Source organism: Amphiprion ocellaris, chromosome 1 (assembly GCF_022539595.1).
Source record: "Amphiprion ocellaris isolate individual 3 ecotype Okinawa chromosome 1, ASM2253959v1, whole genome shotgun sequence".
Lineage (NCBI taxonomy): Eukaryota > Metazoa > Chordata > Actinopteri > Pomacentridae > Amphiprion > Amphiprion ocellaris.
Window position 1 is genome coordinate 41333176 of NC_072766.1, and position 71534 is coordinate 41404709.

A 71534-nucleotide genomic window follows, 5' to 3' on the forward strand; every position below is an offset into this window, starting at 1 on the left:
TGGGTTTTTAAGGCTGATAATGATTATTAGTGAGACATTTGGAGTAGATATTCATTTGCAGTAAATGAAAATATTTAAAATCTTGGAGTTAAACTTAGAAGAACACAAACTCTAACAGAAAACTTTGTTGATACGTTTTTGTTTTGTTTACAGATGTTAAGTTAAAGGAGTTTTATTCGTGACGTATAACCAATCAAGTCACTCCAGAAGACAGAGCAACCAGGTAGATAAAGGTTCAGAGCCAAAGTAGCACAATTTTTAAATTTATTTATTACCGTAAATCAGTAAAAAATAAAATACCGATCATCAGTAAATCAGTCAGCCCACAATTACTACAATTCTACAATGTATGTCTCTTTCCTTTGACTTGTTATTTGTACAATCTATGATGTATATGATGGTGTTTTTTCATACCAAAGGCTATACTATGATGTTTTCTAAGAGACATACGATGCTACTCTGGTTGTTCTGGCTCTGGGCTGCTGCACTCCTCCTCTGTTGTTTTCTGCATTGTACTCAGCTGCATGTCTTCGTCCACCAGGCCTCCGTTGACTCGTCCCACCTGCCGTCTCTGGAGCTGAAGCTGGATTGGAACAGACCAAAGTACAGTCCAATCATGATGCCAGCTGCCTCTCAAAAGGCTCCTTCATCTGGCAGGTGGCAGCACTTCTTCTGAGGGGAAGCTGAGCTGGCCCAGCAGAACTTTGGAGATGTGTTCCAGTGGTTGGTGGATGTGTGGGGAGATAGAGAGGGACCTTTGAATTGTTCACAAAGGAAAACAGGGAATCAATTGGTAGTTTTAGTTTAGGCTGCTACTGTGGTGTGTTGTTGGGTTTTAAGAGGTGAACAGGAAGAGTTTTTTTTCATATTGATTATCTTTTACTTTGTTCCTGGTTGGAATGTCCATCAATGTCAACATGAAGTTCACTTTTAGTTCTGTTTATTTATTTTTATTTTACTAACACCCATTTGCTTTTAACCCCCTCACATGTTGTGTTGTTGTAAACTTACTCTTTCAAATAAATTATCGTCTAACCCTCTGGAAACCAGCGTTTGGACTGTTTTTGTGTTGCTCCTCACCTACTGACAGCTGTGGACTAAAGACTATACTGTGACGTTTTTAGAGCGACATGCTATACTATGATGTCTGTTGGGCGACACGCTATACTATAGGCTTTTTTAATTGACATATTAATTTAATATTTTTTTGTTTTAGTTTTTTTGTTTTTTTTAGCAACATATAAGAATTCGAACAGTTTTAAAAGTTACTATACTTTTACTTGTGCAATGAAATTATTATTCTATGGCATTTTTTAGATGACATATTATACTCTGATGTTTTCTTCAATTACATACTATTTTGACAATATACTGCACTATGACATTTTTTGAACCACATATCACACATGACAATTTTAGGCAACATCCTGTCATTTTGTGCTTTTCAGGGATGAGAATTTTCCGCGGATCCGCGGAATTCCGAGTTTTTTTCCGCCGAAAGTATAGTTTTTGTGAATCGTGTAAATCCGTTGAGAAAATTGTAGGGGGGTAGGCAAGCGGCCGGCCGATGCGTCGCGAGCCGAGGCTTGTGATGGCCATCCCGCCGCCGACATCTTTCGGCAACGCGCTTTGCAAAATCAGATACAGCTGTGAGAACGGAAATCGGCATTGCTATCTGTAAACATCTCTCGCTGTTTATGTTAATGACAACATCCGCCTATTTTCGGGGGGGGGGGGGGCCTTCGGGGCTTCGGCAGACATTTTCAGAGTTTTTTTCCATTTGTCATTCTCATCCCTGGCTTTTTGAACCACATAATAACTATGTTTTGTTTTTTTTTCTTGCCAACATGCTGTACTATGAACTACAGGCCATACTATGTTATTCTTGAGTAAAGCATACTATACTTTGACATTTTCTGAACTACATCCTATACTATGGCGTTATACACAGAGTGCTTTGATTACATGTTGATTTATAATCTAGATTTTTTTCTGTTTTGTTTTTTGATGGGATTACCACAGACCTGACTGTGAACACTGTTGACACCCACCTCAGGGAGACGCTGTCTAAGATCTCAAGGCTGCTTGGTCGTGGTCTTTCTGGCACGTACTCTTCCAAGATGAGCCGGGAAGTTTAACACTGATGGAATGACACCAGGTCTAAGCCGACAAACTTCCAATTCCTCCTCAACCCATAGTCTCTGGGAAACCTACATGGAGTTAGAAAAGTAGACAGAGAAGTAATTAAGTCTGTACACAACATATTAAAAAGAAATCATGCTAATAAATTAAGTACAAAGAACCAAATTCGCCAATATACTGGAGACCAGAGCTATTTAATTTGATAAGTATAACTTTGTTTAGTAACATTTCAATTATTTGAGAGCAGTCCTAAAGAACTGCCTGTAATCCCAATCATAAAATGGGTTTGGAGGAAGAACATAGATGGTAATCTGGATATACATGAGTTAGGCTTTATAACTACTATTGGTAGTATTGGTGGTAGTAATAGCAATGTGACTACTACTAGTAGTAGTGGTAGTACTCACTACTGCTGCTGATACTGGCACTGCTACTACAACTTGTAATACTATTACAAATGCTGATAGTACTTCTATGACTCTAACAGCTGTTTATACTACTACTGCTGCTTGTACTTTTAGTATTACTACTACTGCTTGTACAACTATACTACAGCTACTATTAATCGTCTGGTATTTGGTTGTCAAGCCGCTAGCTCGCCTTAGCGTTTTGCTAGTGGCTAACTAGTTAGCTCTCATAGACTGGAAGCTCTCAACAAGATTTCATAATGAAAAAAGAGCCAAAAACTATTCTTACCTATGAAAAGTCATTCCAAGTTTCCTTGTCTCAATCATACGACGCAGTGTGTAACTGTATGCAGCACAGTGAGCCGGCATACTTCTTATTTCCGTTTTCACGCCGTCTACATCAACAGAATGCACTGAAACTTTGCCCCCACAAGCTTAGCCTCGCTGTAGCACGCAGCTCAAAGGGGCGTGTCCTATCTACTCATTCATATCTATGACAACAACGGTAGTTGCACATAAGGACGCCTGACGTTGATTAGCTGCGTAAATACCGTTATATACAGTCTATGGTAAATACGTATGTGAATCGCATCATTGGCTGCAGCAGCCAGTCACCGGTCACTCACTGACTCACATTGAAAAATAGCACAGAATGAATTGTTACGTGTTTATTTTATTTTCAATTTAGATTGGATTTTTTTTTTTTTGTGCGCAGCGCAGATTTTCTGTGCGCAGAGACCGTGTCAGCAGTGCGCAATTGCGCAGGCACGCAGCTTAGAGGGAACAGTGTTTCCGAGATATTCGGGTGTTCCAAACTCCTCATGGAGCAACTTTTATAAAGTTTTGCTGAAAGCTTGTTTCCTCCGCTAGGATTCAGTCTGAGTTATGTGTCATAAATTCAATATTTCATAAGCTGGGGCATCAAAATTGAGCTTTCAAATAAAGAAATAGAAAAAAAGGTGACTAAATTAGCTGAAGCTAAGGCTAACAGTTAGCACAAACTATCCCAAGCGCAGTTTTAACTTCAATTTTTATCCTTCTTTTCTAGCTGTTGTGATATTTATGACATTTTCCCACCAAATTAACACATTTTATGGCAAAAAAGATGCTAAAAATGTCAAATTCCGATTAATTTTGACCAAATATTTACAGACTGTCTAATAGATAAATGTTAAACTTCATATAATTTAAACTAATGACTGCTTCACACCTCAAAAACCTTAAAGTAAAACTTTAGTTTGTTTTACCTGCATGATTAACCAGAATAAATCTTGTAGCGCACAGAAATGCTGCAGAAACAGTCGCTAATGCTAATATGCTAAGCTAAACTGGCTTAGTTTAGCTTCTCGTAGGACTATTTTATAAATTGCTTGAATAAAACTTGTGCCATATAACAATATGTTAGCAAAGCATAAAAATAAGAGAGCTCTCAACAAGAATGTATAAAAATAAGTGTCAAGAAAACATTATTTTGTTGTTAAATGTACAATTTAAAGTCGAATACATAAATATGAAGCATCAGCATGTTCCAGAAATCATCTTTTGTGGCCTTTAAATGTTAAATTTTATATAAATTAAACCAACGACTGCTATACACCTCAAAAACCTCAAATTATAACTTTGAATTGTTTGTTTTACCTGCATGATTAACCAGATTATTCTGGTTAATCATGCAGGTAAAACAAACAATAGCACACAGAAACAGTCGCTAATGCTATATGCTAAGCTAACTAGCTTATTTTAGCTTCTAGTAGGACTATTTTATTGATAAATTATAGATTGTTTTAAAAATTTAAAGACATTATGTGATACCATATAATGAAAATAAGAGGTCTCATCAAGAATTTATAAAAATCAGCAACAAGAAAACATTTTGTTTTTAAATGTGCAATTTAAAGTCGAATACAGTAAATGTGAAGCACCAACATGTTCCAGAAATCATCTTTTGTGTTCTTTAAGAATATCTTCAAGGAAACCAGTCTTATTATTTGTGAAAACTAGAGTTCTTACAGCAAACTCTTATTTTTTTGTTATTTAAAGTCCTCTAATTCCAGAATTTATCACAAAAACATCAAATTCTGATTAATTTTGACCAAATATCTACAGACTGTCAAATAGATAAATGTTAAACTTTATATAAACAAATGATTGTTTCACCCCTCAAAGACCTAAAAATAAAACTTTAAATTGTTTGTTTGACCTGAATGATTAACCAGAATAAGTCCTGTAGCACACAGAAACGCTGCAGAAACAGTTGCTAATGCTAATATGCTAAGCTAAACTAAGGACTAAGGCTAAAATAAGTGACAAGAAAATGCTATTTTGTTGTTAAATGTACAATTTAAAATCAAATACTGCAAATATACTTCAAGGAATTCAACCTTATTATTTATGAAAATGTAAAAATTTCACACTGCTCAAGTTATCAGATCTGAGTAGAGATGTTTCATTTTTCACGAAATAAACCAAGAAGATGTTCAATTGAGTCTAAAATCCAGAAATCCGACCGATAAACAGAGAGACCGGGAACGTTTCAGCACTACAGCAGAGCTTTAATTTATACTGTACATACAAAACAGAAGGTTCTCCAAGAGTTACAAGTATTAAAATAGGTTTGCATTTCTATATATCAATAATGTTTACAGTGTCGCCGCCCGAAGATGGGAATTAAATGAGATCAGAGATGACAATTAACAGTATTTACAGTACAATTAATACCTACAGCGTCAACAGAACACGTACAGAGGAACCACCGGAGCGACATTTCACTGAAATCCCCTCCGTCAGATGATTCAAACCGGGGTTCCGGGGTTTACTTTTAAATTTACTGGTTAGCAACAAACCAAAAAACCTAAAACAAACCTCACATTTTCATTTCAGAGACTGCAGAGAAAGAAAAAACTGATAAAAAACAAACAAAAAAAAAAAACTCAGTGGTTTTTGTTTCACACTCTTTAAATACATCACCGAAGAGTTATGCGGATGTAAGAAAATCCAAAAAATGTGTTTTTAGAGCGAAAATTGTGAGCAGGAAGGCAGAAGAAGCAGCGACTTTACATTCTGGAGCAAAGTTCAGTTTATTCAGGTGAGATTCAAGCGGCGGCGCGACATAAAGCAGCTAAAAATGGGACAAGACTGAGTGTTTTTATTGTTTAAACGCAGTTTTCTTCAAGTCACAGGAAAAATGATGCAACTGCAGCCTTTTGTCGGGTTGTTTTTCCAAGCAAACGAAGAGGATGAGGAAGAAAAACAGCGACCGTTTCTGCACAATCATTAAATCAGTGAAAAATGTGGAGGAACAACATCCAGATTTAATATGAATCTCATGCTGATGGATCTTTACAATCATTTAATTTGCATTAAAAAAAGACTAAAATCTATTTTATTCATCATAAATTAACTGAATGTCCATTTACAAGTGAGAATTTAATCCACCAAGTTGTGATTTTTACCATTTCTTGGAGTTTTATTAGTGAGAACTGAAGTTTTTTTTGGACATTTTAATGACATTTCTTCTTTGTAAAACCTTAATTTGACCATCTGAACTCTAAATAATAATGCTTGAACTGATTTTTTTTGAGTTAAAACAACTTTAAACTAAACTAAATTCAATGAACAAACAATATTGTGTTGGAGAAATGAGCTTTTTGTCAACAATTTAAGGTATTTTGACGTCAAGATAGAGAAAAAATGAGTTACATCAACTTAAATTTAGTTTTAAAATCAACTAAGGCTGAAATTTAAGTTCAAATTACACAAAACGTTAAGTTTATGCAATGAAAATATGTTAATACAACCCATTAAAATAACGTTTGAAGCGTAAATAGTTGATCTAAACCTGTAAATTTGCTATTTTTATTTCGTTTTATTATTTTTCAGAATGTGTGAAGACCATACTAGATGATAAATTTAAGAAAAAAAAATAGAAAAGACATTTCACCAAGTGTTGAGGTTCTAACATCAGTACAATCTGATGACTGGCAAGACAAGGATCCAGTTTGATGTCAAAATGGCAATATGAGTCCATTTGGACAAGTTTTGTGTTATTTTCAACAAATTTTGAAGCTTTTTGGACAAATTTTGTGTCGTTTTGGACGCTTTTTATATATATTTTTGACCATTTTTACGTTGTCTTGTCCAGTATTTTTAGACACAGACAAACCAGGTTGGGATCTTGTCCCCATAATTTCAAATTTTTGACCAAATTCTTTTGATTTCAGTGAGAAGTTTGCTCCTGAACAATCGATGTCCCATTTTAGCTGCAGCATGTTTCGCCTTTGGATGTGATTTTATTAGTGAAAACCCAGAAAAACACTTAAAAAAAAAAAAAAAAAAAAAAGCCTTAAAAATGAAGCGTAGCCGTGAAAGCGGTGCCTCGTGTCGGAAACCAGAAGCTGAAACTGATGAAACCGATGAAAAAAATGCGTTTTGTGAGTTTAATCCTGGAATGATGACACCTTGAAATGGCTGCGGTCCAGTTTTCAGCCTGACAGAGAAGAAACGATGCGAGTTCACGTCGAGAGTCTTTTATGTTTCGGACCCAGAATACAAACATCTGGATCCACTGTTGTTCTCCGCTCCCCGTTAGCATCGATTTTGGTTTTTATTCTGCCAAAATCAGACAAGTTAAAGCTGTTAAAGCTGAGCGTCTGTGAGAGGAAGACGCTTGAGATTAGAGTAGACCTTTAGTCCTAACTAGATATTTGTGTGTTATCAAAAATAAAAGGAAATTCTCTAGAACCTGCTTTGAACTACTGTGTTTTTCTCAAACATTTAAATGCTATTATAAACTCAACATTATGAACAGGAACCGCTTCACGATGAGCCATTAGTGGAGTCAGTTTCCTCTACGTTTGTCAGGATGAGGTTTAACTCCATGTGGATGTAGCTGAAGGTAGCGGATGGACAGGTGTGTGAATGTCGGCCTCTTGTGCGTTAGTTAGTGTGTGATTGTACAATCTGCTGGATGCTCGTCTACACATTTGTGAAAATAAATACACAATTTACAAGGAAAGTCGACGGGCGTCTAGAAGCGACCAGGAGGAGGTCCGTTGAGGAAGCGAACTGAAGCGACCTAAAGAGAGACGACCTCCGGTTCCCCAGAGGTCCCACTTCACATTACGTTACCTGAGCGACTACGCCGACCTGCTGGAACATTTAGCCACTGATTCTTTAAACTAACGTCAGGGGAGCCGGCAGCAGATCCCACCCAACGAGATTCAACAACAAAAATCAGAGAGAGAGGCCGGATGCTCGGTCGGCATCTAGAAGAAGAAAGATTGAGAGAAGAAGAAGAAGCGTCTCTCTGTGTGTTTAAAGTCTGTTGTAGAGGAAGCCAGTCCGTCTCCAGGAGTCACTCGTTGACGTCCCAGATCTCCGACAGCAGCGGAGGAAGCTTCTTGTCCTGCAGGCGGAGGGCGAAGACCTGCTCCGAGTGGACGCTGCTTAGTGTACGGAGGCTCACCAGCTTCATCAGCATACGAGGGAACATCAGGTGGTCCTGAGGATGCATAAAACACTCTTTAGACCCCAACAAGGGTCAAACAGCTCACAACTAAGGAAATATGGTGGTACAATGGGTTTAATTATTTGTTGTTTGGGACCAAAATTAACTTATGTTGGATATTCTGGCTGAATTTTAATATTTTCACCCTCAAAAAAAACCTATGAAGCAATTTTAAGGGTTCAATATGTCCAGAAATGTAACACTAACAGCCATGAAAATTGGTGAAAACACAGAATTGCTTGTAGTAGAATGAAATCATTGAATGGATCCAGAAGAAGCCAGATTTATAATTATTGGTCCCTGAAAACGGAAAGAAAAGCGCAAACTTTTCCAACAAAGATGGTGTTATCATATCCCAATTACGATCCTGTAAGTGTTTATCTATGGATGGATCCATATTTCTATTAAAATACAGTCTTTGGTCCACATTTCACTAACTTTAGAAGCTCTAACATCAGTAGAATCTGATGATTGGCAAGACAAAGATCCAGTTTGACGTCAAAATGTCATTATGAGTCCATTTGGACAAGTTTTGTGTTATTTTCAACAAATTTTGAAGCTTTCTGGACATTTTTTGTGCCGTTTTGCATGCTTTTTAATTATATTTTTGACCATTTTTAAGTTGAGCTGTATCTCCATAAAGTTCCTGTAAGTGTGTGTATATGTGTATGTGTGTGTGTGTATATATATTGGAAATATTGGAAATATGTGCAATATGCGATATGGGTGTCAAGAACTGCGATATTGATATATACTGCGATATTGGTCTTTCATCCAAAGAAATACACGTTATTAAGCTCTGCTTTTACAGACCCCAAGCATGCCTCGTACATCTGTGGAATGGCGACGTGGGAAAAATAGTTCCGTGATGGCACTTGGTATCTGCCGTCGAATTCTTTCAGCATATCCAAAAAACCTTCTTTGTACACGACATTAAGGGAGAGTGTGCATTTCACAATATAACGTGTAATGGCTGCAGTGAAACCTTGGTGGCGCTTGGAAGTTTTTTCAGATGGCGTAACAGAAGAAAAACGTTCACCAGTTGTTGTCTGTGTGCTTGCCTTTCGTTTGTCTGCCTTCATCGGAGTAGCTCGTGGTGTTTTAGATTGTAAGAAAACGGCGTACAGTTCCTTGTGGTTGTGTTCGAAGTGGCTGTGCAGATTTGTAGTGTTTCCTCGCGACGTAGCCACAATGTTTCGGCATGACTTGCACAGTACTTGTGCCTGTGGCTAGTACTCCCAAATTTTGGAGGTGTGGTGTTTTTTAGGCACATGTTCATTACAGTCGTCTTTCTCATGTCCTGCCATGTTGTGTTGTGGCACTTTCCCTTTCCGCTGGGAGCACGAGGCTCGCTCTAGCCAATAGCAAAAGTGCTATTCGGGGTGGGAGGGGTTTAAGGTCGCACTCAATTGGTCACAAGAAAACGTCTATGCATGCAAAAAGCATGATTTATACATCTAAATAATCATAAAACTATCGCGCAACTTTGCGATATGGATATCGCACTTACCATTTTTTCAATATATATGCAGCCCTAGAAAAAGAACAAAAAAAAAAAAAAATTTTTTTATTTTTATATATATATATATATATATATATATATATATATATATATATATATATATATATACACACACACACTGAATTCAAAATAAATCTCCCACGGTCATAATATTTGGTGAGAACGCACATAAAAAAGTTTCCAGCAGATTTAAATGATTGAATGGCTCCAGAAGAGGATAACATTTGAATTATTGATATTTGAAGATGTTAAATGATCCAAAATTCCCCAAAATTTGGTGGTTTTATGTCTCCATAAAGTTCCTGTAAGTGTATATATATGAATGGATCCATATTTCTACTAAAATACAGTCTTTGGTCGACATTTCACCAACTTTTGAGGCTCTAAGGCTCCAGTTTTTAGATGTTTAGACTAAATGTTGATGTGGACTCATTGGTAGGAACCAGAACCTGGTGTCCATAGAGGTCTAGATGTTGGTGTTCATAGAGGTCTAGATGTTCATAGAGGTCTAGATGTTCATAGAGGTCTAGATGTTGGTGTTCATAGAGGTCTAGATGTTGGTGTTCATAGAGGTCTAGATAATCATAGAGGTCTAGATGTTCATAGAGGTCTAGAACTTTATGAAGACACAACAGCACTTTTGTTTGGAAATGTTGTACTTTCAGACCAATTTTGAGACTTTTTGGATCATTCAAAACCATTTTAAGACTAATTTTTGACATTTTTGGAGAATTTAAAATCATTCAGGACAATTATGAGACATTTTTGGACTTGGAACTGGAACCTCGTCTTGTCAAACTCTCCACACATCAGATTCTACTGATGTTAGAGCCTCAAAAGTTGGTGAAATGTTGACCAAAGACTGTATTTTAGTAGAAATATGGATCCATCCATATACAGACACTTACACGGACTTTATGGAGACATGATACCACTCATTTGGATATTTTGCATTTTTTTCCCCCATTTTCAAGGCCAAATAATTAAAGAATTGTCCTGCGAAGGATTCATTCAATCATTTAGATCTGCTGGAAAATATTCTGTGTCTTTACAAAATTTCATGGCTGTGGGAGTTTTATTTCTGGAGATGTTGAACCCTGAAACCATCCTTCTGGAGGGTGAAAACAGAATTTAACAGGTCCTAAAGCATGAAATCCTCAAAATTTGGCCACAAATATTTTACAAAACTTACTTTAGGGGCCTAATAATCAACAATTCAGTAAATTCTGAGCTAAATCTGAGACGGTGGAGCAACAATACAATCTGAAATGACACGAATTCACAACAAAAATGGCTTTTAATGTTTGAACTGTTGTTAGATGATGTAAAAAAAGCAACGATAGATGCTCACATTATCCATGAGCAGCCTCTGTAACCTGAGCTCTGACTCGTGAAGTGGAGGTGAAGCTGACACGACGTCAGTCAGGAGAAGGAGTTGGTAAAAGCTCTATACTTACATTTGGTCTCTTTATCATGATGTAGGAGCGCAGAGCGTCAACGTAGGGCTGTTGGAGTCGCTCCACCAGATCGTGATCCTGCACATTCGGACGATCTTCAGAAAAACAAAACAAAAACACAAAGATTTTAATCTCTTTTAAGTGCAGAAAATCTGATTTATTTTGGGAAAAAGTGCAAAAATTAACTCCAAGCTGCTTGTATTGGTGCTAGTTTTTCTTCACTGTGGGTTCATTTTTCACAGCAATAATAAATCCTGCATCTTTCTGAAAGCAGAATAACCTTGATTAGAAGAAGAAGAAGCTCAGCAACGTCTTTAGTGCAGAACGACACAGTTAGAATGACTGAAATCATTTTAAAAATGGCAAAAAGGTGACATTTCTTTGGTTAGTTGTTTGGCAAAAATTGAAGAAACGTCAAATCACCATTCTGAACGTTTTTCCAACTGTCACCAACACTTGGAAAAACACTTGGTGACTCTACATACTATAGATATTTAACTATTTCATTTTAAAATCCGTCTCCTCTCTGCTCTGTCTAAACACTGCCTGCAGTTCAACAGAATACTCTGAATTTTTGTGAGATGACTGTTGGTCACAGCTGAGTCCCTACCAGCTTCTCAGTTGTGTTTAGAAATGTGGAATTTTTCTATTTTTACAGAATCTGATTACTGCAAATGGTTTATTTTTTGGTAAATTTAAAAATGAGCCATGCTAAATGAAGTGATTTTGATGAAATGTCACAGTTTTGGGTTCGATTTGGTTACATTTTCCGAGTGTCCACAGATTTTATCAACACTGGTGACTCTATAAACTATAGAGATTTAACTATTTACAAGTTTAAGTTGTCTATTCTCTGCTCTGTGAAAGCACTGCCTGCAGTTTAGCCAAAAAGTCCCTGAACTTTTGTAAAATGACTGTTTATTGCAGCTTACTCAGGCTTGGCTTCTCCGTGGCACAGAGGAGCACAGAATTTTTATTTTTCTTTTGCAGTCTGATTTACATAAACAGTTTATTTTTGGCAAATTTTTAAATGAGACATGTAAAACACAGAGACTTTAAAGAAATATCTGATTAAACATCTTTGCTAAAACCAAAAGTCACACGTTGGAATCAACAGTTTCTTGGAAAGTTGAAAATCCGACAATTTCTGGCTCTGATAGATGCTGAAATTTTGGTGATTTGTCAATTAAAAAAACTCGCCTTTCAAACCTTTTTTTGGGGATTTTGAAGTCCAGAAGGTTAAATAGTTAAATGCATTCACTCTGAGTACGTTTCCACTTGAGGATTAACTGCAGGTCGTGTAGCTGTTGAGTTTCTGACCTGCAGAGAAGATGTTGATGGCGATGAGCAGGGCGTACTCGGCCTCGTCCAGGTGAAGGTCGTTCATTCCTTTTGAAAACTCAAAGATGGGGTTGATGAACTCAAACTGGAGCCCTGAGGAGGAAAGAAGGGAAAGAAAGCCACAGAAATGAAACGTTAAAGAAGGAAATATGGTTCAATAATACGGCATGAGCAGAGGGAATGTAATAAGTGGAAGCAAGTAGGGGGCAGAAACTGTGTTTAATATTTAATTGGGAGTATTGCTGTAATAGTTCAGACATGTTTAAGTGAGAAAAAAGACCATTAAATTAAAATGAAACAACTTTTCAATGATGAAACATGTTAACCCTGTAAGACCCACTGTTGCACAAATACATAAGTTTTATTTTTTTTGTAAATATTCTGATATTATTTTTGTTAATTTTTTTCTTTTCTGTTTTTGCTCATTTTCTTCTATATTTGGGTCTTACAGGGTTAAACTTGGTTGTATTTCCTCATATTTATTTATGAAACAAATCGAAGCCTCACAGTCCTCTTAAGTGAAACCTAATGCTCACATCTACGGTAAATATTTGACAGGCAGAGATGAACAAACCGACCTGCTTTGGCGAAATCCTCCTTGTTGTAGCTGAAGTCCTTCAGAAATGTGATGCTGTCGATGGTGGGGTTGTATCTCCGAGACGTCTCCAGCAGCATAATCTGGAAAAGACAAATATTAACGGTCAGAAACACTGAGTGTAGCTGTCAAAGTGACTGAGAAATCCATGTTTTTACAGCTTCTTTACGTGTACAATTTGTTAAAAAAACCAACAAACAAGTGAAGTGAAGCTGCTGTCTAATAGTTTAATAAAAACAGAGGAGAATGCTCTGATTTAATTTACTTTATTTTTTTTTGCCAATTTTCTACTTATGTTTATATTTTTAGGTCATTTTTCTACTTATGTTTATATTTTTAGGTCATTTTTCTACTTATGTTTATACTACTAGGTCATTTTTCTACTTATGTTTATATTATTAGGTCATTTTTCTACTTATGTTTATATTTTTAGGTCATTTTTCTACTTATGTTTATATTACTAGGTCATTTTACTACTTATGTTTATATTTTTAGGTCATTTTTCTACTTATGTTTATATTTTTAGGTGATTTTTCTACTTATTTTTTTATATTTTTAGGTAATATTTCTACTTATGTTTATATTTTCAGTCATTTTTCCACCTATGTTTACATTAAATCCAAATTTCTGCTCCATCTTATTTCATTTGATGAGATAAACTTGTGGTTGGGCTTTTGAGGTTGTTTTTTTTTTTCCAGTAATTAAATAAAATTAATACATAAAAAAACAAAAAGCTGCTTGGGGTTAACATTTCATGAACAACAGATCCCAAACCTCGATAGTGGACGTCTTCAGCAGAGCGATCTGATCTTCTCTGGTGAGTTCGAGGAAACCCGGAAGCTGCTTCGCAAAATCCACGATCTCCTGGACCGACATGATGGCCAGCTCGGTGAAGTGGGCGAACCGCTGCTGGCGAACTTCTCGGTTCTGCAGGTCCTGACTCTGAGGCCACGGCTGCACAAAATATGGACAGAAGTCGAGTAAATCTGACTATAAAACGTTTAAAATGAACAGCAGCAGCCGTTATGTCGCCTCTGAGTGTCTTAGAGGTAGATTTTTGCTAGATTTTTGGCTTGATTCTTCCTTTACCGTGACTTTGGGTCGGTCCAGGAAGGACCTCTTGTTGCATTGCTTCTGCATGGCCACCAGCTTCTCGATCATCTCCTGCTGCTGCGGATCCAGAGTGGCCATTTCTGGAGGTGGTGTTGGCGTCATCACGGCGGACGTTCGAGCCGTTTCCTCCTCCTGCTGCTTCTTCAGCTTCTTCAGCCGGATCTGCTCCTCAGAAAGGACGCCTGAGGGTCAGAGAGTCTTCACTAAAAACAACCTCCAGGTCAAAATAAAGTGTTTACGGTCAGAAATCATCACATTATGACAACAATTTCTACTCCATCATCTCAGATTTGACTGAAATTTGTATGCAAAATACAGATATTTAAGGAGTTTTTCTACTCATGTTTACATTTTAGGTCATATTCTTATTTATATCTATATTTTTAGGTAATATTCCTACTTATTTTTACATTTTTTTAGGTCATATTTCTACTCATGTTTACATTCTAAGTCATATTTTTTTTACTTATTTTTCTATTTATACTTTATACTTCTACCTATCTTTATATTTTAGGTCATATTTCTACTCATGTTTACTTTCTAAGTCACATTTTTCTACTTATTCTTACATTTTTAGGTCATATTTCTACTCATGTTTACATTTTAAGTCATATTTTTCTGCTTATGTTTATATTTTTAAGTCACATTTCTACTTATTTTTAGGTCATTTTTGACTTATGTTTTTATTTTTAGGTCATTTTCTACTTATTTTCATATTTTAGATCATGTTTTTACTTATTTTTATACTTTCAGGTCATATTTCTACTTATGTGTTTATTTCTAGGTCATATTTCTATTTATTTTTAGGTCACTTTTCGACATGTTTTATTTTTAGGTAATTTTTCGATTTATTTTCACATTTTAGATCATGTTTCTACTTATTTTTATGTTTTTAGGTCATATTTCTACTTATGTTCAAATTTTTATTTCATGATCAACCTATAATTCCACAGATATCATTTTAAATATTCATAGTTTGTCGCAAATTTTTTCTATATAGCAAGAAACAAAAACCTTTCAAAAGTTGCTCCTAGCTGTACCACAAAAACACTGCTGGATGGTCTAATCCAAATAAAACTCAAATAATTTCTCAAAATTTAGCTAAAAAAAAATCTCAGGTCTCAATCTAAAATTCCACAGATACTCTTTGAAATATCCTTGTTTATGGTAAAAAACTTTGGAGCAGAAGGCCGATGACGATTTGAGATGAAACGACCCTTTTCTTCATCCTCACGACTTTAATTGTGGCTGTAAACCTGCGAGGCAACCTGCAGCCAGATCTGGATGTTCAGATTCACTCACACTGCTCCAGCATGCCGGCCTCCCGACACTTGCGCAGGCGGCACTGCTGGCACTTGCGGCGCATGTACATGTCCATCTCGCAGCGGCCGTTGTTCTTGCAGGAGTACTGGGCGCTCTTGATGACGCTGCGCCGGAAGAAGCCCTTGCAGCCCTCGCAGCTCAGAACGTTGTAGTGGAAACCCGACGCCTTGTCGCCGCAGACGCTGCACACCTCGTTGCCGAGCATCTTAGGAGCCGGACCTTTCTTCCTCTTCACCGGCTGACCGTCTACGGACACATTAAAGAGAGAGACGAGGACAAATATTAGCAATCTGAAACTATGAAAGCAGCTAGAGGGTTTGAAAGGCGTGTTTTATGGTGTAAAAACTGATAAAACTACAATGTTTATAGCCAGAAACTGCAAAAAATTTAAAGAATTGTTAAATATTTTACTTTACAACAGTCTTTGAACTCATCGTGCTTCTGTTTTTTTTTTTGGGGAAAATCAGCCAGAATAAGCTAAAAATCTGGATATTTCACCTGAATCACTTTATTCCACATGTTTTATTTAATAAATCTGCAAAAATAAAGCATTTGTTTATATTTTTAGGACATATTTCTCGACTTATGTTTACATTTTTGGTCATATTTTTCCACTTCTTTTTATATTTTAGGTCATTTTTCTACTTATGTTCATATTTTTAGGTCACATTTCTATTTACTTTTAGGTTTTTAATTCATTTTTCTACTTCTGTTTATATTTTTAGGTCATTTTTCTATTTATTTTTAGGTCAGTTGTCTACTTATGTTTACATTTTAAGTCATATTTTTCTACTAGTTTTTACATTTTAGGTTATATTTCTACATATGTTTAAATTTTCAGGTCATATTCCTACTTATTTTTACATTTAAGGTAATTTTTTTACTTACTGAAATTTTTTAGGTCATATTTCTACTTATTTATATGTTTTAAATCCTATTTCTAATTATTTTTTTACATTTCTAGGTCATATTTTCTATTTATTTTTATATTTTAAGGTCATTTTTTCTACTTATGTTTATATTTTTAGGTCATATTTGTACTTATTTTTATATTTTAGGTCATTTTTCTATTTATTTTTATATTCTAAGACATAGTTTTGTTCTTGAAACTCTAAGTAGTAAAACATTCACAGTTCGTCGAAGCTAAATATTTTCAATAATTGGTCGCACATGTGAGCATCTGAAGAAAAATTCATACAATGAATAATCAAAGAAATTAAACTTGTAAAATTCTCTCTCCTCCTTCATTGTTGTCCTGTTGTCATAGCAGTGCAGGAATTTACATTGCAGTAAAAAAAATTGGTCAACAGTAAGTAAAACGGCAAAAAACAGCCCTAAAACCGCTTGAAGTTCAGGCAGTTAAAAGAAATGATTAGCTCTGGGTGTAAATTCTATCTGAAATGGCAGAGACGTGATCTCACATGAAAATTCACAGTTTGGTTTCAGAGCTGAGAGGATTTTGTGATTTGGAGGCTGCAGAGAAACTCTTTATCTAAAGCATTAATACCACACAGTAGAAAAACTGCCAACAAACAATCCTGTGTTCAGTTTCCTCCTTAAAGTACAGCGTAAAGGAGAAGGAGTTTACCAAAGACAAAGAATAATAGTGGTTAGTCTGGTCTTTAGAAGTCGTCACACCAGTCGCTGAACAAACAGCTGGACGGACATTTAGCCACGCTGATATTTTCCTTTCAGAATGATGACAGACATCCTGCTTTCTACCAACAATGACTAAAAGTAGTGATAGATACAGAAACTCTTGACTCACTCTAAGGAGGCAAGGAACTTTTTATTTCAGTTTGGTTTATAGAAGCTACTTTAAAGAAGTATGATATCATAGAAATGCTTTAAATAGAGCTGAAATCGTTACACTGTTGGTAAGAAATCAAAAGAAATAGTTTAGAAGTGTCAGTGTGTTTTTATAAGAATATACATAAACAGACTTTACCGTTACATGAAAGGCTAGCTAGTAGTTTAAACAAAAAATAAATAGTCTTTCTGTAATATGTTGCAATATTTCAGATAAATATTGTACACCATCATCAAATACAGTAACACACAAGTCAACTAGCAGTAAATAATGTATTTTTATCTGTATAAAAGGCAATTAGCTGACTTTATGTTAAACTAATGACCTAATATGCTATAATAGCTAGCTGTAGCACTAGCTAACTTGCTTAAATTCCTTGTTGATATCAGCAAAGTATCCTTGGTGAGTGGTGACTTAGTTTTATTTAATCGTCTAATACAGTAACCCGAAAGCTAACTAGCAGTAGAAATGCATTTTGTTTGTTTAAAAGGCTAACTAGCTGACTTTAACTATTAAGCTAACATGCTATATTAGCTTACTGTAGCACTAGCTAGCTTGAATTTTTGGCTAGTATCTGCTAAGGATGACTGGTGATTGATGATTTTTCATTATTGAATCATCTAATACAGGAACACACAATCCAGCTAGCGGTAAATAATGTCTGTGTAGTTTCTCATTCATCCAGGTCATGGGTATCCAAAGTTGTTTAAATCAATCCAACTGGACTTTAACAAAGTTCCTTGAAGTTCCTCTTCACTGATCTCTTAAAGTTCCTAATTTTAACACAAATTATCATTTTAAATTAAAGAAATTAATTAATTGAAAATATAAATACAAATAAACGTAACTAAATTAAATTATTATTTTTAATTAAATAAATAAATGAACTTAAAATATAAATTAAAATAAATTAAAATAAATGTAATTAAAATACATTTAATTATTTTAAATTAAACAAATGAACTTAAAATATAAATAAAAATAAATGTAATTAAATTTAAATAAAATTAATTCAATTATTATTTTTAATTAAATAGATGAACTTATAAGTATCAATAAAAATAAATAAAACAAATTTAGTTACATTTAAATAAAATAAATGAAATTATTATTTAAAATAATAATATAAATAATAATAAATATTTTAAAAAATCTAATAATCATATTTACATGATTTCAGCAGGTTCAGTTTGAAAGTTTAACATCACAAAGGACACAATTTAATTGTAGTTTCAGCATTATGCGATAAAAACCAGCAGGAACAATGATGATAACTGCAGTTATTTATTATGATAATCAGTGTTCAGGCTGATGAAAAGCAGAAAATAAATGTTTGGATCAGAGCATCATCCCATTTTCAAAATAAAGCTAATAATCTACATAAGTTTGTACTGATAAAACGACTTTCTACAATGACATTATAACAACAGACTACAACTATAACACAACTGTAGTCTGAGAGGATTTAATTACCCTCTAAATGTGGTCACTTCCGTCTTGTGTTCATATTATATTGATGCCTAAAATATATGTATATATTTTAAGAGAAAACAGACGATGTTTTTACCCTCCTGTTGTCTCACCTGTGCTGCCAGATGTGTCTCCTGCAGCTGGATCCAGCTTGATGTCGCCGGGCTCCACCGGCAGAGGGCTGTTCATGTTGGGCAGCGGAGGTCCGTTGTGGGGGAAGTCATCCGGCTGGGAGAGGTCGGTCAGGGACAGCAGGCCGTCGTGCTTCATTGCGGCGCTTCCACCGCTCTCCTCAACCATGCAGTCCAGCTGCAGCTCAGAGGCCCCTCCAAACACCTTACTCTCATCTGCAACGGCAAACAAACAACCGCTGCTCAATGCCACGTCTCCGCTCACCTTTATCACAGATCTGACGGCAGTCCAAAACAAATGCTCAGAAAAAAACAGAGGAGTAAAGACTGCGAGTTCAGCTGGAGCCCCTATTTGGTTAAAGAAGAAAGAAACAAGCAGCCACGTGCCTCAAATAGACGTCAGAGAAAAAGTCGTAAATACAGAAAAATACAGCGACTATGTAAAGTATTCATCACACACGGATTGAACAGAACTTTTTAAATCCAGAAACAATTTCTCAGTTGGACTGAGGTCTTCACATCATGATGCTGCCACCACCATGTTTCACATCATGATGCTGCCACCACCATGCTTCACATCATGATGCTGCCACCACCATGCTTCACATCATGATGCTGCCACCACCATGCTTCACATCATGATGCTGCCACCACCATGCTTCACATCATGGTGCTGCCACCACCATGCTTCACATCATGATGCTGCCACCACCATGTTTCACATCATGATGCTGCCACCACCATGCTTCACATCATGATGCTGCCACCACCATGCTTCACATCATGATGCTGCCACCACCATGCTTCACATCATGATGCTGCCACCACCATGCTTCACATCATGATGCTGCCACCACCATGCTTCACATCATGATGCTGCCACCACCATGCTTCACATCATGATGCTGCCACCACCATGTTTCACATCATGATGCTGCCACCACCATGTTTCACATCATGATGCTGCCACCACCATGCTTCACATCATGATGCTGCCACCACCATGCTTCACATCATGATGCTGCCACCACGTTTCACATCATGATGCTGCCACCTCCATGTTTCACATCATGATGCTGCCACCACCATGTTTCACATCATGATGCTGCCACCACCATGTTTCACATCATGATGCTGCCACCACCGTGCTTCACGTCATGATGGTGTGTTTGTGATGATGTTCAGTGTTTTGTGTCCATCAAACATATCATCTAGTCTGATGACCATAAAGCTCCATCCTGGTCTCCTCAGACCAAAGAACCTTCTTCCAGGTGTCTTCAGAGTCTCCACATGTCTTCTGGTGAACTGTAGTCCAGATTTAATTGGAGCTTTTTCCAACAGAGTCTTTCTCTTTGTCTTCATAAAGCTTTGACTGGTGAAGAACAGACAACAGTTGTTGGATGAACAGTCTCTAACATCTCAGCTGCTGAAGCTGGAACTCCTTCAGAGGAGTCATAGCAGTCTTGGTGGCCTCCCTCTCTAGTCTCTTTCTTCTCGGTCTCTCAGTTTTTGAGGACGTCCTGCTCTAGTCAGATTTATTCATGTTCCATCTTCCTTCCATTTCTTAATGATGGATTTAACTGGACTCCAGGAGATCTTCAGGAACTTGGAAATGTTCTTGTATCGTCCTGACTGATGCTTTTCAACAACCTTTTACAGAGTTTTCAGAGTGTTCTTCAGTCTTCATGTTGCAGTTCTATCCAGAAGAACTGATTCCAGATACAAGAGTCTTTATACTACAATCACTGACCTCAGATGATCTACGTTTATCCGTTTAAAGATAAGATAAGATAAGATAAGATAAAGTTCTTTATTTCTCCCCACTCCAGGGGAAATTTACATTGTTACAGCAGCTTTATTTACAATATATACAAGGGTGGCAAAAATTTTTTAACAGAAAAAATAAAAATAAAAATAAAGTTTAAAAGTGCAGAGATGTGCAGTGCAAGAATGGGTGAATACTTATGAAATCACACATTTTACATTTTGTATTCCAAATCAATTGACATAATTTTGTACAAATCTGTTCTCACTTTGGTCTCAAGTCATTTTTTGTAAATTCTTTTTTAAAAAGCCAAATTAAAATGACAAAACTTCCATGAGGGGTGAATACAACCAATGAGCACTGTAGATAGCACATTTTAAGACCACAGCCTGTACATTTAGGCCTAAAGAATGTAACAAAGAGTTTATATAAACACAGTGAGCTCTACCAGTTTGATCTCATGCACGATTAATAAGTTGTTCCTCTTACCATGACCAACATCTGGGATATCAGTCACAGACAGCGTGGACATCTTCTGCACAGCAGCTTGTCATTACGAAATCAACGTGTACCTGTACAAAAAAAAGGAGAAACACGCTCAAACACAATGGCAGCATTATATAGAATAACCCAAAGCATGCCTCAACCAAAGCAAAAATGTTTGCTTGCATCCGCCCCCTCTCCAAGGAAATCCAGCTACATAAGAGCTCCTTTTGATGGGATAGAGAGTCTTTTCTTGCTCCGCGGCGCTGGAGATGTTTTCTGGCCAGAAGTCAATCCACTATCTGGCACAAACTAGTAAAAAAAAAGACCTAGTTCGATGATAAATTTGAAGTTCTGGAAGATTCTAATCTACTTTTGATTCTAGAGTTTCCAATTTTTGCTCGGTTTTGCTGGAAGAAACTAAGGATTTCCAAAGATGAAATGAACATTAACACCACGTCTGAAGAACTTACAAATGTGAGAATCCGACTCCTGTGAAGCTGTGTGGCTGCATGAAAGTCGTTTACGCATTAAAAGCAGGGATGTGGTGAACTGACAGGGCGGCGTTGTGATCTCGCAGCAGCTCAACGCGGTTCTTAGAAAGATTCGAAATAGGAAAAAAAAAGTCTTGGAATGGAGTCAGACCGTGCCCATGAAAAATGTGCGTAGAGGGAAGCCAAAGTGGACACAAAAGCAGAAATGAAAGTCTGTCATGTGCCACATAAGGATAGATTTCAGGAAACTGATTCAGCAGACACACTAGCAGGATTTTATGGCTATTCTTAACCCGCCTGCAAGACAGAACGCCCAGTTCGGAAATGTCATCTTTGTGCAACTTCTGCGACATAAGATGACTCCTAAAAATATCCAATATGTTCATAGTTATGTGATATAAAACCAATTTGTACTTGACATTATTTTAAGACAAATCCATACGATGTCAAATGTAACAGACATGCAATAAGTTCCACCTTAATGGAGGCTAATATATTCAGTTTTTGTGGCATCTTACGGCACTGTTGTTGGATTTAGGACCGTTTTTGATATTTACTCTGTTCTCTCTAATGTAAAAATGGTTAGTAAAATAACCAGATGTTAATGCAGAAAAGAGTGAACTAAATATTTGATTAATTAAGCTGCTTTTGTCACATTGATGTGAACACAAAAACTCTACAATATGGTCAATAAATTGGAATATAGAGAGTAGATAGCTAATAAAATCAGACAAATAGTGAGTAAACAGCACAGAAAAATCTCCAAAAACTGTCAAATTTTACTCTAAACTAATAAACAAATGACACAAATTCTTATTTTCTTTGCTTTATTATCTTTACCTCACTGAGTTAAAGCTAAATATGTCAGAAACTAGAGTACTACTGCAAGACTTCCCGACCTGTTTGGTATAAATACACAGTTCTAGACATCCTGAGGATTTCTGTGCACATTAAAGGTGTTTCAACAAGCAACATGGACACAGTTGATTGCGTATGCCCGCTTCAAATTACATAACTCTGCCCAGATTATGTTCAGCAGAAATCAAAAAAGGGAAAACCCATAATAAACTGAACTCAGCTGCTCTGGCATGGCTCCACTGATACGCTTTAAATACACAGTAAACCGGTAAAACGGTTGAAGATAAAAGCATTCACGGGGGAGGCAATAAGGAAGCCGACACTTCTGTGAGCATAAAGGTAGTCTTTGTAGATTTTTAATAACAGCAGCTACGGCCGTGTTTGCGTAGCGTTTAGCTAATATTGCGCTAAATTGAGGCAATGAACAACAACGCTCACAATGTTACCTCTACTGAAACAAGAAGACATTTTTGAGAACAAAAACAGCCCCACTTAGCTGGAATTAACCTCCAGCAGTGACTCTGTGACAGCCCCAGTGTTGTTCTGACCTTACCTCTGAAGCTGACGTCTTATTTATCGCCCATCCATCTTGCCCATGTGAGTCCACAACCTCAGTCTGTCGATATTTCGGCGCTGACGGACGACTAGCCGGCCCGACGAGCCTCAGAGGATGCCAGAACCCCCCGTGACTTATTGGGCAGACGTTTAATGACTCGGTGTCTTGAAGAGGGTGAGTAGGAAAGAGTCCCTTCCTACAATGCCCTATGGGAGACAGGAGGGAAAACAGAGGGAGGAGGAGGAGGCAGGGTGAAAGAGGGAACACCACAGGTTACTATTGGTCATTTGCATCGCTGTTAAACCTCACAGGACGGCCTTTTTTTCCTCCAAAGCATTTAAAGCTGCACAAGCTAACCCATCTTTCAATCTCAACTCTCAAAGGCTTTTTCCTCAAAGATTTACAAGCAGAAAAGTCACAAAAACAACATAACTGACCAACAGTGATCAATAATAACAATAATGAATGTCTCAACCTGAAATTTCTTTAGAAAAATAAACTCAGTTTCAGCAACATTCAGCCTCAGTTTATCATTTCCACATTACAACTTCCAGATCACAGAGTATCTACAAAGGAACACAACATTTAGTCACCTGGAACTGAACCATGGAGGATTTTACTTTACGGTCAAAACAACAAGAGAAGAAAAAGAAAGACAAAAATAAGACAAAATATTACAAAAATGAGACGCATAATGACAAAAAAAATGAGCCAAAGACTAAGAGATGAGACGAACGACACAAAACGAAAGAGATGAAAAATTAGACAAAAAAGTTGAAAAACAACAAAAAACTGACAAACGACAAAAACGAGGCAAAAATGGCAAAAGCGAGAAACAAAACAACAAAAAAGCAAAACACAAAACAACAAAAATATGACAAAAAACACAAGCGAGACAAAAATGAAAGAGAAAATGACAAAAACAAGAGACGAACAACAAAAGTCAGACAAATAACTTCAAAAACAAGACAAAATATTACAAGAATGAGACGCATAATGACAAACAAATGAGACAAATGACAAAAAAGAGACAAACGACATGAAACAAGAGACAAAAAAATTAGACAAAAAAAGTGACAAAGCAACTGAAAGATGGACAAACGACATAAAAATTACACAAACGACACAAGTGAGACTAAAATAACACAAAACAACAAAAATTATTCACAAAATGAATAAAGCAAACACAAAATGACAAAAATATGACAAAAAACACAAGCAAGACAAAAAGATAACAGAAAATGACAAAACCAAGAGACGAACAACAAAAGTCAGATGAAAAACAACAAAAACAAGACAAAATATTACAAAAACGAGACACAAAACGACAAAAAAATGAGACAAAATGAGCGGTCTTGGGTTTGAGTCCGACTCACGGCCATTTACTTCATGTCTTTGGATCACATTTCCTGTCTCTCGCTCCACTGCCCTCTATAATAAAGGCTAAAAAGACCCAAAAAAACGACCTTAAAATAAAAAATAGATGATAGAATAATAACTGAAAGGTAAATCCTCCAACCTGGACGTACCGAGATTCAAAGCGGATCTAATGAGAAACCACAAAACAATACGTCAAACGTCACGCCAACATAAATAAGTCTGATTTATGGCCAACAAGAAGCAGCTAGAACAAGCTGTGTAAACTGTTTAAGAGGAAATATTCACACTAAATGAATAATTCTGTTTTGCGTGTCGCCTCGTGTCATCTCCACTCCGATGTCTCTGTTAAAGTCCAATGTCCCCTGAACCTTATCAGTCAGTCACCTTTGTCCGTTTGCATGTTTTCATAGGAGACTGGATATAAAATGAGAGCACCAGCAAAGATCAATACGGCACGAAATGAACATGATGTTGTCGGCCTCGCATTATTACTTTGGGGCTTATCGCTGATTTAAAGTAAATAATCTACACGCACAGCATGTTTCCAGGTCTGGTTTAGTCATTAGATACTTCCAGTCGATTACATTGGAAGGAATAAAGTTCTTCCTCCAGCTCCCTCTGTCCAACATCACAGTCAAAACTTCCTTTGTCTTCCAGACCAGTGTCTTCTTCTAGAACCTTCCGAGAGTATCAGGTTTCCATGACGACTAACTGCTTCGTTCTGTCTCACCTGGGCTAGTCTACGTTGCCAAATGATGGTTGGCAAGCGTGGATGTGAGCTGTATAGCGACTTGTTGGCGAGGTGTGACTTCCAGGAGATGTTTTGTACTATCAGTAACATTCTGGTATAAGTGGTATAAAGGTGCTTTTCCATTAGCACCTACTCAGCTCGACTCTACTTGGTTTGTGAGGTTTTCCATTAGGATGTAGTATCTGGTACCAGGTACTATTTTATTACCTACTCAGCCGGGGTTCCAAGCGAGCCGAGTCAAACCCATAATGTGACATCTGCAGACTAGACCACTGATTGGACAGGGACTCCTTCACGAAAACCGGTGAGTGTTTTGTGACTTCAAGAAATTTTCGCATTACTTATTCCATTGGTGGCGAGCTCACTTTGAACAAACGAGTATATTTTGAAAGTAACATCATTGTCTCCTGTATGCAGCCAATAAGCTAGCTAGTTAGCCATTAACGCTAACTCCCTGGCTGGGCCGCCGTGCTATGACGACGCCACCCACAATGAAGTGGTACTCGAGTCGAACCAAGTAGGTGCTAGGTTGGTTTGTGAGGTTTTCCATTAGGATGTAGTACCTGGTAGCAGGTACTATTTTAGTTTCTACTCGGCCGGGGTTCCAAGCGAGCTGAGCTGATAATGTGACGTCTACAGAGTGCAGGCCACTGATTGGATAGAGGGTGACGGCACACGAGACCTGTACTGTGGGTGAATGAAGAGGTCGAGACTTTTCTGTCTTTGGTGGTGGACCAAAGAATACAGAGGGAGTTAAACGGAAAGTATATCAGGAGGTCTCCGAGCGGATGGCCGCCCACCGATAGAGTAGGACAATGAAGCAGTGTCGGTTAGGGTTAGTCCATCAAGGATCACAACGGCTGGAGTGGGTCAAACCGAAGGTGTTGGAAGTGGTTTAGCAAATGGATGCCATTTACAGACACCGACCGGGAAGCAACGGGAAGAGAGTGGCCTCGACTCTGCCACTGCTTTATTCAAGACCATGTTCGAGGACGGTGAGTGTTTGCGACTCCACCCACGATGAGGTGGCACTCAATCGTAATGGAAAACGAACTAAATCGAGTCGAGCCAAGTAGGTGCTAGTGGAAAAGCACCTTAAGTATCTCCGTTAGTGACCAGGAGCCAGATCGATAAGCAAGATGGATTCCACTGACGCTTTGGTTGCCATTTTCATTGGAGATAACCATATTTTTGACAGAGAGTTTAATGCTCCCCAAGCTTTACCAATTTTTGTTTCTATATCATGTGCTGTGTTGGTGTAGCCTCCAAGATCTAGGAAATCGTCAACTTTTTCAATTTCTGACCCATCCAGTGCATGCGATGTCTCCTCAGATGTTGGGTTAAGGTGCATGAACTTCGTCCAATCTGTCTTGTTTCTCTCTCTATCCGATGCAGAAGGTCTTCTGCTTCACTGAGAGTGTTTTCCAGGAGGGCGATCATCTGGGAGGACTTCTTCAGGGGGGTCTTCTACTTTGATGACGCTTTAGGGTCAGACCATCGAAGGGCAAGATTGCATTACTCGGTGCCTTGTCTAAGCAGATGATGAAGAGGAAAGGAGCTAGAGGGTCTCCTTGAAGTAGAGAAGAGGTCTGTGTTGCCCTCAGGAGTCTTGACTACTGCAGAAGTGTTGACATACATAACTTTCACTGCTTCAGCAACAGGTGGTTGGATTCCATATGCCAGCAGAATTTGGAACATTTTGTTTCTGTCAATTGAGTCGAATGCCTTCTTGAAATCAATGAAAACCAGTACGGCTTCTTTCTTGAGGTTATAAACTTTAAAGTTTGAATATTACGCATTAGCATCTAACATAAAAGACTTTGCAGATATCTTTTGGTTTCTGACAACCTGTTGGACCAAATAAACTAGTTTCAGATGCAAACCTGGGCACTGAAAAATTGCAGAAAGGACTGCGAGCGTCAGCAACCGTTTGGACTGTGAGAAAAAACTGTGCCCATCAGTGTTCAAATAATCAGCACGAATGGGTGGGAAATGTCCTTTTCTTAAAGTCTCAGAGGAAGAACGGATGCAAAATGTACTGCCACGCTCAGCAACAAACTCGGTGCGAAAGGACAGAGTCAGTGTTTTCCAGCTCCACTTTAAACCTACGTTCCCATGATGGAAGAAGAAGTTCACTGAGTGTTTGCAGACCCACCCAGATGTTTTCACTTCTTCTCACAGCACACTTCTGCTCAGGTTCCCATCTGGGTGGAGCTGTGGTGGGATTTATATCAGGTTATATCAGCCAGCTAATGGACATAAAAAGGATGTCAGACATCCAGCCCTGACAGCAGGTACAACAGATGTCCCCTCTGTTAACACACCGAGCAAAACAAGTGAAAGCAGCACAGCAGGAAGATCAGGAGGTTTTCACTTCCACACTGTCAACAAGCACGTTCAGCAGAAGCACAGACGTGAAACCCAAACAGCCTGGGTGACTTCTGTGGAGCTAAATTAGCCTCTGAGCAGTTAGCTTTTATGCTTCTGAGCTGACTGTTCGCGTTGTTTTTGCAAATCTTGTTATGTAAACAGCCCAGAGAACGGGTGAAAACGTGAACACAGCTGACAGGACGAGTTCTGACCAGCTGCTTATTGTAAATGTTGTTTTGACCACGTCCTGCTGCTAACATTAGCTTAGTTAGTTAACCAGGCTATTGTCATTTAACTGGAAGCTCCGGATAAACAACTAAGCTACGAGCTGAAAACAGTAGCCAGCGAACGTTAACAGCCAGTTAGTTAAATGCGACAACTCTCCTGCTTTCAAACTGTGTTTGTGATTAAATAGAAATAAGGAGAGATTAGCTTCATGGTCGATCCGAACGGGGGCCAGTTAGCCGAAAGCAACTCCCTGTTAACAACCTCAACTTAGCCGGCTAAGCTAGCTTCATGCTACAGATTCCATCAAAAAAAAAAAAACACTTTCAGAAATGACAGGAAGCCAAAGTTTTCACCTGCCGGAGAGTTTCTGACGTCGCGGCTACTTGATAAATCGGGGCAGGCAGCTCCGTCCGACCATGGCTCCCTGACAGCGGCTCTGACAATCGAAGCTAACGCGTTAGCCGCTACTTAGTTAGCGTCGCTACGTCATGTGACTGAGCGGCCCCGGGGAACTCCCACTGCGGCTGCGCAGTGGGACAGGTTTGATCTGGCTCAGAGCCAGAAACAACAAGCGTTTATTACCTGGTGTTTGGTCTGATAAATTAAATGAAATAAAATTAAATGAAATAAAATTAAATTAAATTAAATTAAATTAAATTAAATTAAATTAAATTAAATTAAATTAAATTAAATTAAATTAAATTAAATTAAATTAAATCAAAAATGATGTTTAGTCTGATAAATCGACTGTATCAATAAAATAAAATTAAATTAAATTAAAAAAATGGTCTGATAAATAGACTGCATGAATAACATAACATACAATTAAATTTAAAAAAATGATGTTTGGTCTGACAAATAGACTGTATAAATAGAATAAAATAAAACAAAACGAAATGAAACAAAACTAAAATTAAAAAATGATCTAATAAATAGACTGCATGAATAACATAAAATAAAATAAAATTTTAAAATGATGTTTGGTGTGATAAATGGACTGTATGAATAAAATAAAATAAAATAAAAATATATGTTTGGTCTGATAGGAGCATAAATAGACTGTATGAATAAAATAAAACAAGATAAAATAAAATACAAAATGATGTTTGGTCTGACAGGAGCATAAATAGACTGTATGAATAAAACAAAATAAAACAAAACAAAATAAAATAAATAGTCTGTGAAATGATATTCAGGTCCAGGTAGAAACTTTAGGTTGTAATTTAATTGGTGGGAAGGTGTTTATTACCTGGTGTTTGGTCTGCTAGTGACATCAAATGACCTTATTAATAAAATAAAATAAAATGACATAAAATAAAATGAAAATTGTTAATTAAAAAAATCTATGAAAAGATATTCAGGTCCAGGTAGAAACTATAGGTTGTAATTTAATTAATTTGGGTGTTTGGGCTAAAAACTGTTGGAATAAAAGGTATCAGCTCCAGGTTTTGTGTGTGCCAGCTGTGCAGTTTATTTAAGATAAGATCTATTTAATTACTAATCTCCCTATAATTGTGTATATTTCAATAATGTTTGTTTATTGTACTCTGACAAAATAATTTCCTCCAGGATGAATAGAGTTGATGGTATCTTATCTGAAAAAGGATAATAATAAAAAAAACAAAGTCCAAATGTGAAATGTCTCAGTGGATGCCAAGAAATAATGTCTGAAAATTAATAAATAAATAAAATAAAATAACAAGTACAAAATGTAAACTGTAAACTCTAAAACTACATGACAAGAAACCGACAAATACACAATGAACTGAAAGTGAATGAGCTCAATATGAGGTAAAATAATGTGTTAACTATTTTAACTGTATTTTTAAAAAACATTTTACTGCTATTTCACAGATTTTCTCTATTTTAATTGCAAATAATAACTAGTTAAACCGTAGAAAAGAAGTATTTTAGCTGAAAATAAACATATAAACAAACAAAAAGACAGAAACAGGCCAAATCTGTAAATATGATCGACTTAAAAAAAAAAAAAAAAAAATTTATTCATTTTTATTCAATTTTGTCCAACATTTGACTCATAAATTACTCTATTTTTGTCAAATATTGTTATTTTATAGATATTTGTCATCACTGGAAGGAAAAGTATTAATATCAAGAATTGAAAAATGATGTTCCCTGTTTTGTTAAATTACAGATCAGAATATCTAAAAATAAAATCATTTAATGATAAGTGATAATATTAGTAGTATTTTAAATAACTTTTGTAAAATTTTATTCCCAAATAGGTGAGATCAGATTTAGATTAGATTAGATTTTTTATTCGTCACATGCACATACAGTATGGCAGTGAAATGCAGTGACTGTCCACCAGGATTTAAAAATACAAAATGTTAAAATAGGTTGAAATACAAAATACAAAAGAAAAATACAAATAATACAAATAATACTATAATAATATGGGATTTATTCAAGTAGAATTACACCATAAATAACACTGTAGAGTCTTAATCCTAATATTTAAAGTTGCTACATTAATTTGTAACACGAATCATTTATTTTATTTTATTTTTATGTTGTTTTTTTTTTAAAACTGGAAAGCACTGTTGTCAATAATATGCTATAATGCCTTTTTGTTAAAATTATATTGAGCCATAATTATGTTTTGAGGTTTATCCAATACCAAAAAAAATAATTAAAAAAATCTGACGATTAATATTTACAGAGCTTATTTTCAGCAGTACAATAAAAATAAAAATCTAGCGTAAAAATATTAATAATAAATACTGTGTGTAATTCCCTGGTCCGCCGCTGGAGGGCGGAAGCGTCCACGTCACCGCTTTAATTTCCACCGAAGAAGAAGCAGAAAGGAAACAAACTCAAACTACTGCAGTTTGTGCCGCTTTTTCTGCACTATTTTCTGCGTTTTCGCAAAGTTTGCGCTAAAAGAACATCATGCCGGTTATCTGTGCGGCAACAGGATGCAACAACAAGTTTATCAAAGGCTCGGAGATCAGATTTTACAGGTAAGTTTCCACCGATCCCGTTAGCTTCAACGTTAATGTGACGATTTGAAGCAGCAACAAAACCCAAAAACTGAATTAAAATCACTTTAACAGATAAGTTAGTGGCATCTGAGGCACTGCAGGGTTTAAATAAACATTAAATCAACGTTTTCGTCTTTATTAAACGCGTTTTGGCGCAACTTAGCATCAGAAGAAGCAGCTAACGTCTCTCCTTTTAGCTTTATAACCTGATTTATGAGCATCTTTTATCAGATATTAAACACAATTATTGCATGTTTCTGATATTAATATGTATTTTAACTCAACCAAACCTGAGCTGGACAAATTCTAGTCAGCACACAATGAAATGTTTACTTGCTGTTTGTCATTTTAGCCCCCTTTTTTGGCTAAAATACACCAAAATGTTAATTTTATTAATCTATACATGTAAATATTCAGCTGCTTGCAGATTTAATATCTATTACCTTAAATCTACCCAAGAAATTAAGAATTAAAATACAGAAATACATTATAAAGTTTAATGTTTTCACTGTTGTATTTCAATAAATCATGTAAATGGCTTTAAAGCAGTCTAATAATGTGAGTTTTCAGAGTTAAAACAGGAACTGAGAAGAGCTCCTGATGGTAGAATAGATGAGTCTGAAGGGAAATAATAAAAAACAATAATAACACGAACACAGAAATGATAAGAGATATGGAAAATACTGTCAGCAGAACATTAGTAGGAATCAAGAAACTAGACAGTACTGACAGTTTTCAAAGAAAATATTAAATTAGTTTCACCTTTATTGTCATTAATAATAATAATAATAATAATAGTAATAAAAATAGTAATAAGACAACAAAATGCAGTTTAGCATCTAACCAAAAGTTCATTATTTACAGTTTGTTATTTAATGTATGAACAGAGTAGTAAATACAATTTTTAAAAATGTGAGTTTTTTTAGATACTGAACCACTTTGTAACTTATTGGTCAAATATTTTGTCTCTTTTTTGTTTTGTTTCGTGTCGTTTGTCTCATTTTTTGTCATTTTGTAGCTCGTTTTTGTCATTTTGCATCTCATTTTTGTCATATTTTGTCTTGTTTTTGTCTGAATTTGGTTGTTTCTCATTTTTGTCGTTTTGTGTTTCCTTTTTGTCTCGCTTGTGTTTTTTGTGTTATTTTTGTCATTTTGTGTTTTGCATTATTCATTATTTTGTGTCTCGTTTGTTTTGTTTGTCTATTCTTTTGTTGCTTTGTTTCTTGCTTTTGTCATTTTTTGTAACGTTTTTGTCGTTTATCCATTTTTGTCGCTTTGTAACTTTTTTGTCAAATTTTTTGTCTCTTTTTTGTTTTGTGTCACATCTCATTTTTTGTCATTTTGCGTCTCATTTTTGTACTATTTTGTGTTGTTTCTGTTGTTTTTATTGTTTTTTTTTTGGTTTTTTTGGTCTGATTTTTATGGTTTTAATTATCCAGTAAATCCTCTCTGGTTCAGTTCCAGGTGACTAAATGTTGTGTTCCTTTGTCGACACTGTGATCTGGAAGTTGTAATGTGGAAATGATGAACTGAGGCTGAATGTTGCTGAAAGTGAACTTATTTTTCTTAAGAAATTTCTAATTCCTTAAATGTAACCATTTTCAGAACGTTTCAGAATTTTTTAAATAAAATGATCCTGGTTTGAAGACACTTTCCACCTTCTCTCTCGCGTTCCAGGTTTCCTCTCAGCAAACCTCAGCTGGCCAGTAAATGGGTCCACAGTCTGGGGATGAAGAACTTTATCCCGACGGCCAACACCTGCCTCTGCTCGGAGCACTTCAGGACCGACTGCTTCAGAGACTACAACGGCAAGCAGTTCCTGAGGGAGGACGCCGTGCCCACCATCTTCACCCACAGCCCGGACTCATCAAAGGTTCGCAGCTTCGTTCTGCTCTGACGTTCTGATCTCTCAGCTCTGCTTCATGTTTAGTGAACGATGTGAAAAAACTCCACAGATCGAGCTCCGTAAAAGAGGAGTTGTCCCGAAGGAGACGCCCGTCGTCAATCAGATGGGGACGCCGGCAGACAGAGAACGAGCCAGAGAGGCGGTGATGCGTCGGGAAAAACGAGGAGGGATGAGGGTGAGTCGATGTCGTTAGAAATGATGAAGCTTATTTACTCACAGGGAAAACAACTTTAGTATACAATACCGTTTAAAAGTCCAGGGTCAGAAATGTCCTTATTTTTGAAAGAAAAGCAGTTTCTTTTCAATGAAGATCACATTAAATGAATCAGAAATACAGTCTAGACATTGTTAATGTAGTAAATGATTATTCTAGCTGGAAACGGCAGATTTTTAATGGAACTGCTTAACACAATTAAAGACAAAGAAATCATAAAAACTGTCCCCAAAGTCTCCAGAAACGTGTTAGAAATGCAGAACTCAATAAAATCAGGCTCTGAGGAAACGTCATCATCAATAAATCTCAGACTCATTTGTGTCGTTCTGTCTCGTTTTGGAACAAAACCCACAAAAAGATGCAAAATTGCCATACATAGATGCAAAATTAAGATAGAAAGATGCAAAATCACCACAAAAAGATGCAAAATCACCACAAAAAAGGACACAAAGCAACAAAAACTCACACAAAAATCAAAAATCATCCATCCAGGTGTGACAGTCTAAACTGTAAATGTGGAATATCTCCATAGGGGTACAGAGGAACATTTCCAGCAACCATCACTCCTGTGTTCTAATGCTACATTGTGTTAGTTAATGGTGTTGAAAGGCTCATTGATGATTAGAAAACCCTTGTGCAGTTATGTTAGCACATGAATAAAAGTGTGAATTTTCATGGAAAACATGGAATCGTCTGGATGACCCCAAACTTGAACAGTAGTGTATGTTTATGTCATTATTTGTAACTTTAGCAAAATTTAATATGAACATCTGACCCTGAAACTTAAGACACGTAAGACAGAAAATACAGGAAAATGATTGTTAGCTGGCTGACACCTTTTTAGAATCAGAATCAGCTTTAAGTAGATACACAACAAACAAGCTGTTGGTGTCACTCTAGGAAAAAAGAAAAGAGAATAATAAAATAACTATAGAAAAAAATTCTATGGAGATATTTAGACATCTTGAAAAGAATACATACACACAGTAGTTCCACATGATGCTGCAGAGTTCATGAGCTACAGCTAGCAGTCAGACAGCAGGAGCGTCAGTAAACACACCTCTAACTCCACCTCAGTAAACAGTAAGAGGCTCCACCTGGTGGAACAACCAGGAACTACAGCTGATCTACAATACGTCCCTCGTCTTCTGCCTCATCTGTGAATATATTTCCAATCTATTACATTGCTAAGCACAATTGATTAATCATGGACATATTTAGCCTTCTTTAAATCAGTTATTTTATGACAAATACATTTAATATTTAGTTAAAAATAAGCTAAAATGTGCAAAAAATAAAACAAAGTGATGCTAAAAACATGAAATTTCCAAATAAAGGCTTAGAAAACTCAGACATGCTGCCAATATTAGCATTAATTACAGTCTAAGAAAGTAAAATGTGCAAATTTGAATTCAATACAGTTTGAACCTGTATGAAAATAATGACATTAGAGAATATTTATCATGAAATAAAAGAATCTAATCTTTACTTTAATCATATTATTTTATTCGTCAGACAAAATAGAAATGGACAGATTATAAGTTAAAATTATGTAATTAAAACACAGCTGTTGGGATGTCAGTGCTATTATTGTCCAGTTAAAGCTGTATTAAACGCATTAAAACATTTTTTTTGTTGTTGTTTTTATGGCATCTTTTTTAGTATAAACGGTTTATTTTTGCTGATTTTTTAAAATGAGACAGCTTATTTTTGAGTGCCTTTTTGTTAAATATAATAAATCATGGCCTTTAAATGGGTTCAGAGGGTTGATTAGTATCTACATTTTAAAAAGGTGTCCCATAACTAGTAAAAAATCCTGCCAAAGTTTGCAGAATTTGTTGCTTTTACAGCATTTTTTTTTTTAGCATCCACAGTTTATTTTGTTGCATTAAAACCTAATTTTAATTCCAGATGTGTGTCTTTATCTTATGCTTACATACAGAGCACATAAAACCTACTGTGCAGATTAATTTTTTATGTAGTTTTGCATTAATTCTGTGTATTTGTGTTGTTTCAGGGCGGACGAGGAGGTCGAGGAGCAAAGCAGATGTCTGACAGGTGAGATGTTATGAAGCCGTTTCTTTGTTCTTCCTCTGAGTTTAAAAGTAAAAGTATTAATTTAGGGTTTCTGCCTCCTTTTCCTGAAGCTTTGAAACACTGAGCTGCTCCCTGATAAGACTCTGCTTTACTCACTAATGAGCTTTTTGTAGAAGTGAAGCTCGTCAGGATCGTTTTCTGACTGAACTGATTGTGGCCTTTAACAGACTTACAGTAAAAAGAAAGAAGGAATAAAAATGACTAGAAGAGATTGAAAACAGCTGCTGGTGACGCATCTTAGATTTCTAATGCCAGTAACAGACCAGGCAGTACAATAATAATGATATTTATTATATTTCCACGACTGTAGTCATGGAAAAAATGTTCAAGCTGAATGTGTTGTTGGTAACTTTTAGATTTTAGTGTCTAAAATCAGTGATAATCAGTTTAAAAAAGTTCTCAAAACAAAAAAAGACTTTTTTCAGAGTTCTCCTGCAGCTGAGTTCATCTAAATATTCTCTAGGAACTCATATTTAACAGGAATATTCTCGTTCCGTCACTAATAACCACCGTAAGAGAGCTTTTTCAGCAGCGTTTGTGTTGAGTGTGGAGCTTTTCTTAGATAAATTCACTTAGAGGTGAAAATAACGAGCAGAGATCGCTCTGACCTTTAGAGAATCACAGCAGAGATCGGAGCGATAATACGACTCATTAGTGGAAAATGGTTTTATTAACCTCTGAACTCCAAGAAGCTTCCTTTTTTCCTCCTTCTAGTCTCATTTTTACTCACTGTGGTTAATTTTCTGAGTCATTACAGACAGTTTGGGTCATTTTGGACAAATTTTAGCCCAGTTATGAGTCTACAAAATTACAAAATTAACTGAAATTTGTCCAAAATAACACAAAACATGTCCAAAGTGGCTCAACAGTTATCTACAGCACCACAAAAACTGAGCAAAATTACCTGAAACTGGTTCAGAATGACTCAAAATACCTTCAAAACTGTCCAAAATTACATAAAAATATTGAAAAATTACTCCAAATGTGTTCAAATTGACCATTTTTAATTTATTAATGACAATTTTGGTCATTTTGAAGAAGTTTTAATTTAGTTCTGGGTCTCTGCTCATCATCTGTAGGAAGATGTTTCACCAGGCTGAATGTATCTCCAACAGTTTTCAGCCTATTTTTAGGTTCCTTTTTGTTAAAATATAATAAATTATGGTTTTCAAGTGGGTTCAGAGGGTTGATTAGTTTATATATTTAAAAAAGTTTTCCAAAATTTGTGAAAAATCCTGCCAAAGAGCAGAATTTTTTTGTTTTTACGGCATTTTTTGGTATAAACGGTTTATTTTTGTTTATTTTTGAAAAATTAAATATATACGACAAAGTGAAATCAATCAAATATGACAATTTTCAGCTTATTTTCAGGTTTCTTTTTGTTTAAATATAATAAATTATGGCTTTTAAATGGGGAAAAAGTGTCCCAAAACTCGTAAAAAATTCTGCCAAGTAGAGCAAAATTTTTAGTTTTTACAGTATTTTTTTTTAGCATAAACAGTTTATGATTGCCAATTTTTTTACGAGACACAAACAAAAAAGTGAGATCAATGAAATAAGAAAGAAATTACGGTTTTTAAGTGCATTCAGAGAGTTGATTAGTATTTTTTTAAAAAAGGTTTACCAAAATTCGTAAAAAAAAAAAAAAAAGAAACCCTGCCAAAGAGAGAAGAATTTTTAGTTTTTATAGCATTTTTTTTGGCATAAGCAGTTTATTTTTGGTGATTTAAAAAAAAAAAAAATATATATATATATATACAACAAAGGGAAATCGATGAAATTTAACAATTTTCAGCTAATTTTTAGGTTCCTTTTTGTTTAAATATGAGAAATTATGTTTTTTTTTAAAAATAGGTTCAGAGGGTTGATTAGTATAGTTTTTTTTTTTTGTCAGTGTCCTAAAACTTGTATAAAATCCTGCCAGTGTTCCCTGAAGATCCACAGCTGGTCGATATTAAAATGAAATAATGACTCTAGGGTTCTAATATGTAGTGCATCATATATTAAACACATTATGAGGGGGTTTGGAGGGCTACTGAGGCTCTCTATGAACTGAAACTGATGATTTTTAATCCTCTAAACGTTCAGAGACGCTCCGCTGCAGCTTCAGGCTCTGAGCTGTTAAATCAGATCACTGGAATCTGAGACTGTGTGATGATGAAGCTGAAGACAGAAGAGTCCTCAGGTTCTCATAACGCCGCTATGAGGCGGCTGTGATGGTTTTATGACGTCAGACGTGAATAAAAAGCGAGGAGGTGATTACAGGAAGCGTCCGTGGGGAGAATCGTGTTAATTTTGTGTCTTTTTGTGACAATTTCACGTCTTTTTGTAATAATTTTGGCCCTTTATGTGGTAATTTTGTGGGGGTTTTTGTGCCAATTCTGTCTTTTTTGTGTTGATTTTGTCCATTTTTTATGGTAAATTTGAGTGTTTGAGGTAATTTTGCCTCTTTTGTGTTGATTTTTGTGTCTTTTTGTGGTAATTTTGTACATTTATCATGGTATCGTATTTTCGCGACCATAAGGCGCACTTAAAAGTCTTAAATTTTCTCCAAACTGGACGGAGCGCCTTATAATGCGGTGGATCTTATGTGTGCACCGAGTTCCAAAATGTGTAAATGTTGTTGTGTAACTTTGATGAGCTCCGCTTGACTGACTGAGATCATTTCCTGCCGACACGCTGCTTAGATAGAGAAAAGGAGGACGTGACAGAGGACAGCATGAGAACGTTAAAGGGGGAAGTGTGGGCGTGAAAGAAGACGCTAAAGGCTGCCCCCAGTTGGTACATAGTGCTGGTATGTGCTTTGTGCAACACAACATCGGTTTGGCTAAGGACCCCTTAAAATGGCTCCTGAGAAGAGACACGCTTACGAAGCACAGTTTAAACTGCAAGCTATCAGCTACGCGGAGGAACATGGGAATCGAGCAGCCGCGAGAGAATTCAAGATCAACGAATCCATGGTTCGCAAGTGGAAGAAGCAGGAAAACGAGCTTCGCCAAGTCAAGAAGACGAAGCTGAGTTTCCGCGGAAACAAGGCGAGGTGGCCCGAACTGGAAGACCGACTTGAGCAATGGATTAATGATCAAAGAACAGCTGGGAGAAGCGTCTCTACAGTCACCATTCGATTGAGGGCAATAACGCTTGCAGAAGAAATGAAAATTGAACATTTTCAAGGAGGTCCGTCTTGGTGCTTTCGTTTTATGAAGCGGCGGCATCTTTCCATCCGGGAAAAGACTACCGTGGCGCAGCAACTTCCAGCGGATTACAATGAAAAGATGGCCATCTTCCGCTCCTACGGCAGTAAAAAGATTGCCGACAAACACATCCAGCCCAACCACATCACCAACATGGACGAGGTGAATCACACGGTCGAGAAGATGGGGACCAGCACGGTAGCGATACGCACAACAGCGCACGAAAAGTCGGCTTTTACTGTTGTGCTTGGCTGCCATGCTAATGGACAGAAACTGCCACCTATGGTGATTTTTAAGAGGAACACGCTGCCTAAAGAGAAGTTTCCAGCCGGAGTCATCGTTAAGGCCAATCAAAAGGGCTGGATGGACGAGGAGAAAATGAAAGAGTGGCTGAGTGAAGTGTACGTAAAGAGACCACATGGTTTCTTCCACGCGTCACCGTCCCTGTTGATCTGTGACTCCATGCGCGTCCATCTCACAGCCACTGTGAAAAACCAAGTGCAGCAAATGAACTCGGAGCTTGCTATCATTCCGGGAGGCTTGACGAAGGAACTCCAACCGCTGGACATCGCTGTAAACAGGGCGTTCAAAGTGAAGTTGCGAACGGCGTGGGAGCGATGGATGACAGATGGCGAACACAGTTTTACTAAGACTGGGAGGCAGCGCCGGGCGAGGTAAATTTCAGTCTGAGGTCATTTTGCCTCGTGTTGATTTAATGTCTTTTTATGGTAATTTTGTACATTTTTTATGGTAAATTTCAGTCTGAGGTCATTTTGCCTCGTGTTGATTTAATGTCTTTTTATGGTAATTTTGGCCTGTTTTGCTGTAGTTTTATATCTTTTCGTGGTAATTTTGGCCATTTTTGTGGTAATTTTGTGTCTTTTTGTGTTGATTTTGTGTCTTTGTGGTAATTTTGTGTCTCTTTCTGGTAATTTTGGCCCTTTTTGAGTTGATTATCTGTCTTTTTGTGGTAATTTTGTACATTTTTTATGGTAAATTTGAGTCTTTGAGGTAATTTGCCTCGTGTTGATTTAATGTCTTTTTATGGTAATTCTGGCCTGTTTTGCTGTAGTTTTATATCTTTTTGTGGTAATTTTGGCCATTTTTGTGGTAATTTTGTAAGTTTTTCCTGGTAAATTTGAGTCTTTGAGGTAATTTTGCCTCTTTTGTGTTGATTTTTGTGTCTTTTTGTGGTGATTTTATGTCTTTGTGACAAAATCACCCTTTTTGTGTTGATTTTTGACCCTTTTTGTTAATTTTCTATCTTTTTGTGTTGATTTTGTCTGTTTTGTGGTGATTTTGCGCCGTTTGTGGTAATTTTGGCTCTTTTTGAGTTAATTATGTGTCTTTTTGTGGTAATTTTGCGTCATTTTGTGTCTTTTTGTGGTAATTTTGTGTCTTTGTGTTGATTTTGTAAGTTTTTCATGGTAAATTTGAGCCTTTGAGGTAACTTTGTCCCTTTTTTGTATAAACAGTTTATTTTTAGTGATTATATGACAGTAAAATTGATGAAATATGAGAATTTTCAGCTAATTTTAATGTTCCTTTTTGTTTAAATATAATAAATTATGGCTTTTAAATGGGTTTGGAGGGTTGATTAGTGTGTGAGTTTTAAAAGTGTCCCAAAAGTTCACTTCATTTACGTCAGTTTTTTGTCTCCAGACAGAGCATAGGAGCTAAAAGCAGAGTCTACGACAGCAAAGGCCGGCTGCTGTCCAACGGTAAGGACATGTGCGACTGCCTGGACGTGGACTGTATGGGATGTTTCTACCCGTGTCCGGACTGCGGGTCTCGGAAGTGTGGCGTGGAGTGTCGTTGCGACCGGAAGTGGCTGTACGAGCAGGTGGAGGTGGAGGGAGGGGAGATCATCCGGAACAAGTTCGCCGTTTAGAGACGCTTCAGACGCCCTGAAGACGGGCTGAAGGACTGTTCAAGACTCTGATGCTTCTTAGTGACCCTCTCAGTTTCTGTTGTCATGGAAACACTGCCTGCAGTTCAGCCGAAAACTCTTTTTTTTTTTTTTTTTTTTTTTACAGGAAACGTTTATTGCAAATGGCTCGTTTTTGGCTGGAAGGTAAATGTTTGCTACCAGACTGTTTTTAAAGAGAAAACTCTCCAAAAATACCTTGAAATTAGTTTAAAATGGCATTTTTTGAGTCTTTTGGGGTAATTTTTTGGTTATTTTGGACAATTTTTGGTCCAGTTTTGAGTCTTGGCTCATCAGTTTCTTCAACATAAATGAGATTTTGTTCATTTCATTAAACTTACACTTTTTTAACTTCATTAAATATTCTCCATGTTTTTGTTTTGGTATTTTTCACCATGCTGAATGTATCTCCAAACACCTTGCAGAAATGACTCAAAAATTACGGCAAATATCTTATACTCTCCAAAAATAACTTGAAATGAGCCAAGTATGGCAATTTTTGAGTTGTGACTAATTTTGGGCAAGTTTTTTTTTTTTTTTTAATTTCGATTAGTTTTAGTCCGGGCTGCACAGTGGTGTAGTGGTTAGCACTTTCACCTTGCAGCTAGAAGATCCCTGGTTCGCGTCCCGGCTTTCCCGGGATCTTTCTGCATGGAGTTTGCATGTTCTCCCTGTGCATGCGTGGGTTTTCTCCGGGTACTCCGGCTTCCTCCCACAGTCCAAAAATATGCTGAGGTTAATTGATTATTCTAAATTGCCCGTAGGTGTGAATGTGAGAGTGATTGTTTGTCTCTGTATGTAGCCCTGTGACAGACTGGTGACCTGTCTAGGGTGTCCCCTGCCTTCACCTGAGTCAGCTGGGATAGACTCCAGCCCCCCCATGACCCTAGTGAGGATTAAGAGGTGTATAGATAATGGATGGATGGATAGTTTTAGTCCAGATTTGAGTCTAAAAATGTCCAAAATGAACTGAAATTTGTCCAAAATAACACAAAACATGTCCAAACTGACCCAACAGTTACTTGAAACGAAATCAAAATGACTCAAAATGTGTCTAAAATAACTCAAAAACTGTCCAAAACTACTTTAAAAAATTGCAAAACGACTCCAAATGTGTTCAAATTGACTATTTTTAAGTTATTATGGAGAGTTTGGGTCATTTTGAAGACTGATTAGTTCAGTTTTGAGTCAGTTTGAGCTGTAGAAAGATGTTTCTCCATGCTGAATGGATCTCCAACAACTTGCTCCTCTGTTCAGTTTCTGAGCCAAGCTGCATTTATTTCATTTATCCAGTCGGTGTGGTTTGACTGGGTCTAAAATTGTGCAAAATGACTTGAAATTGGTCCAAAAATACTTTAGTTCAAAGCAACTCAAAATTTGTTCAGAATAAGTATTTTAAGTTTTTATGGACAATTGTAGTCATTTTGTTGAAGTTTTAGTCCAAGTATGAGTCTAAAAATGTCCAAAATGAACTGAAATTTGTCCAAAATAACACAAAACGTGTCCAAAGTGGCTCAACAGTTATCTGCAAAACATCAAAAACTGAGCAAAATTACTGGAAACTGGTTCAGAATGACTCCAAATGTGTCCAAAGTAACTCGACTAGAATATAACTGTCCAGAATTACTTAAAAATATAGGAAAATGACTCCAAATGTGGTCAAATTGGCCAATTTTAAGGCACTGGGTCAATTTGGGGGAAAAAAACCTCGAACTAACAGACCTTCACTTGTCGTGGAAACACTGCCTGCAGTTCAGCCGAGCTCAGAATTTTTAGTTTTTTGTTTGTTTTTGACAAGTCGGTCAAAGTAGAAGGATTGTGGGAAGTAAAACGCTGTGACATCAGAAACTAGTGGGACTGATTGCAGACTGTGATGCTTTTTAAACAAACTTCCACATTATTAACTGATGTTTATCTGGTTTTTAAAGCTGCTGCTGCCTGTGGTAGAATAAGATGCTTCAGTCTGTTGTTGTTCTGCTTGTGCCAATTTTAATAATAAACACTTTCAAAAAGCTGTATTTAATGAATTACTGTGGTCCAGAGGTGGGAATAATGTTCTACTGACACTTATAGAGTCTGTTAAAAGTGTTTAGTGGTAAAAACAACTGAAATTTCCTGAAGACAAAAACAGATTTTGGGGTCAAATCAACGATTATTGGGGGACTTTAACAAAGAAGAATGCTAGAAGTAAGAAAGGCTCAATAAGATTACTGTAAATCCTAACATCTTATTGGTAAAGCACATTTTATAAAGGTTATTGTGATTTAAAGACGACTAACAAGCTAATGATGAGACAATAAACGGTGTAAAGGCACTAAAAGCATCATTCTGTGTGTAAAACTGGATGTTATGAGCCATGAATGATTTATATTTGAGGAGCTGCTTCACCCACTGAGTTAAATCCACTATCAGAGGATCCTGTCTGCGGTTTGAAGGTCAGGACTTTGGCCGTCTATCTGTTCAGATTCAGAGGTGGAAGGAGAAAGTAATCCCTCATAAACGGCTGTCAGCATGGTTCCATTATGTGTGTCACAGAGAAGCCACGTTTTATCGCCCCTGATGACGTTAATTAATGGCCTGCGTGGCGTCATCCCGCTAATCCGGCCGCTGAATTCATTCCCCTTTAAAAACGTGATTAATTTCTGTTTCACCTCGTGGATGTGCTGACCGTGATGCAGCAGTTCATCTGAAGACGACGGTCCGGCCTCGTTCATCCACATCCTGCCGTCCTTCAGGTCAGGAGTCGCGAGTTCCTCCGATTCCTGCCAGAGGAGTTTGGCAGCGACGTCCGGAAGCCTCAGGATTCTGCAGCGGTGGGAGTTTCTGGCTCTAAAGGGCACATAAAGAAAACGCAACAACTCATTGTCTCCAAATGTGTGCAGTCAGCTCGGCAGAAAGTCACCAAAAAACATGTTGTTATTAAATGTTCCTCCTGCTTCTCTCTCCAGAATGCATTTCTTAAGGGTCGCTCCATATAAATGAAGCTTATTAATATTTATAAAACCTGCTCGATGCAAACAAGTCATTCATCAAAGCGGCTCCAGTTTTGTTCTGATTCTAACCTTCCTGTGGTGATTTTGTGTCTTTCTGTGACAATTTCATGTCTTTTTGTGGTAATTTTGGCTTTTTTGAGGTTTTTAGCCCATTTTTCATGGTGAATTTGACTCTTTAAAGTGATTCTACCTCTTTTGTGTTGATTTTGAGTCTCTGTGGTAATTTCTAACCTTTCTGTGGTGATTTTGCAGCTTTTTGTGGTAATATTGCGTCTTTTGTGAAGATTTTGAGTCTTTGGGGTAAATTTGCCTGTTCTTGTGTTGATTTGGAGTCTTTTTGTGGTAAAATGTTACTGAAATTGTCTGACATCTGGATGGACATACCTGCCGTATAAATAAACCCTCTAAACATCTCCAGTCCTGAGTTTTTAGATGATTCAACTACAGGAAGAATCCATCATATCCTGACAGGAAGTCATCCACTGCATCCCTGCATCCACTTCCTGCCTGCAGCAGGAGATGCACAGCGACAGACTCGTACATAAAGTTGATGAAACATCCATCTGAATATCAGCTCAAAGCTCCGGGGAGCCGCCAGATGAGAACAAGCTGCTGTTAAAGGACCAGCGACCGGACGGGAATCTGTCAGCCTGCAGCTAAACTAAACCCATGGACACGATGGTCGGAGGTCAGAGGAGAGGAAACCATCGAGCTGTCACATCTTTCACCAGGCTGATGAACCGCCAGTTTCTTTAAGGAACTGTAAATTGATTATAGTCTAATCTTCGGACACCAATTCAGAGGTTGTGGTGAAAAAAAATCGATCAACAAACCATTTATGGTCCAGGGTTTTTCTCTGCAGATTAATCTAAACCTCGGGTCAGAAGGTGATGTTTGTTGGTTGGCAGATTATCTCTGAAATTCACCCCGTTGAGCTTTTAGATCAAGAACAATCCTTACAGACCGGTATTAATCTAGACACCGCTGGACGTGAAATTAACAGAGATAATCGATTTTCAATTTTCCCCAAAGGGTTTTTGATTGATTAACTCAATTTAACAAGCGCTAGAAGCGGTGTTGGTGCAGAATTATTCAGCTCTGGTGGAGGTTTGTGTTCTTCTGATGTGGAATCTGAAGCCTCTAGTCTTTAATTTGTCATTTAGGTTTTTATGAAATCACTTAGTGTGACAATTTAGCAACATTAGCAACTTGTTGGCTAGCTATGCCTTAAAGCATACTGCACTTTGTCTATTTTCCTCTAAATGGAACCAGACTTTACTAAATTAACCAAGTGAAACTTTCTGAGATTTTCTCATAGACTTCTATATATTCTGTAACCAGAGAAGTCGCCCCCTGTTGGCTGGTAGAAAGAATGCAGGTCGAAGGTTTTATTTCTCAGATCTGGAGGCTAATTATGTAGCTTTCCTTGAAATTAACTCAAATTCAAAGAAATATTAACTATAATCTGTTTTTAGTCACAGTCATAAAATTAACATTGATAATCGTTTTCAAATTTTAGCTCAAAGGGTTTTTGATTCAATCATTCAATTTAAAGAAATGGTAAAAGTAGTGTTACTGCAGGATTATTCATCTCTGGTGGAGGTTTGAGCTCTTCTAATGTCGAATCTGAAGCCTTGAGTCTTTAATTTGCCATTTTGTTTTTGGAAATCAAACGGAATGAGTGAGAGATGGATCTAACTGGAGCAACTTGTTGGGTAGCTCCACCCTAAAACTACTTTATCATCTATTTTCCTCTAAATGGAACCATAATTAACTAAATTAACATCATGCTGTGTTAAAACAAGTCTTTAAACCACTAATTGAAACCATAAACTAATGAAGAAACTGTTTACTGAGGTAAGAAACCACTTGAGACTTTGTGAGATTTTCTCATAGACTTTAGCTATATAATCTGCAACCAGAGGAGTCGCCCCCTGCTGGTTGTTAGAAAGAATGCAGGTTGAAGGTTTTATTTCTCAGGTAAGAAGCAGATGCTTGTTAGTTTGCAGATTATCTTTTAAATGCAACATCAGATTTCCTTGAAATTAACTGTTGAGCCTTTAGGTCAAGAACAGCTACTTATAATCTGGCATTGATTTCTATTTTTTTTTAGCCACAGCCATGAAATTAACAGAGACAATTTTCCCCTGAAGGGTTTTTGATTGATTAACTCAACTGAACAAGTGCTAGAAGTGGTGTTACTGCAGGACATTCATCTGGTGGAGGTTTGCGCTCTTCTAACGTCGTTTATTGGCAGTCAGACACAAACAGACAGTATCTGTAGAGAACTGCTCCATATCTCCATGTTTTACTTCAGATTGTGTCGCTTCTCTGCTCTGCTGCTTTCACACTTCAGACAGAAACTCTTGATGTGATCTAGAGAAGGAATCTGCAGTATCACAGTCCATCTCTGTACAAAGTGCTTTGTTATCCCTCCACCAGACAACCAGCTCCAAACTTGTCCGTCCAACTAAAACTTCTTTTCTCACTGCAGAAGTCACCAGATACTTTCTGGAATCTGCCCACATCATATTTCTTTTGCTGTTATTGATCGAGTCATTGATCGTGGCTTTGACCCCTGCTGCCGGCTCAGTTATTGATCATCTATAAATGCAAGTTTTCTACAGCCGCACACATTTAAAATGACTCCAGGGTCAAATTAATGGCACAAATATTAAAGAACGATTACAAACAGATGGATATTATCGACCGACATCGACAACAGTCTCCATAAAACTACGATCAAATGCAACTACACTGTTTTCTTAATGTTTGTTGAAGGAAAAGTATCTGCTTTACTCAGGAAAACTGGCATCATCCCCCGATAAATCCAGCATCCGTCAGACTAATTTCATAGCTCTGAGACCCAGCAGGTAACGGCACTTTTATTATTTTAGTTTCCTCATTATAAGGATCAATTTGCAAAGTTTGAAGAATAAAATCTTTCTGTTGTGATTTTGCAGGTTTTTCAAGGTCAATTTGAGTCTTTGAGGTGATATTGTCCATTTTTGTGTTGATTTTGTGTCTCGTAGTGATTTTGCCTGTTTTGTGGTAATTTAGCATTCTTTTGTGTCTTTTTGTGGAAATATTACCTCTTTTGTGGTGATTTTGCATGTTTTTGTGGTGATTTGGTGTCTTTTAGTGACAATTTCACCTCTTTCTGTGGTAATTTTAGCCCATTTTATAGTGATTTTGCATCTTTATGCATTGATTTTGTGTTTCTGTGACAATTTCACCTCTTTTTGTGGTGTTTTTGCATGTTTGTCATGGTGAATTTGAGTCTTTGAGGTGATTTTGCTAGTTTCGTGTTGAGTTGGCGAGGTGTTAATCATAATTTTCAGCAATTTCTATGTGGTTTCCTTAAATATTTTACTTAAAATACCACATTCAAAACTGTTTCTACTTCTACAAATTGTTGCATTTTTATTCAATAATGTCAAAAAGGCGCCAAAATTGCAAGAAGAAATCAAGCATCTGCACCAAGCAGTTGTGGTACCAAAGAAAATCCTGATTTACTGCCAATTTATTGCTTAATGTAGACATTCCAGCAGACTTTGCTCAAGGCCGGTCTTCATAAAGGACAACCCAAGCCATGAATAAGCGATTAATATTAACAGTTCTGTGGTTGGATGAGGTGGAAATGGAGTTGTTTGGACACAAGAAAGAATTAAGAAGCATCAAACTCCAAGAACAGCTTCTCCAAAGTCAAAAATGGTCCGAATGTGAAGCTTTGTGGGATTTTTCAGGTCAACAATATCATTACGATTGTGGAGGAAAACATCAGTAAGTCTTCAAATGAGACAACGATGCGAAACATGCAACCAAAGAGGTGAAGAAACCAACAGAAAACGTTATGAAGACATCAGTCTTGGATCTATGGAGAATCTGGGGAGGAACTAAAGACCAGAGTGATGGTGAGGAAACCTTCAACCTCAAAGACATAAAGTTGTCCGAAATCTCAGTAGCAATCATTTTAGATGCAAAAAAATAATTTTTACCTTCTTTTGTTTCTTGTTCGTGTCATTTTTAGTCGCTATATATCAAAAATTTGGCATTTAGTTTGACTAATTATGGTCTTAATTGTATAGTTGAGCCATCAGTCAAATGTGATGATGGCAAAAGTTGACCAAAATCCCAATATGATTAATTTTAGATGCAACTTTTTTAGTAAAAATGTAAGAAACTACATAGAAATAGCTCAAATTTATCATTAACGTCCCCAACTATGATGTTTTACCATCTTTCACTGCTTATTAGAGTCACTTCCAACCAGAAGAAACCTTAAAAACAACACAGACATAGATGTTCATGTTTTACCTTCTTTTGTTCTTTCATCATGTCATTTCCAGTCACTATAAATCAAAAATTGGTCTTAACTGTATATTGGAGCCATCAGTGAAACACGATGGTGGGAATACGACACGCTGGGAAGATTTGACAGTCGATGGACCAGAAAAACTTCATTTTTAAAACACCTAAAGTTGTCCGAAATCCCAGTTTGACTCATTTTAGATGCAACATTTTTAGTAAAAATGTGAGAAACAACACAAAATAGTTAAAATTTATCATTAATACCCCCCAAAATAAACTTTTACCACCTTTCATTGGGTATTTGGGTCATTTCCAGCCAGAAGAAACTCATTGGTCAAACAAAAACTCACTTTAAATGATAAATTTTTCAGAAGAATGAATGATTCAGGGTGTAACTGTCAGCATAATGTATGCTGTGTAAACCCAACAGTTTGTAGCTCTGCAGGAGTTTTTTTTCTGCCTATGAAGCTCTTTCTACTTTTAGAGATCCTACTGTAGAGGAACCTTCCAGCAGCTCTGGGATTCACCATAAACTCTATATTTTCATTTGCAGCTGTCAGAGAAGAGGTGAGGCCTTGTCTCTCCTTATGGATGAGTTCCTGTTCTCAGCAGGAAAACCTGGACGGCAGGATTACTGACTTTCAGGGGTCGGTGGCTTCGGTCAAGACGAGAACAGAAACTGCTGGCAGAACGTTTAGTCTCTCAGTCAGACTTTAAAACGACTCTAACGGTTACTGCTGGAGCTGCAAACAGTTTATATAAACTCTGCAGCAGGTGTTTAAACAGTTATTTTTTAAATAACTTACTGCTGGTTTAGGTAGATATTTCCCGTTTTGTTAAATTGCCATTAATTATTAGAAAAAAAAACCTCAAAAAGTAGTAATTTGCATGTTGATAGTACAGTATAGTATTTTTTTAGAATTCTTTATAACAATTTACATCATCATAAAATTCTAATTATTTTACAAATATTTGCCATTTTGTTAAAGAAAAAAATGTATATGAAGGACTGAAAAGGGTAAATAATAAATATATATATGTATATTCTTATATATATACTATATTGCCAAAAGTATTCACTCACCTGCCTTGACTGGCATATGAACATAAGTGACATCCCATTCCTAATCCATAGGGTTCAATATGACGTGGGTCCACCTTTTGCAGCTAGAACAGCTTCAACTCTTCTGGGAAGGCTGTCCACAAGGTTTAGGAGTGTGTTCATGGGAATTTTTGACCATTCTTCCAGAAGCACATTAGTGAGGTCACACACTGATGTTGGACCAGAAGGTCTGGCTCTCAGTCTCTGCTCTAATTCATCCCAAAGGTGGTCTATGGGGTTGAGGTCAGGACTCTGTGCAGGCCAGTCAAGTTCATCCACACCAGACTCTGTCATCCATGTCTTTATGGACCTTGCTTTGTGCACTGGTGCACAGTCATGTTGGAAGAGGAAGGACCAGCTCCAAACTGTTCCCACAAAGTTGGGAGCATGGAATTGTCCAAAATGTCTTGGTATGCTGAAGCATTCAGAGTTCCTTTCACTGGAACTAAGGGTCCAAGCCCAGCTCCTGAAAAACAAGCCCACACCATAATCCCCCCTCCACCAAACTTTACACTTGGCACAATGCAGTCCCACAAGTATGGTTCTCCTGGCAACCACCAAACCCAGACTGGTCCATCAGATTACCAGATGGAGAAGCGTGATTGGTCACTCCAGAGAAGGCATCTCCACTGCTCTAGAGTCCAGTGGTGGCTGCTTTACACCACTGCATCCCACACTTTGCATTGCACTTGGTGATGTATGGCTTGGATGCAGCTGCTCAGCCATGGAAACCCATTCCATGAAGCTCTCTGCTGAAGCACTGTTCTGGAGCTAATCTGAAGGCCACATGAAGTTTGAAGGTCTGTAGTGATTGACTCTGCAGAAAGTTGGCCACCTCTTGGCACTATGCTCCTCAGCATCCACTGACCCCACTCCGTCAGTTTACCACCTACCACTTGGTGGCTGAGTTGCTGTCGTTCCCACACACTTCCACTTTCTTATAATACAGCTGGCAGTTGACTGTGGAATATTTAGGAGCCAGGAAATGTCACGACTGGATTTGTTGCACAGGTGGCATCCTATCACAGTTCCACGCTGGAATTCACTGAGCTCCTGAGAGCGACCCATTCTTTCACAAATGTTTGTAAAAGCAGTCTGCAGCCTAGGTGCTTGATTTTATACACCTGTGGCCATGGAAGTGATTGGAACACCTGATTCTGATTTTTTGGATGGGTGAGCCAATACTTTTGGCAATATAGTGTGTGTATATATTCTTTCTTTATAACACACTTGACCATAAAAACAAACATTTTTGCTGTATTTAAATCATTTTACAGATATTTGCTGTAATTTAAAATCAGTACTTAAATAGGTAAATAAGCTGTTATTGTAAACAGTTTCCCTGTTTTGTTAAATTAAAAATAATATTTTGTAAAATCACAGAGAAAGTGTGGAAAAGACAACAACAACAAAAAAACTCCAGACCAAAACTACAAATAATGTTCACAACAAAAATCTGTAATTTTACAAAAAGCAATTCATTCTTTTTCTGTTTTTGACTGTAAATCAGTACCACATTATAATATTTTGCAGATATGTGCTGTTATTTGAAAATAAAATTATGTATATTAAGGATTGAAAATGAGTAAATATTTTTAAAGGGTATTTTACAGATTCTTCCTTATATAATTTAAATTAATTACAGATAACTTAAAAAAAGACCCAGACAAAAATGCATTAATTTACATGTTAACCATAAAAGGCAGGCCAAAAATCTAAAATCTCTATTTTTTACTAATTTTTTTTCAGTGCATCTATCCAACTACTTACACATTTTACAGTATTTAAATCAGGTAATATTATTATTATTTTATAGATATTTGCTGTTATTTTTACAATTTTTGAATTTTACAGTATTCTACGGTTTTTTAACATATTTTTTCTGGTAGATATCAAAGTTTTTTAACAGATTTGTTCAGTTTTTGTTTGTTTATGGTGTGTAGAGCCGATCAGGTTTAACTGTTATCAGAATAATGCGAGGACAAAAAAAGTCAAACTATAAAAACCTGCAGGTGACATTGGTTTATTGAGGTGTCAGATCAGGAAACACAGCGGTAATAAGTGGTAATCAGGTTGGTTTAATACGACGAACAGCTGGGAACGTCTCCATCAAACCTCCCACAGTCTGTGTTTCCTGAATCACACATGGAGCAGCGGCAGCTTTTCGCCACCGGATACGTGACGGCCACCGGACAGCCGCTGATGTGCTTCACCTCGTAGGACCAGTCGCCGCTACAGACCTGCTGCTCAGCCCAGTCGTCCCCGATGTAGATGGGATCCTGCCGTCCAACCAAAATAAAAGCTTTAGATTAAAATCAAACTCTCACTTTTACCTTTAATCAAACAGTTTGAATGAAATGGAGACAATGGATGTTAAAGCACTAAAATCTAAAATAATTTTAGTGTAATCTGCTGTAATTCTTCACTTACTTGACAGATATGTTAATAAAAAAAACTAAAACTAGAGTAAAACAGCTTCAGATGTATTTATATCCCTCACTTTGTCGTGCAGCACTAAACCTGGAGCTGATTTACAACATGAAAACACGTCTGTTTAACTCAAGATTTGAGGTTTGTAGAGAATACAGAAAAAAATAATGGTATGTTAAAAAATCTACACTTTGGTGTGGCCATAAAACTACTTCTTTAACCCTCATTTTATGTGTAAGAAATTGCAAAAATGATAATTTATCAGAGTCAGAAACTGTGTAAAACAAAAGAATCTTTGGGTTCTTCAACTACTCAATGATCAAAATCACTTTATTTAACACGTCTCATTATAAATTCGATAAAAATAAGCAATTTGCTCTAACAAGATTCTGTAAAAACCAAAAAATTCTGTGTTCCTTCGTGCAACCATCAACCCATCAGTGACTCAGCTGTGACCAACAGTTGTGAGACAAAAATTCAGGAACTTCTCAGCTAAACCGCAGGCAGTGTTTCCAAAAAAAAAAAAGTACGGAAGAGGTGAAAAGAGAGACTGAGAGGAAAATAAAATAAATCTGGATGAATAAAATAAATGCAGCTCGGCTCAGAAACAGTGAACAGAGGAGGAAGATGTTGGAGATCCATCCAGCATGGAGAAACATCTTCCTACTGATGAAGAGCAGAACAGAAATCAAAATCCTCATGTTCAAAATGATGCAAAAATATGTCCAAAATTATAGAAAATATGATTCAAAATTACTCAATTTGACCAAAAAGACTGAAAAGATGGTCTAAAATGACAAAAAATCTTCCCAAAATATTTGAAAAAGGCCAAAATTTGTCAACCAAAATGCCAATTTTTGATTTTTAGTGACTAGAAATGACACAAACAAGGAACAAAAGAAGGTAAAACATTGTGTTAGAGATGTTAATGATTAATTTGAACTATTTCTGGGTTGTTTTAAAGGTTTCTTCTGGTTGGAAATGACTTCAATAAGCAATAAAAGATGGTAAAACATCATCTTTGGGATGTTAATGATAAATATGAACAATTTCTGTGTTGCTTCTTACATTTTTACTGAAAATGTTGCATCTAAAATGAGTCAAATTGGGGTTTTGGTGTCACATTCTCACCATCATGTTTGGCTGATGGGTCAAATATACAGTTCAGACTAAAATTAGTCAACCTAAATGCCACTTTTTGATTTATAGTGACAAGAACGAGGAACAAAAGAAGGTAAAATGTTATATTAAGAGATGTTCATGACTAATCAACTATTTGTGTTGTTTTTAAGGTTTCTGCTGGTTTGGAAATGATGAAAATTAGCAATGAAAGATGGTAAAAGTTGATTTTAGGGATGTCATTGATAAATATGAACAATTTCTGTGTTGTTTCTTACATTTTTGCTAAAAAAGTTGCATCTAAAATGATTCTCATTGGGACTTCGGACAAAGTTAGGTGTTTAAAAAGGACATTTTTCTGGTTCATCGACAGTAAAATCTTCCCAGTGTCACATTCCCACCATCATGTTTGACTGATGGCTTAAATATACAGTTAAGACCAAAATTAGTCAAACTAAAAGTCAATTTTCATTTATAGTGACTAGAAACGACATGAACAAGGAACAAAAGAAGATGTTCATGATTAATTTGAACTAGTTCTGGGTTGTTTTAAAGTTTCTTCAGGTTGAAAATGATGAAAATTAGCAATGAAAGATGGTAAAAGGGTAGTTTTAGGGATGTCAATGATAAATATGAACTATTTCTGTGTTGTTTATTGCATTTTTGCTAAAAACGTTACATCTAAAATGAGTCATGTTGAGATTTCAGACAACTTTAGGTCACATTCCCACCATCTGAGTCTACAGTGAGGAAAAATGCTTTTGTTATGGCTGATTTGCAGGATTATGATCTTTATATTGCAGTGGAAAATGAGCTACAGTGAGTAAAAATGGGACAGGAGCAAAAATAAAACGACCCAGAAAACAGCTTAGAGTTCAGATGGTTTCAGGGATAAATGGGCAATTAAAAAAAAAAAAAAAAAGATATTCTACAGCTACAAGAGATTAAATCTGTGTGTTTGTTGTTTGTTTTGCAGAATATTGATACTGCGGTTAAAAATGAGCTACAGTGAGTAGAATTGTGTCATAAACCCTCAGAAGGTTCATCTTTAATATTCTAATGTGTTGATTTTGTGTTGTTTTCTGGAGTTAAATCCTGATAAATCTGCAATGAAGTTATGAATGAAATGAAAAATGTTCCGTAGCTGGCCAGAGAGAGGAATCTGTGTTCCTGCAGTCGATAAAAACATGAATAAAGGGACCGCTGTGGGAGGTGCTGGTGAGTGACGGTTGCCGTGGTTACCTCGTGGTAACACTGTCCTGAGCAGACGGTGGTGAACACCGACTCCACGCTGCCGCAGCTCTCCACCTGGATGCTGATGTTGGTGGGACGGCAGCCGAAGCCGCAGCTCCGTCCCCCCTCCGCCACCATCAGCACCGCTGCCATGACAACCAGCCGCATCCTCCGCCTGGTGTAGCGCCACCACCTGCCAGCAGGGGGCAGCAGATCTCAGGTCAGGTCAGCACAGCAGCACTACATCCCATAATATAATAATAATAATAACCATCCATCCATCCATCCATCCATTATCTATACACCACTTAATCCTCACGAGGGTCATGGGGGGGCTGGAGTCTATCCCAGCTGACTCAGGTGAAGGCAGGGGACACCCTAGACAGGTCACCAGTCTGTCACAGGGCTACATACAGAGACAAACAATCACTCTCACATTCACACCTACGGGCAATTTAGAATGATCAATTAACCTCAGCATATTTTTGGACTGTGGGAGGAAGCCGGAGTACCCGGAGAAAACCCACGCACGCACAGGGAGAACATGCAAACTCCATGCAGAAAGATCCCGGGAAAGCCGGGACGTGAACCAGGGACCTTCTAGCTGCAAGGCGACGGTGCTAACCACTACAACACTGTGCAGCCCCAATAATAATAACAATAACAATAACAATAATTATTATTATTGTTATTATTATACTACTACTACTACTAATAATAATAATTATTGTTATTAAAACAATAATAAAGATGATAATGATATTATTATTATTATACTAATAGCAATAATAATAATATACAAAAATGTCTGTTTTGTTAAAATTAAAATAAACATAACTATTAAACTCACAGAAATAAAGTATTAATTTATATGTTAACTCTAAAAAAAAACTGAAAAAACACAAAAAATGAGATTTTTTTTTACAAATAGTATTTTGGTTTTATGTTTGACAGTGAACTGTTTTACTGCAAAATAAATCAGTGAACTCTAGTATGTTCACTGTAGATCCAGCTAAATAAAAAAAGTTCTATTTTCACTCTATATTTATATATATATATACATTGTGTGTGTGTGTATATATATGTGTATATATATATATATATATATATATATATGTATGTATATATATATATATATATATATATATATATATATATATATACAAAATCAAACACATTTTTTAATTTATTTTTTAATTAACATTAAATAACAGGAAGATATCTTGCTTTTATGTTACTATAAATTAGAAAATACATTTAAAACACAGTAAATGTGCTGCTTTTTAACTATAGATTTACTATTAAAGGACAGAAAATGTGATTTTTTACAAGTTTAGAATTAAAATACAGTATTTTACCATTTGAATACAGAAAATAATTTTTTTGTAATGAGCTGCCGTACTTTAACTTTTATTTTTCAGACTTTTATTTAATTTTATTTCTTAGCTATAAGAGCATCAAATTGTCTACAAATTGAGCTGAAAGTCATTCTTTCTCCTCTAATCTCGACAGTTTTGTCTGTCATTTTCACACACAACGTTTAATTAATCTTCCTGCCTCTCTGGCCTCGTTAACATCACGTACCTGCAGATCTGCTGTCTGTCTGAAGTTCAGCTGTTGATCTGGTTCCTTCAGTTCTTCTCTGAACATCTGCAGCAGCTTCCAGTCGTCTCTCTCCTTAAATATGTCCATAGATAAATCCTTTAATCTGTTCGGCCTCGCTGGCTGCTGTTGTTTAGACGGAGAAGTGAAGCCGTGGCCTTTTTCCTCCTCCTCCTCTTATCTTCACATCTTCACATCTAGGTTACAGGAGAGAAATGTGAAGATGAACCGACCCCCGCAGAGACGGAAACACTGACAGAGGAATTAATTTACTTTATGGGACGTCTTTCCACTGGTCTAGAGTCAGTAAACAACACTGATGTATTTAAAGTGGTATTTATGATGAAACACATTTTCTTCAATAAAGAATCGTTTCAGTGTAGGATGAAGACGCCTCAAAGCTTTGAAAGTCAGTATTTTAATTATTAAACCAATATTTTTAGGTAATCTATCAAATCATTCTGTCCTACTGATTACTATAAATAAAATGTATTATTATTATTATCATTATGACTGATTACTATAAATAAAATGTATTATTATTATTATTATTATTATTATGACTGATTACTATAAATAAAATGTATTATTATTATTATTATATTATTATGACTGATTACTATAAAATGTATTATTATTATTATTATGACTGATTACTATAAATAAAATGTATTATTATTATTATTATTATTATGACTGATTACTATAAATAAAATGTATTATTATTATTATTATTATTATATTATTATGACTGATTACTATAAATAAAATGTATTATTATTATTATTATGACTGATTACTATAAAATGTATTATTATTATTATTATTATTATTATTATTAGGACTGATTACTATAAAATGTATTATTATTATTATTATTATTATTATTATATTATTATGACTGATTACTATAAATAAAATGTATTATTATTATATTATTATGACTGATTACTATAAAATGTATTATTATTATTATATTATTATGACTGATTACTATAAAATGTATTATTATTATTATATTATTATGACTGATTACTATAAATAAAATGTATTATTATAATATTATTATGACTGATTACTATAAAATGTATTATTATTATATTATTATGACTGATTACTATAAATAAAATGTATTATTATTATATTATTATGACTGATTACTATAAATTAAACGTATTATTAATATTATCATTATTTCTGATTACTGCCAGTCTGTGTTCACATCACATTTGAAGACATAAAGACTGATGACTGCACTTCAGTTCTATTGTTTCTTTGCTGCTCATTATTCAGGATTATTTCGTTTGTTACACAGTATTGGCTTGTTTTTATTATTTTCTGCCTCGTTTTTGTCATTTCATTTCTTGTTTGTGTTGTTTTGTGTATCATTTTTAATGCTTTTTGTCTCATTTGTGGAGTTTTGTGCCTCGTTTGTAGCTTTGTGTCTAGTTGTTGATGTTTTCTGTCTTGTTTGTAGAGTTTTGTGTCTCATTTGTAGAGTTTTGTGCCTAGTTTTTGATGTCCTGTGTCTATTTTTTGACCTCTTGATTCTCGTTTGTAGAGTTTTGTGTCTCATTTTTGTCATTTTAGTTCTTGTTTGTAGAGTTTACTGCCTAGTTTATGACGTCTTGTGTCCCATTTGACGTTTAGAATTGTTTTGTCTCGGTTGTTTTGTGTCTGTTTTCTGTACATTTTAACCTCTAATATCAACCTGTAAAGTCACATTAACGTCTGCTGGGATTCAGTTTGGAGGTGATGATTTCCTGCTTCATAATTCTGAGTACGACGGTAAAAACCAAATAAATAAAAAGCTCTAACAGGCTGTAAATAAAGCAGCTCCGAGGCGTTTGTCTCTCTGACATCGCAGGTTTGAGTCACGGGTCGTTGGTTCTGAGCTCAGGTTGTTTTTTCTTCTTTTTATCGGCAAACATCTCAGCGCTGACAGCTTCCACAAACCCACTCAGTCACACCTCGTCCACTCATCTGCTGCTCCATATGCCGCCCAACGGTCGCAGCGGAAACATTCAAACCATCTCGTAGCATTAAAAGAAACGCTGCATGGAGCGGCTCACGTTTCCAGACTAACGCCTCCACAGAGCTGCCGAGGACGAGGCTTCAGGTTGGTGACAGCGCTTCCTGTTTGTGGAAGGTTCGCTCCGTTTTATCTAAAGTTTAACATCAAATCTCATTTAACTGTTCAATTTACTTTTTACTGCCATGAAAAGTAAAGAAAACCTGATGGTCCAACATCTTATTTAGTCATTTAACTTTCACATCGCTGTACATTTGGGTTGTTTTTCTACTAGTCTGACTCCACAGATGTAGACTTTGGGTAAACAGGGGGTCCTTGATTTACGACGTCCTCGACTTATGGCGTTTTGTCGTTACGTGGAACTAGTTGGCGAGCAGAGCGGATGAATACGTCGCCATGTGGCGCTATAAGACGCCTTTGTTTACATTCTCCATTTGTATGCCACCTTGGATTGTGCTACATTCAATTTATTTTCATTTCATTTCATTTATTTTAGATTTGGACTGATGTATGGACTGGTTCTGGATTACTTTTTGGACCGGTTTTCAGTGGTCTTTGGATAGGTTTTACATTATGTTTTTATACTGGCTTCACATTGATTTTTGACTTGTTCTGAACTGCTTATTAGACTGGTTTAGACTGGTTTTAGGAGAGTTTTTGGTAGGTTTTGCACTGGTTTTAGACCGATTTTGGACTGCTTGTAGAACAGTTTTGGATCACTTTTACTACTGATTTTAGATTGGTTTTAGATGATTTTATTCTTTCAACTGGTTTTTGATGGGTGTTTTACTGCTTTTTGGACTGGCTTTTGGCTGGTATTGAACTGGTTATGGATTGCTTTTTGGACTGGTTTTCAGTGGGTTTTTGGACAGGGTTTCCATTTTTTGACATACTGGTTTCAGACTGGTTTTAGATTGGTTTTGGGCAGTTTTTAGGACTTTTTTTGTGTGTTTCAGACTCATTTTAGATTGGTCTGCTTTTTCAACTGGTTTATGGTGGCTTTTGGACTGGTTTTAGGAGAGTTTTTGGTATGTTTTGGACTGCTTTTAGACTGGTTTTGGACTGCTTTTAGGAGAGTTTTGAACATGTTCTGGATTGCCTACTGGTTTTAGATTAGTTTGGGATTTTTTTCCTACTTTTTTAACTCATTTTTGGAGAGTTTTGGACTGTTGTTAGACTGTTTTTTGGCAGGTATTGAATTAGTTATGGATTGCTTTTTGAAATGGTTTTCAGTGGGTTTGGACTGCTTCTTACACTGGTTTTGAACTGGTTTTAGGAGAGTTTTTGGTAGGTTTTGGACTGGTTTTGGAACAGTTTGGGACTGGTTTTACTACTGGTTTTAGATTGATTTCATTCTTTCAACTGGTTTTTGGTAGGTTTTGGACTGATTTTAGATTGATTCTGGACTGGTTTTAGGAGAGTTTTAGACAGGTTTTGGACTGCTTTTTGGACTGGACTAACATTATTTTTAGACTGATTTTGGACAGAATTTTAGACTGGTTTTAGGTGAGTTTTTGCATGGTTTCAGACAGGTTTTGGACTGATTGTAGGCCTGTTTTTGGATGGTTTGGATTGTTTTGCCTGTTTTTGAACGGCAAAGTATTTTAGTTGTTAGTTTTAACGCTGTAGAACCAGTGGGCTCATTTTTTTGTGGTGGTGACATTTGGTCTGTGGTCATGTGGCAGATTATTGTTGTATCATGACATCTAAATCCATTTCTTCTATGACGAACTTGTGGACGTTCTACAGGCCTAACTGACCTGCAGCATCCAGCACCAAACAGCCTTTTCTTGTCTTTCTCTTGTCATCTGTCATCTCATGAAGCTGCTTTTTAAGAAACCTTTTTATAGTCAAATGAAGTCTGGTCAGAGAAGTCATAGGAGTCTTGGTGGCCTCCCTCTCTAGTCTCTCAGTTCTTGAGGACATCCTGCTCCAGTCAGATTTATTCATGTTCCATCTTCCTTCCATTTCTTAATGATGGATTTAACTGGACTCCAGGAGATCTTCAGGAACTTGGAAACGTTCTTGTATTGTCCTGACTGATGCTTTTCAACAACCTTTTATGGATTTTCTTGGAGTGTTCTTTAGTCTTCATGGTGTAGTTCTATCCAGGAGGGAGTGGACCTTCTAGATCCAGGAGACTTTGTACTACAATGACTGAGACACAGCCACTGATGGTCTTAATTTTACTCACTGTGTGACTTTTAGCACCAACTGACTGAATTTGTATTGAATTAGTCACATTAAATATTTTAGATTTTTACTGATTTGACATGGAATAGTCTTTTTTGTAAGTTCTTGTCCAAAAAGCCAAATCAAAACGACCATGATTCAATGGTTCACCTTCCATCTGGGGAAAATACTGTTTATAGGAGCTCTAAATGTACAACACTGGACTAAATGAAACTCTGCAGCTGCTCACTGAATCAAAACCTGATTTTCCAACATGCTGACAAAGTGAGGAGGTTTTCACTGCATCACTGACTTCACTTTATTTCTTAAAGCATCTGCTAGTTCTGCATGTTGTTCTTATAAAAACTACCCAAAGGAAACTAATTTATACAACATTCATGAATACTCTTGGATGCAGGGTTTGTTTTGCGTGTTAAAATCTTTGCTGTGATGACAAACAAATGGGTAAAAGGTAAATAAATGCAGAGCTGAACTGGATTAGTTCCTCGTGTTGCCTTCAATAAGCTCCAGAAGGATGTTTTGTGAGCTGCAGCTCAGGCAGCAGTTCAAAGTGCATCTAAATGTGAGAGTAATGAGGAAGCTTCCATCCCGACTCCATCACCTCTGATTATTACTGACCTCACAACTCCCCCTGGTGCTGACTGAGGCCGATGCTCCATGAAGCGCGAGCGTGCACGGCGAGCGTGCACGGCGTGTGTGTGTTGCCGTCATGTTGTGCAGACTAAAGAGCTCCTGTAACGTCTCACTGAGGATCTGAGAGCTCTTTAAACTGATAACTGCTCTGTCAGCACCACTGATTATTTCACAAGCTTCAGCCTCTGCATTGGATTTTATATTTAGTTTCAGGAGGAGGAGGCTGCACAGCCAACCAGAAAGATCCCTACAGGAACATTAAAAAGAAAAAAAACACCTGAGGGGATGATTGGGATTCCTTGGAGGAATATTGTAGACAGTTTCGGGAGTTTTGGAACGGTTTTGGACATGTTTTAGACTGATTTTGGACTAGTTTTTGGCAGATTTTGGAATGGGTTTTGGTAGGTTTTGGACTGGCTTTTTGTAGGTTTTGGACATGTTTTTGGGCTGTCTTTAGACAGATTTTGACTGGTTTTGGAACAGTTTTGGACATGTTTTAGACACCACTGATTATTTCACAAGCTTCAGCCTCTACATTAGACTTTACATTTAGTTTCAGGAGGAGGCGGCTGCACAGCCAACCAGAAAGATCCCTACAGGAATATTACGACTAGAGATTTATAAAAAAGAAAAAAAAAACACCTGAGGGGATGATTGGGATTCCTTAGAGGAATATTGTATCTGGAATAACCGGCTGTTCTTGTCCTAATTAGAGCGCTGGAGTCAAACCTGCTGTTGGAATCAGACGGACTGATTGCAGTGTTTCCCAGCAGCCGGCCTGCAGTGGAAACCTGCAGAAAAACTAATTATCTGCACAATCATATTCAACCGGGGAGGTTTCAAAGGTGCAATGAATAAGACCTTTACTGTCCCACAGCACAAAATGATCCAAATAAATCTGCGGTGGCGATGGGGTGGGTGATCAATAACGGTGACTCAACAGTTACCTCGCCAGGTGCTACAACGCCGTCTGCTTTTTAAAGTCTGCTCCCCCTCCAGATAAAGTTCCAACATCACTGAAATATATTCAGGAATAAATAGTCGACTGTGTTCCAGACATTCTGATGTTTCAGTCCCTCATTTATTAAGGTGAACATCCTTCTGTCAGGTGTCGTTTGCACCAAACCTCTCACCTGCATATAAATAAGAGCTAATGTGGCTGCATTAATGAAAATATTCATTACGCCAACTCCTCTGCGGTTTTCAATACTCATTACTCAAAAAAGTAATGCATTCTTGATTGCCTTTTCAATACCGACGCATTGTTTGACTAATTAATACCTGAGTGCGGTGATTTGTTAGCCCGGTTGTTGTGCTACAGTCTGCAGAACACTCAAAAAAATGGGGTTATTCAAGGTTGTATCGGGTGAAATTAAAGAACAGAAAGAGGTAAAAGGGAGTTAAAAGTGACATGTTGACCTTTAAGCTGGTTGAGCGTTTTGGGAACATTTTCGGTGGGTTTTGGACTGGTTTTGGATCTCTTGTTGGACTGGTTTTCAGTGATTTCTGGACTGGGTTTACATTATTTCATATACAGCTTTCAGACTGGTTTTAGACAGTTTTTAGGTTTTTGTTGTGGGTGTTGGACTGGTTTTAGGAGAGTTTTTGGCATGTTTTGGACTGGTTTTTAACAGGGTTTTTTGTTTGTTTGTGGGCTTTGAACAGGTTTTAGACTGGTTTTGGATCTGTTTTCGGGATGTTTTCAGTGGTTTTTGGATAGGTGTTCCATTATTTTTATACTGGTTTTGGACAAGTTCTAGGAGCGTTTTTGGTAGGTGCTGGACTGGTTTTGGACATGTTCTGGATTGCTTATTGGACTGGTTTTGGACTGCTTTTTGGAGAGTTTTTTTTTTTTTTAATGACTCTTTTAATTACATGTAAAAATTTGTAAATTAACAGGAAAAAAGTATTAATGTAGATGTTAAACCCTCCAAAAAAGAGGCCAAAATTGTAAACAACTTACACACACACACACACACACACACACACACACACACACACACACACACACACACACACACACACACACACACACACACACACACACACACACACACACACACACACACACACACACACACACACACACAAAATTGCCATGCTTTGGGCATTTTAATTACAAATAATCCACATTATTTGAAAATATTTGGCATTAAAGATCATTTGTTTTCTTTCTACTGCTAGATTTCATTATAACTTTAAATAATTAAATCCTTTGAATCCACTGAGGAGTTGATTTTTGGTGAACGGAGCGTCTCTCTGGTTCATGAGCACATCAGATTTAAGAAAAATCATTAGAAAAACTGGTGGTTTGATGAAAATGAACACATATCTACGATAACAGTCATGAATTCTTAACACAATTCCACTTTTCCATGTGAACTTTTCTATATAGCAGCATTATACAGTTTGTCCATCACTTGTTTGTCGGTACAAGTAGATTTAGTGTTTTTAACGTCTTCCAGGGCATAAAGTTGGGTTCTGTTGTGCTGTGCCAGCCCAGTAAAAGCATAATGAACCAATACGTGATCTTTGGAGTCTCTCTTTATTGAATTAAATGTCAGAAACAGCGGACCTTAATGCTATTAGCTTTCCCGTTCGCTCACAGGGGGAACGGCAAATAAGATTTTGAGTGTTTTTAGAGAAAAGAGCCTCTTTTTTTAGGGGTGTTTCAAAGAAATCAATGTTAATTAATTGAAACACCTGCTGCTCCACAGTGCAGAGTTTGGATGTTTATTCTTTTAAAAATGTATAAAACTGTGAATTACAGACGTGTAACATGAAAAATAAACCCAGGAAACGTTTCCTGGAGGTTCCTCTTTTCTGCGTCTTTAAACTTTATGAACTAGGATTGAGATCCACCAACTGGGTTCATCATTTAAAAATGCATTTACACTATAGAAAGAATATCTGGGTAAAGAAATGTAAAGACTTCTGATGGCAAATTCAGATTTTATTTTTTACAGAGTAACTAATGTCAATTAATATTTCGTATTTACCTTGTTTGGATAATTCAATTGTGTACCAATTGAAGGAATTAATTAGAATTTGTCTAATATGATTTAACTTGACAAAAAGTCAAGCTGCTGCTCAAAACACCGTTTTGTTCAATTTCAGTTTTCAATTCTTGTTTTGGCTCCAAAAAAGTTCAAAATTTTACAGCTTTTAAACCATGTTTTGGAAAAACAAAACTCTACTGTTTGAATTTGACTGCAGTTTTACAGTTATGTATTACAGTGCATTAACAGAAATACAAGTAATTTAAAGTAATGTATTAGTTTTTAGACAGGAAATGGCACTGTTTACATTATTTCAAAGGCTGAAACTTCACACAGTTTGAATCTCTGCAGGTTCCGGTGAAATATCTGGTTATATGAAGACATTTTTGACACACGGATTGAGGTTTTGGAGGTTGAGGATGATATTGAACTAAAAACTGTGACCAAAACGCTCCACATTGGAACATATTTCCCTCTAAAATTACAGTAAAATACCACACCTGCCAGTATTTTGGAGTAATGCATTACTTTTTCGGGATGGTAAACTTTGAATCTCTGCAGGTTTGGTTACAATATGCTGTTATATGAAGACAAGATTGGCAAATTGGGATGAAAGTTTTGGAGGTTGAGGAGGATTTTGACCAAAAATCGTTACCAAAACACCATTTTCCTCTAAAATTGCAGTAAATTATCACATCCGCCAGTATTTCAAAGTAATGCATTACTTTTTTTGGATGGAAAGACCCTGTTTAGATTATTTTTAGTGCTTTAACTTCACACCGATTGAATATAAACTCTGAATCTCTGTAGTTTTGGAGGTTAAGGAGGAAGGTTTGACCAAAACATCATTTTACACTCCACGTTGAAACATATTTCCCTCTAAGATGACAGTAAAATACCACAACAAACGGTATTTTAAAGTAATGCATTACATTGTTCGGGATGGAAAGACACTGTTTATATTATTTCCGAAGCTGAAACTTCATACAGTTTGAATCTCTGCAGGTTCAGATGGAATATATTGATTATTGACGAATTGGGATTGAAGTTTTGGAGGTTGAGAAGGATTTTAAACTGAAAATTGTGACCAAAACAACATTTGACGCTGCACTTTGGAACATATATTCCTGTAAAATGACCACAGCTGCCAGTATTTTAAAGTAATGTGTTACATTTTAGAGGGGGAAGGACACTGTTTCTATAATTTCTACTGCTTTAACTTCACACAGTTTGAATGTAAACTCTGAAGCTCTGCAGGTTCAGGTAACATACATGGATTAATAACAAATGGGATTGAGGTTTTGGAGGTTGAGGATGATTTTAAACTGAAAACTGTGATCAAAACAACATTTTATTCTCCACTTTGGAACACATTTTCCTGTAAAATGACCACAGCTGCCGGTATTTTAAAGTAATGCATTACTTTTTAGAGGGGAAGGACACTGTTTACATTATTTTTAGTGCTTTAACTTCACAATATTTGAATGTAAACTCTGAATCTCTGCAGATTTGGAGGTTGAGGAGGGAAACTGTGACCATAACAACATTTTATACTCCACACTGGATCACATTTCCCTGTAAAATGACCCCAGCTGTCAGTATTATAAAGTAACGCGTTACTCTTTAAGATGAGGACACCGGTTGCCACCCAGCAGGGGGGATGAAGGGCAGAGGAGGCTCGGGTGTGAGACTGCAGCACGGTGCGCAGTGACCGGCTGCGTCCACTGGGGGAGGACCGAGCACCGCCTGCCTGCGCTGCGGTACAGGAACGACTTTCTCACCGACTCTCTCCATCACCGCACACAATGGGAGGATACGGGAGTAAAGGTAGGGCTCGGCGGCGGACACGCAGACGTGCGGCGCTCTGAATCCACCGTGGAGCCGTTTCCCGTCGCCTGCGCAGAGCTAAACTTTTCCCCAAGCCGCTACCTTCGGGCCGTGACGCCGCGGAGCCGTCATTGAACTCACCTGCTTCCCTCTGGAACCGCGGAGCGATGCAGCACAAACGGAGGCTGAAGTGGAGATAGATCCTGTTGAATTGAGACAAGACGTCGAGACGCGACCACAAAAAAGAAAAGAAAAAAAAGAAAAGTGTCCTCCTCGGAGTGCGTCAGAGCCCCGCTGCATGTGCTGCCGCTGCTTTGGATCCGACGGGCATCTGTGATGTTGCAGCTCGAAATCAAGATTTGAGCAAAAGCGAAGAACTGCATCCTCACCTAACCTCCCTCCTCCTCCTCCTCCTCCTCCTCCTCCTCCTCCTCCTCCTCCTCCAGCGGATTGTTTGGAGGGGCTCAGGCGGCTCGTGTGGCCCCTTTTCACATGTAAGTATGCAGTCAGCACGGAGGGAGGCTACTTTAATGAGAACATTTCGTGCGTAATGTCGGTTCCTCCATAATAACAACAGAATGCTGATGAACCGCTGAAGTTTGCAGCCTCTCATGACAGGAGGTGCGTAGTGTTTGGACACAACAGCAGCGCACTGTTACAGATATTATTATTCTGATGTTTTTTTCCCTGTCTTCTCTTGTCTCGCAGCTCCGCGGAGCGTCAGAGGGATAAAGTCCTCCAGCGGAGCTCCATCACCACAGCGGAGATCCATTTTTCTCTTTTGCTTTTTTTTCATCTCATCTCATAAAATGGCAACCAGGAGTGACCACGGAGGATCAGAAGACGCATTGGGTTCGGAGCTGGGAGATTAACCACCTGATGGGCGCCAGAGGAGCCGCGCAGGGACTGTTGTGGTGTCGCTTGTTGACTTGGTGATTTAAAATGCCGAACCAATAGTTGGACGGAGCGGCTGCGTAACAGGCTGTGGCACCGGCCTCACATTTTTTGGTTATGGTAATGATGTCATAAAACCCTGGCGGCGGGGGGGAAGCTGAGCCTCAGTCTTCTATCATGTAACACGCAGCGCGCTCAGCGTGGACCTGGCTGAGGTGTGACTTTCTCTGATTCTCTGCTCAACGGTTTGATGCCTCATTTCGCGGCTCTGCGCGCTCCGAGCTGCACCTCGCGGTAACTGAAGCCTTCACACGGACTGAAAATGGAGTTTGCCATGGTGGGCGCGGACGGCGGGTGCAACAGTCACCTGCCGTACGGTTATGCCCAAGCCCGCGCACGGGAGAGGGAGCGCGAGAGGGAGCGCCAGGCTGCTGCCCAGTCGCGAGCGGCGGCCGCAGCGGCGGAGGGCGGATGCGGTGCGGAGGGAGGCGGCGGCGGCGGAGCGAGCGTGGGGGGGTCCACCTCCACCTCCACCTCCTCCGGCGCTCATCTCCTTAACAACCGCCAGCATCAGTCTCGCGCCGCCTCCTCCTCCGCCAACATCAGCGGCGGCGGCACCGCCTCGCGCCCCTCCTCCTCCTCCGCCTCCTCCTCGCAGCAGCAGGAGCCCGAGCAGCAGCACAGACTCCTCAGAGAGCGGAAAAAGCAGCGCGGCGTCGGACGCTGGAGACGCAACCGGACGACTCTCGGCGGAGACCTGCGCCACTCGGAGCTGGCGCTGCTCGGATCCGAGGAGGACATCATGATCGAGGAGGAAGAGGCCGAGGGAGCCGAGGAGGAGGAGGACGAGGAGGAGGAGGGCGGCCGGGGCAGCAAGAGGTCGAGCTTTCTGTGCAACATGGATGATGAGGAAGAGACGGTGTCGATCACCGACCGGCGGCCGCAGTCCGGTTACGAGAACGTTTACAGCGAGTGCGGCTGCTGCGAGAGAGTCGTGATCAACGTGTCCGGGCTGAAGTTTGAAACTCAGCTCAAGACTCTCACTCAGTTCCCGGACACTCTGCTGGGAGACCCGGACAAGAGGATCAGGTACTTCGACCCGCTGAGGAACGAATACTTCTTCGACCGGAACCGGCCGAGCTTCGACGCCATCCTGTACTACTACCAGTCCGGCGGCCGGTTAAAAAGACCCGTTAACGTCCCGTTCGACATCTTCTCCGAGGAGGTGAAGTTTTACGAACTGGGGGAGGAGGCGATCCTCAAGTTTCGGGAGGATGAGGGTTTCGTGAAGGAGGAGGAGAAGCCGCTGCCGGAGGACGAGTTCAAGCGGCAGATCTGGCTCCTGTTCGAGTACCCGGAGAGCTCGAGTCCGGCCCGGGGCATCGCTGTGGTCTCCGTCCTGGTCATCGTCATCTCCATCGTCATCTTCTGCCTGGAGACGCTGCCGGAGTTCAGGGATGAAAAAGAGTATCTGCAGCCACGACACAACTCCTCTGAGCCGGACCACGGCTTCACCCCCTTCAACGACCCGTTCTTCATCGTGGAGACGGTCTGCATCATCTGGTTCTCCTTTGAGATTATAGTCCGCTTCTTCGCGAGTCCGAGCAAACCCGCGTTCTTTAAAAACATTATGAACTCGATAGACATTGTCTCCATTTTGCCTTACTTCATAACTCTCGGCACGGACCTGGCGCAGCACCAGGGCAACGGGCAGCAGGCCATGAGCTTCGCCATCCTCAGAATAATCCGCCTGGTCCGGGTGTTCCGCATCTTCAAGCTGTCCCGACACTCCAAGGGGCTGCAGATCCTGGGTCACACCCTGCGGGCCAGCATGCGGGAGCTGGCCCTCCTCATCTTCTTCCTGGTCATCGGAGTCATCCTGTTCTCCAGCGCCGTGTACTTCGCCGAGGCGGACGAGCCCACGTCTCAGTTCACGAGCATCCCGGACGCGTTCTGGTGGGCCGTGGTGACCATGACCACGGTGGGCTACGGAGACATGAAGCCCATCACGGTGGGCGGGAAGATCGTGGGCTCCCTGTGCGCGATAGCGGGCGTGTTGACCATCGCGCTGCCGGTGCCGGTCATCGTGTCCAACTTCAACTACTTCTACCACCGGGAGACCGACAACGAGGACCAGTCTCCGGTGGTGGAGAGCATGCCCCCGGGCTGCCCCTACTTCCCGGACTTTCTACGGAAATTCAAAGGCTCTCCCTCCGGCTCCTCGCTGGGTGACAAAGCGGAGTACATGGAGATGGAGGAGGGGGTGACGGAGTCTCTGTGCGGGCTGGACAAGAGCCCCAGTAAAGGCAACGGCACCGACATCAGCAGGAAAAACAGCACTAACTCCAAATCCATTCAGACTGACGTGTGATTACAAGCAGTCCTGCAGAGGAACGCGCCCTACTCAACAGGTGATCCCCAACACAACGTTTTACGCACGCCTCAGAGCCCACGCACACGCACACGCGCACACACACCCACAGGCCACCAATTGGCAGGTTCAGATTCTCCTCCACACCGCGAACCTTAGGAGCAGCTCTGCCTCGTAGGTTCATCAATTAGTCCATCCGACCTGTGCGTGCTTCCAAATCTGACACGGAATCCAAATTGTAGAGGAACCAGGCTATGCATTCGCACTTTATGAGTTTCATCTGTCAATAAGACGAAGGTAGGGACGATCGTTTTGCTGTTATGCAATAAAGTTTAAAATTTGTTTGCACTAATGTAGAATTTCGCGCTGGGTTTGGCAGATTTGTATTTACAGTAGAGACAGAAGCTGTAGGCCATGGAAATGGCAATAATTTAGTCATCCTCGGACCACTTAGCAGAAGAATGTTTCCTCAGCAAACTGCGGATATTAAGAACCCCGTTCATGCGCTGCCAGGAAAAAAATTGGACTCCAATAAATGAAAAGACAGATAAAAGATTTTCTAACATTAATAAAGAAGCTCATTGATAAGACAGAGCATTTAGCAGCAGGCATCTAATAAACCAGGGCTACAGTCGTTTCTATGACATCCACACAGATAAACGCTTTTCCACATCAGGCCAAAACAAACAGAACGCCTCGTGTTGTTGTTGTTGACCCACGGAGAGCTAAGCACAGGAACCACCCGTTAAACTGGCTGGAGAAATGACTCGCACCAGGTTTTCTATGGACACTCTTGGAGCCTTGGCGACAGCAGGTCTTTTTCTTTTTTCTTTCCCAGTTTCATTTCAAACCACCTCAAAATGACAATATCCCTTTACACGGACGCAGATGGAAAGTCACAGCAAAAATGACTCTGTCGTGGAAACTCCTCGGAGGGAAGTTTACGACAAATTTTCTCTCCTGTCCGCTGGACTTGGTGCACAAAAATATTTGTTTCTTTTTTTTTTTCCTCAAGAGGACTATAATTATCTCGGAGCTCAGAGGACCATCGGGATGTGGACGTCTTCCAAGGTATGTAGCCTGCAGTTGCTGTGTCACACTCAGTTTTAGTTGTTTTTATCCACTGATGATTAAAACAATTCAATCTGAGCCAGAAAGGCTTTGGAGGAACATCCCCAAGATGATAAACACACGCCACACTCACTACCTCCTATATTTATTAACCTCTCATCCTCAGACCAAAGAATGACGCATGGATGTCCGTGCGTAAAAGTGCGTAAAAGTGCGTAAAAGTGTGGCCGAACGTGGCACACATTCCAGCCGTCACATGCGGTTAAATATCCAACAACACTGCAAACAGATCCACTCATAGCAGCTGCAGTTTTATCATCAGAGGCCACATAATAAATAATGTAGCTTTATTTTTATATTAATCTGAATATTAAGTGCTTCAGTCCTGCTTTGATCCTTTATTTTTCTTCTTCTGTCCACTTATCTGATCCACAGCAGGAGAACATGAGCCTAAAAATATGACTTTTATTACTTAAAACAGGGGAGTCAAACTCATTCTAGTTCAGGTTCCACATTCAGCCCAGTTTGATCTCCAGTGACCAGTAAAATCACAGCTTAATAACCTATAAATAACCACAACTCCTCACGTTTCCTTTGTTTTAGTGCAAAAAAGTACATTCTGAAAATGTTCACATTCAAGGAATTATCTTTTTATAAAATATTATGAACAACCTGAAATTTATGAAGAAAAATAAATTTCATTTCAGCAACATTCAGCCTCAGTTTATCATTTCCACATTACAACTTCCAGATCACAGAGTGTCTACAAAGGAACACAACATTTAGTCATCTGGAACTGAACCACATAACAAAAACAACAAAAACACGAAAAAATATTACAGAAATGAGACACAAAATGACAAAAGCAAGAAAGAAAATGACAAAAAATGAGACAGACACAAAACGAAATATAAAATGAGACAAAAAATTTGCCAAAAAAGTTGCAAAGTGACAAAAAATGGACACAAGCAACACAAAAAACCCAGAAAACGACAAAAACGATACATAAAACAATAAATCAAGTAAAACGCAAAACGACAAAAATGAAACTAAAAACACAAGTAAGACAAAATGACAAAAACATGAGATGAACAACAAAAGTCAGACAAAAAAAATACAAAAAACAACCAAGACAAGACACAATATTACAAAAATGAGACACAAAACGACAAAAGAACAATGAACAATCAAGTATTTTACTTTATGATCCAAACAACTTGTCATGGCCTAGAAATTATTTTAAATTTATAATTTTACTAATTTACAATCTGCAGTTAATGTCTTCTCTGGAATTTATACTCTTTACAAAGTCGGACCGGATTGGACCCTCTGGAGGGCCGGTGTTTTCCCACGGGCCGCATGTTGGACACCCCTGACCTAAAATGTTCCATATAAACATGTTTGCATCTTTTGTCTGCAGATGAGACAAAAAAAACACACAAAAAATGCTGAAGCTTCCTCCTCCTCCACTTCAGAAAAATGTCTGTTGCTTTTATTAACTCAATTGGATGCTGCTGCTGAGCGGTGTGTGTGTGTGTGTGTGTGTGTGCGTGCGTGTGTGTGTGTGTGTGTGTGTGTGTGTGTGGGTGTGTGTGTGTGTGTGTGTTTGGCAGTGGAAGGATGTTTTTACAACCATCTGCCTGAGCTTCACCCTAAATCAGCCGGAGACGCGAGGAGCAGGGTTCTGGTGACAGTTTGAGAGCCGGTCGTGGTCAAATGTGCTGTTTGAACAAGAGCAGGGTGGAAATGTAAATCCTCCGGAGGACATTAGACAAGTTAGACATGAGAATCAGCTGCACATTCACACATTCTGGATGTTTCTACAAGGAACAGGTTGTTTCATTTGTCCAGGTGGAAGATTTGAGCCCTAAAGACTGTCTGATGTTGGTTAAAAAGTTAAAAAGCAACTTTCTGGTACTGAGTGCTGACAAAAAATTAGACAAAAAAGGTTACAAAGCAACAAAAAACGGACAAACAAGTCAAAAAAAAAGACAAAAGCGAGAAACAAAATGGCAAAAATATGAGACGAACGCCAAAAGTCAGACAAAAAAACGACAAAATATTACAAAAGTGAGACACAAAATGACAAAAAATGAGACAAACGACACAAAACAAAACAGAGACAAAAAATCTGACAAAAAAAGGACTAAGCGACAAAAAATGGACAAATGACACAAGTTTAAAAAAGTGACAAAAGAGAAAAAAATGACAAAACATGAGACAAATGACAAAAAAAGACAAAAACCAACAAAAACAAGACCAAATATTACAAAAATGAGACACAAAATGACAAAAAAAACAAGACAAGCAACACGAAACAAAACAAAAAAGACAAAAAATTAGACAAAAAAATTACAAAACGACAAAAAATGGACAAACAAAAAAGTAACAAAAGCGAGAAAAAAGAATAAAAACATGAGACAAATGACAAAAGTCAGACAAAAAAAGTAAAAACAAGACAAAAAATTACAAAAACGAGACACAAAATGACAAAAAATGAGACAAACGACATGAAACAAAACAAAAAGAGACAAAAAATCTGACAAAAAAGGTACAAAGCGACAAAAAATGGAAAAACGACAAGTTCAAAAAAGTGAGAAGACTTACTTTTTGTTTTTCTTTTTATAAGATAAGATAAGATAAGATAAAGTTCTTTATTTCTCCCCACTCCAGGGGAAA

The 71534-nt window shown here is 37.8% G+C and overlaps 4 protein-coding genes and 1 long non-coding RNA gene across 12 annotated transcripts in view; 2 read left to right on the plus strand and 3 right to left on the minus strand.

Moving 5' to 3' along the window:
* Window positions 1-247: 247 nt before the first annotated feature.
* Window positions 248-3049, minus strand: LOC129349323 (uncharacterized). Its single transcript, XR_008602303.1, has 3 exons — window positions 2839-3049; window positions 2052-2210; window positions 248-755 (listed from the first exon to the last, which is right to left on the minus strand). It is a non-coding gene; the product is annotated as an uncharacterized LOC129349323 (long non-coding RNA).
* Window positions 3050-5080: 2031 nt separating this feature from the next.
* nr1h3 (nuclear receptor subfamily 1, group H, member 3) lies at window positions 5081-28199 on the minus strand. Of its 2 annotated transcripts, none has more exons than XM_023274082.3 (11): window positions 28056-28199; window positions 22971-23179; window positions 21072-21154; window positions 18800-19033; window positions 15386-15652; window positions 14060-14265; window positions 13745-13924; window positions 12954-13053; window positions 12355-12468; window positions 11035-11129; window positions 5081-8049 (listed from the first exon to the last, which is right to left on the minus strand). In XM_023274082.3, exons 3-11 carry the CDS (start codon window positions 21112-21114, stop codon window positions 7903-7905), a joined length of 1386 nt encoding a protein of 461 aa, XP_023129850.1. In that variant the 5' UTR covers window positions 21115-21154; window positions 22971-23179; window positions 28056-28199; the 3' UTR covers window positions 5081-7902. The 2 variants fall into 2 exon arrangements, with proteins under 2 accessions (XP_023129850.1, XP_023129851.1); XM_023274083.3 differs by lacking the exon at window positions 28056-28199 and adding an exon at window positions 24503-24680.
* A 2319-nt stretch (window positions 28200-30518) lies between these two features.
* Window positions 30519-42063, plus strand: arl14ep (ADP-ribosylation factor-like 14 effector protein). 2 transcript variants are annotated; one of them, XM_023274087.3, is made up of 5 exons: window positions 30519-30686; window positions 32385-32580; window positions 32663-32788; window positions 34845-34885; window positions 39781-42063. In XM_023274087.3, the coding sequence occupies exons 1-5, from the start codon at window positions 30616-30618 to the stop codon at window positions 40007-40009; spliced, it is 663 nt and encodes a 220-aa protein (XP_023129855.1). In that variant the 5' UTR covers window positions 30519-30615; the 3' UTR covers window positions 40010-42063. The 2 variants fall into 2 exon arrangements, with proteins under 2 accessions (XP_023129855.1, XP_054869254.1); XM_055013279.1 differs by lacking the exons at window positions 30519-30686; window positions 32385-32580; window positions 32663-32788; window positions 34845-34885 and adding an exon at window positions 34892-38792.
* Window positions 42064-50458: 8395 nt separating this feature from the next.
* LOC111571034 (gonadotropin subunit beta-1-like) lies at window positions 50459-64800 on the minus strand. The gene is made up of 4 exons (XM_023274086.3): window positions 64661-64800; window positions 54818-55032; window positions 53243-53426; window positions 50459-50730 (listed from the first exon to the last, which is right to left on the minus strand). The coding sequence occupies exons 3-4, from the start codon at window positions 53399-53401 to the stop codon at window positions 50530-50532; spliced, it is 360 nt and encodes a 119-aa protein (XP_023129854.1). The 5' UTR covers window positions 53402-53426; window positions 54818-55032; window positions 64661-64800; the 3' UTR covers window positions 50459-50529.
* Window positions 64801-64872: 72 nt separating this feature from the next.
* kcna4 (potassium voltage-gated channel, shaker-related subfamily, member 4) overlaps window positions 64873-71534 on the plus strand; it is a 94307-nt gene continuing 87645 nt past the window's right edge. For 3 of the 6 annotated variants that reach the window (XR_008601697.1, XR_008601694.1, XR_008601696.1), the window contains exons 1-2: window positions 64873-65013; window positions 65228-68855. Coding sequence is in view for 2 of the 6 variants with exons in the window: in XM_055010599.1 (XP_054866574.1) it covers window positions 65736-67784 (2049 nt within the window). In the remaining 4 variants the exon portion in view is untranslated. Of the gene's footprint in view, window positions 65141-65227 lie in introns of all 6 variants that reach the window. The other 3 variants (XM_055010599.1, XM_035949898.2, XR_008601695.1) reach the window with 3 other exon arrangements.

Excerpts from the sequence above, each read along its gene's own strand:
- nr1h3 (XM_023274082.3), bottom strand. The coding sequence starts at position 21,114 with ATGTCCACGCTGTCTGTGACTGATATCCCAGATGTTGGTCATG. Across the intron at positions 19,034-21,071 it reads TATCCCAGATGTTGGTCATG|ATGAGAGTAAGGTGTTTGGA; the intron begins GTAAGAGGAACA and ends TTGCCGTTGCAG. Across the intron at positions 15,653-18,799 it reads AGACACATCTGGCAGCACAG|ACGGTCAGCCGGTGAAGAGG; the intron begins GTGAGACAACAG and ends ATGTGTCCGTAG.
- arl14ep (XM_055013279.1), top strand. The coding sequence starts at position 37,768 with ATGGCTCCTGAGAAGAGACACGCTTACGAAGCACAGTTTAAACTGCAA. Across the intron at positions 38,793-39,780 it reads GGGAGGCAGCGCCGGGCGAG|ACAGAGCATAGGAGCTAAAA; the intron begins GTAAATTTCAGT and ends TTTTGTCTCCAG.
- LOC111571034 (XM_023274086.3), bottom strand. The coding sequence starts at position 53,401 with ATGCGGCTGGTTGTCATGGCAGCGGTGCTGATGGTGGCGGAGGGGGGA. Across the intron at positions 50,731-53,242 it reads CAGGACAGTGTTACCACGAG|GATCCCATCTACATCGGGGA; the intron begins GTAACCACGGCA and ends GTTGGACGGCAG.